This window comes from Haliotis asinina, chromosome 14, assembly GCF_037392515.1.
Source record: "Haliotis asinina isolate JCU_RB_2024 chromosome 14, JCU_Hal_asi_v2, whole genome shotgun sequence".
NCBI classification, from domain to species: Eukaryota; Metazoa; Mollusca; class Gastropoda; order Lepetellida; family Haliotidae; genus Haliotis; species Haliotis asinina.
Window position 1 is genome coordinate 12,877,367 of NC_090293.1, and position 72,089 is coordinate 12,949,455.

The 72,089-nt window shown below is 41.0% G+C and overlaps 3 protein-coding genes and 1 long non-coding RNA gene across 4 annotated transcripts; 2 read left to right on the forward strand and 2 right to left on the reverse strand.

Moving 5' to 3' along the window:
• Window positions 1-2,499: 2,499 nt before the first annotated feature.
• LOC137260622 (SAM pointed domain-containing Ets transcription factor-like) lies at window positions 2,500-7,406 on the forward strand. Its single transcript, XM_067798221.1, has 6 exons — window positions 2,500-2,618; window positions 3,087-3,166; window positions 3,275-3,671; window positions 4,140-4,337; window positions 5,630-5,827; window positions 6,389-7,406. The coding sequence occupies exons 1-6, from the start codon at window positions 2,609-2,611 to the stop codon at window positions 6,724-6,726; spliced, it is 1,221 nt and encodes a 406-aa protein (XP_067654322.1). The 5' UTR covers window positions 2,500-2,608; the 3' UTR covers window positions 6,727-7,406.
• A 3,610-nt stretch (window positions 7,407-11,016) lies between these two features.
• On the forward strand, window positions 11,017-31,085 carry LOC137262116 (uncharacterized). The gene is made up of 2 exons (XR_010954887.1): window positions 11,017-11,193; window positions 30,786-31,085. It is a non-coding gene; the product is annotated as an uncharacterized lncRNA (long non-coding RNA).
• On the reverse strand, window positions 12,687-19,446 carry LOC137261987 (uncharacterized). The gene is made up of 3 exons (XM_067799791.1): window positions 19,402-19,446; window positions 17,024-17,127; window positions 12,687-16,265 (listed from the first exon to the last, which is right to left on the reverse strand). Exons 2-3 carry the CDS (start codon window positions 17,120-17,122, stop codon window positions 15,342-15,344), a joined length of 1,023 nt encoding a protein of 340 aa, XP_067655892.1. The 5' UTR covers window positions 17,123-17,127; window positions 19,402-19,446; the 3' UTR covers window positions 12,687-15,341.
• Window positions 31,086-32,354: 1,269 nt separating the features above from the next.
• On the reverse strand, window positions 32,355-33,569 carry LOC137261932 (beta-1,3-galactosyltransferase 5-like). Its single transcript, XM_067799745.1, has one exon. The coding sequence runs from the start codon at window positions 33,567-33,569 to the stop codon at window positions 32,355-32,357; it is 1,215 nt and encodes a 404-aa protein (XP_067655846.1).
• Window positions 33,570-72,089: the final 38,520 nt, after the last annotated feature.

Sequence of the window (72,089 nt, forward strand, 5' to 3'; positions counted from 1 at the left end):
AGTGGTGGTAGTAGTAGTAATAGTAATAGTAGTAGTGGTGGTAGTAGTAGTAATAGTAATAGTAGTAGTGGTGGTAGTAGTAGTAATAGTAATAGTAGTAGTGGTGGTAGTAGTAGTAATAGTAATAGTAGTAGTGGTGGTAGTAGTAGTAATAGTAATAGTAGTAGTGGTGGTAGTAGTAGTATCAGCAGTAGTACTTGTAGTAGCAGAAGTAGCAGCTGCAGTATTAGTAGTAGCAGCAGCAATAGTAGTAGCAGCAACAGTAGCAGTAGTAGTAACAGCAGCAGCAGCAGTAGTAGTAGTAGTAGCAGCAGCAGCAGCAGTAGTAGTAGCAACAACAGTAGTAGTACTTGAAAGTAGTAGAAGTAGCATCAGTATTGAGCACTATTGAGAAAAGAGGGTGACAATGGTCATACAAGAAGATTCCAGGACAAAAGGGTGAGAGCTCACCCCTGCACACACATCCCTGTACACGCCTCTGGATCCGCCTGCGAATATAATCAGGTGGTTACGGATAGTATTGAGTGGGTTAGAGATACGGCTACACAACCAATGGAAAATCAGAAATTGGAACACGAAACATGTCAAATAAGCATACCGTCTCTGACTGATTAACATTAGTGGAAACTGAAAATGTTTATTAAAGACTTGGATGTGTGACTTTAAGCAAGGATTCCGTGTGTGCCTAATCAGGCGTTTTCAGATCACGTTCTGTTTATACGATGTGGTCAAAAAGATGACACAGCTTAGGACACCATGTAATGTAGCAGTCACGGAACATCGTTAGACATTCCTGTCTATGCACGAAAATAAGAGTCGAAGAATTGTGCAGTGGTTGGCATGGGAAGATAAATTCCAGGCAATCTGACTTTGGGTTGCACCACTAAAGCTGGCACATGAAATCTGGACATGTATGTTGGTGTCGATATTTTCAAATGAGAATTGAGGTAAAGCAAAACAAAAAAAAAACAAATAGGGAAATTAATGTTTTATCCTGTGGTGAAAACATAGAGGATATTCCTTTAAACATGTAATGTAATACAGCGTTATCAGTTAAGATGAAGGAAAAGTTCGGATCCAAATCCTTTTGGGGGCTTTTGTGTCTACGATAACAAAAACTAAATTTCACCTTTTTCACTCTTTTATCCTGTCTGGGTTTTTTTTTTTTTGGTTTGTTTTTATTTTTTTTGGGGGGGGTTGTTTTTTCTTTTTGGTGTGTGTGTGACGGGGTGGGTGGGTGGGGGGTGGGGGGTGGGGGTTTGGTTGTGATTGATTGTTGTTGTTTTGTTTTTGGGGGCTTTTTTTATTTTGTTTGTTTGTTTCAGTTAATTCGAAATAAGATAATCGTTCATGGATTGCACCTGAAAGTTCTTGTGAGGCATTTAGAAATTATACGGACTTGCATACATGGCGTTTTTTTGGGATAACTCCTTCATTTCTGTTTTATTTTTCTGCTTTATCGGGGGCAGTGGGATAGTCTAGTGGTTAAAGCGTTCCCTCGTCACGCAGAAAACACGGGTTCGATTCCGATGGGTAAAATGTGTAAAGTCCATCTCTGGTGTCCATCGCTGTCAACATTGCTGGAGTATGGGAACCACACTCACTCTTCTTTGTCACGGTATTTGAGAAATAATTGGGGCAATAATTAGTTCCGAAACATCGTCATAAAGAATAACAGGCAAGTTGTAGTCCAAAAAACGTATCATGTATTCACGAGGTTACTTACAAATCTGCAACCCCAAAGCTCTACCACCACCCGATCTAACGATACATCTCCTAACCTCAAATAATGGATAATGCTATAACTTTATAATGTGCAGTAAATATTAATTAACCACAGTGTTCATCTTTAGACAGGTGCCCTGCAGGTAATCGTTACATGAATATGTATTCGTGCGCCGTCGGAACAACAGCTGATAATTCCACAGAGCTCTGTGACCAATGTGGACACGATGTCCTTGACACTGACAAATCGCCTGCCAGGCTAGTGAAACACGTGTTGCTGTTTGTTCAACATCTGGTTGTTAGGCGAAAAGTAATTATATTAATTAGGACGATCTCACTGGCGAACGAATATTTGGGAATATACCACTGTCACGCTCCGGCAGCCGATTTATTGGTTCTATCAAATATACATACACCAGCTATTGGATTTGGTTTACGCACTTTTCACGATTACAAATAACGACTTTGTCGATTGAGTCTTAACGATAATAGAGGTTGTACATATCTTCGCGTATCTGAACACTGAAATCTGGGCGTGTGCTGCATTGTGAGTCTTTTACTACGCTTCTCTTATAATGCACTCTTTGACCAGCACGCCGAGGCAAGATCTGTTTTCTTATTTACCAGTGAGTCAGGTTTATGACGTGTGCAACAACCAACCAATCAAAATCCACTCGTAGGTGCTTCCCCTTCGTTTATTTATAGCCATCCATATATGTCGCTTGGGGTCAACTTCTAGCCATGTGATTGGCTGACCTCATTTCCCTTCTCGATATTAGGACAAACAATTCCGAGAAGACACCGAGCGAAACTCGTATATAGCTATAGGTCCTCGTGTATTTAATTCATTCTTACGCTACCGTTGGATATACAAACAGCACAGATGCCGACCGGTTTGTTCTCAAACTTTGTCTATCTTTATCAGTGACATGTCAACACTTCTTTAGTCGACTGCTTGTTGTTTTGCAATCTACTTTTAGTTTATTCTATCATTGTCCGAAACGTTTATCTATCCTGCAAGTGCGCACTTTTACAAACCAGTTTTCTTAATGTAACGTTGATAAGTAGTTTTACTAACTTGTGTTGTTATTTAGCATGGAATGAAATCAATATCTTCACGAATAAGTCTGTTAAACTTTTTACTTCAGTTTTATTTAACATGTTATAGATGTGAGTGTACTTGTACTTTTATTTCTGTTGCATGGATTGATATACACTGTATGGTTAATGGTTTCTTAAGTAAGTCTGTTTGTGTTTTATGTCAACTGCGGTAGTCATGTTATATTTGAATGCTTTCTTCTTCATGCTTGTCTCGTTTACAATCCTGAACAAGAATTGAAGTTTCTATAATTTATTTCCAGATTTTCACGTTATCAAGCTTTACCACGATTTGTGTCAAACGCCCATCAGCACAGAGGATATGCTTTACCCTGACCAACAGGTAAGTTTTTTTTAAAGAAACCAAAGTAACTTAAGTTTTCACTAGCATATATTTAAACAAATATTAACATAACGTTTTCAGAGTTTTAAAGTGCAAACTCATTTGTAGGTTCCCCAAACCAACACAGTGTTCTCCGATGACTTCACGCAGGTGTCAGTGAAGACAGAACCAGAGGTGTATCAATACGACTTCACCGGGAACATTTTAGAAACATTCTCCTCTTCACCATTCCCGGCGCCCATCGCTGGCTGCACTTCAGTAACCGAGGTTCCTGATCAGCAGCTGAACGAAGGTTCGAGCCCCACTCACCTCATTGACCTGGACATGTATGACAGAAGTGACACCACCATGTATGACCAAAAAGTCAGTGATGACAAGCAGGCACAGCAAGAGTATTTTTCTACACCCAACCAAGACATCGCTATGGACGATGGGCTAGATGCTCTGTTCGTCCTGGCAACGAAAGATATTAAAGAAGAGTGCATCGCTCTACAGATAAGTCAAGGTATGACATTAGATGACACAGTTTGACAGGAGAGGGGCCGTTTGGGTAGCCTAATGGTGAAGGCGTTTGCTCGTCAGACTGAAGGCCCGAGTTCTATTCTCAACATGTGCTCAATCTGTGAAGCTTGTCCCACGCTGTGATATTGCTGGAAAGCGACGTAAAACTATACTCAGTCATTTTACCAAGATGGGTGTTAAAACGAGGTGTTTGGTCTGCGGTTTACAATTACGCGTATCCCCGAGATATAAATGGTCCGGAAACAACGCGGTGGGTGGGTGCGCGTGCGTGTGTGCGTGTGTGCGTGTGTGCGTGTGTGCGTGTGTGTACATTCGTGCATGTGTTTAAGATGCCAGGATTAATGTTAATATTTCGAAAGCCTCAGCATACGTTTTATTTGTAAGACTGCGATTTGGATTCTGAGATAATGTTAATCCTATCATATTTTTAATATTTTAACTTTGTCAACAGATCCTACTCGGTGGTCGACCCAGGATGTTGGGAAATGGATCACCCACATGTCAAGGAAGATGTTCATCAACGATGTGAACCTCGAACTCTTTGACATGAACGGCAAATGCCTCTGCCTCCTCTCGGAGACCGACTTCGTCTGGCGATCTCCAGCCGGAGGGTCAAGTCTCTTCGCCTCGTTGGAAATATGGAAGAATTGTAAGCATACATGTTTAGATTTCAAAAAATCACAAATAGGTGGATTTTGTCATCTGAGAGAGAACAAATATCGCATTGCTCGTGAATAAGTTGTCTCAAATTGTTTCACATTTTAATTCGTTTTCTCAAACCATTCAAATATCGTCATTAAAGAAGTTTTACGAGATACTAATTTCCTCACATAATAGTTACATATCGTGACAGGTTCTCCGCGTCAGTGAAAGACACAGATATATATATTTTTATTCAGGTTGCATTAGCCTAAAGTTGAAAGGAATAGTGGTGTAAGCATCGCATTTCCGTGTTCTGAAGTATGTAATTACTTGGATTTTTAGTGCCATTAATTGCTCATAAACACCCCGATAGGCAAAAGCGTGCAATATGATCAAGCAGACGTGTCAGTAGGGGACATTGGGTGGATATGCTTGAGTGACATCACAGGTGACTGACGGCAATATACATGTGTAGATTTCTGTCCGCCGGCGTGTTCATTTCACAGCCGTGTCAACATGACCTATACATCTCATTGGACGAAATAACAATACTGCGTGTTAATATACACGACCTGATGCTATCTTGTTTTGAGCTGCATTTGTTGCTGAGAAATACCGTGCTTATCTGAAACGTGACGCTTAAGTCGATTGTTTACGACATGTCAGTTTAGGTGGACCAAGAGCGCGCCGCTCCCATTCCCTACAAAAGTGAGGGCTTGTTTACATACGAAAACCTTTACGCATAACAACAAGACAGATGACGTGTTGTCTAGCCTTGGCCTTTAATCCAGAAAGGTCATAACCTACAAAATATCCCCCACTTTGCTTGGCTAGTTCTCAGCCAATCATAAACTAGCTTTCGCGCAAGAATGTCCCCATGAAATAACTTTTCTCCATTAAAATAACATAAAACGTGGGTAATAAACAACTCGTTCGACAAAGCCTTACAATCATTGCTTACTTGTAGAAAGAATAACTACACGGTAGTGAATATCCTGATCCCGTTTAACAGTCAAGCATAAGATGGAGCAGACAGGTTGCAATCTATCGTGAGCGCATAATTGCGAGATAGCACAGACACCCAGCTAGGGAAATCAATAACAGAACTATCTATCATTAACTTTTAATGATGACACTAATCATAACGATAGAGAGCAATGCCACATTAACCCATAATTAACAAATTATAAAAAAAAATATATTATATCCGTGACAATAAAATCTGTGTTATCCGTGACTCAAACCCTCCCAACCGTTCTAAACCCTCCCAACCGTTCTAACTCCACTTTTCATTTGCAGACTATAAAATGGAGGAGATCAGCGAGACAGGTCGTTACAACTCAGACAACATGGCCGACTCACCTTTGACCGTGGAGGGGAACCGCTTCTGTGCCTCACCTAGTAGCTCGTCCCCTGGGTCCCCGGGATCGTCAAGCCTTGACAGCAACCCCTGCTCGCCACCCCGCAGCCAAATGTTTGATGACTTGTTCACATACAGTAAGTATACGACGTGCTCTTGTGTGTAAATGTCACAGCTTCGCTGTGCAGACTACGACTTGCCGACAGCATTGTGTAAAATCCGATACGAATTGCACCGGAGCCAAAGTGTATCCATGTATCCAGACTAACCCAGATAAAACAGGTGCACGTGAGCTAAATCCGTATGATTTTTCACTCCAGACAACAAAGGATGTGAATGTCTGCACTGTAGCATGGTGGAAAGTGACCTAAATATGTTGCGCATGGCTTTATAAAAATGGCGGTAGATTTGATTTATTAAAACAAAAAGAATCAGTCCACATCGAACCATGTTAATAAAAGGGACGAGCGGTAAGTTCTTCAATGTACGTCAAAATGTACGTCAGAGTGTGTAATGCGCACATACGAAACGTCACTGACACGTTGAGCAGGGTCCGATTCCCACGAATGTTCAATATGCCAAGTACGCGTTTTGTTTTGTTTATCATAAGTACAGGGAATATTCACCACACCGTTAGCTTTAATAATGGATTGAAATCTTGTGCCATCATTCTTATGATGTGATTTTTCTTTCTACAGGAGCTCCATCACAGGAGAAAGAACAGCCACGCGAGAAATTAACACCCGCACCAACTCAACACAAACAAACAATTCACTTGTGGCAGTTTTTGAAGGACTTGTTATTGAAACCCCAGTCGTTCAGCGGGTGTATTAAATGGGTGGACAGATCGAAAGGAATATTCAAAATTGAGGACTCGAGCAGGGTGGCCAAGGAATGGGGTCGAAGGAAAAACAGGCCTCTGATGAACTACGACAAACTGAGTCGGTCAATCCGTCAGTACTACAAGAAGGGCATCATCAGAAAAACAGAGCACTCAAAACGACTTGTTTATCAGTTCTGCGCACCCTACTTGTAACAGCAGCGTTGATTCGCTGTTTGTGATCACATGATCTCCTCCCTAGGAGAAGCGCTTTTGGGTTGGTCGCCGTGAAGTCAGGACATTTTTGTTGTCGAGAGGGTGACGCGATCAGAAAATAGAGCGCTCATTGGCTGTGATACAGGTCAGATGGCCCACTGAAACCATGCAACCAAATGACGTATGCCGTACGTAATAATACGTCACAGAGGAGCCAGATTATACCTGAGCCACATTTTGAAGGCAGCAAGTCATTTTTGTACGTACAAAATTGACCAAAAACTATAGCATTTAGATCTCGTCTTGGAATGAGAAAAAGTTTATGTAGAATTTTCCCATTCTGTCGTTGAGAAGCCAAGGCGTATAAATCCTGAGTAGGTGAAACATACTGAAATTACCTGTGTAATATCAATCATGCCATTACATTTCACATCTGTCAATCAAAATGTCTCCAAGAGGCTTAAGTTATATTCAATGTAGTCGCACACAGTGCATGTGTAAATAAGTTATGGTGAAAACCACATTTATCCAAAATGGTGCTTTGAACATTCTCGTGCGTCCAGTTCGATGCACACTACCCGTGAACGGTCATCGTGTACATAAGTCTCAATTTTCATATGTTTTTTATTTCTATTTTATACAAAATAACAAAATCCACGAAATAAAAAATGAATATGTCATTTATTTGTATTTTCTTTCATGTGACGTTTGAACAGGAGTGAGTGAAGATAGTTTTACGCCGCTTTTAGCAATATTCCAGCAATATAAGCTTCACACATTGTGCTCATGTGGGGAATCTGCTTGACTGGCTACAACTCCGCCCCGTGAACACCGATGCCATACCACAGTTACTTGAGTGCAGTAAACGTTTAATCATGGTATTCCTATTTTATATATGCTTCCAAAAAGCACTAAAATCTGTACTTTTACTAAGACTGTGTAATCTAAACTTTGACATTCCTAAAAGGCACTTTGTGCAACTATTCATTGCCACTGGGTTGGGTAAGGGAGTGCAGTTAGCCCAGTAGGTAAAACGTCCACTCGTCATGCCGAAGTTACGTCTTCGATTCCGCACATGGGCACAATTTGTGAAGCCCATTCATGCGTCACCCGGCTTGATATCGCCTTGATATTTCTAAAAGCGGCAGAAAGCTAGGTTTACTCACTCACTCATTGTCATATGAACAGTCCCACTTTACACTTGCCAGAGGAGCACACAAAATGTCTAGCTTCTACTTTCATGGCAAATTCTCTCACATTTCTGCGATTTGTTTCCCTACTGTGATTGTGCAGGTTCGAATCCGGATTGGACCTACTGCATAAGAAATTGAAACCCCCAATATTACACTTGTTACATTTGACCACTTCCTAAAATTCTGTATTCACAGTATAGATTTAGTTGGTTAAGTCGGGGATATTCGTTGGTACAGTTGGTTAAGTCGGGGATATTCGTTGGTACAGTTGGTTAAGTCGGGGATATTCGTTGGTACAGTTGGTTAAGTCGGGGATATTCGTTGGTACAGTTGGTTAAGTCGGGGATATTCGTTGGTACAGTTGGTTAAGTCGGGGATATTCGTTGGTACAGTTGGTTAAGTCGGGGATATTCGTTGGTACAGTTGGTTAAGTCGGGGATATTCGTTGGTACAGTTGGTTAAGTCGGGGATATTCGTTGGTACAGTTGGTTAAGTCGGGGATATTCGTTGGTACAGATGGGATTTGTTCGAATCCAATCTCGAATCCATCTTAAGCGCTCTAGAAATCCTGAGGTTAAGCCTCAAGGGTTAGTAACTGTTCTCGTCTGCTAAGACGCTCCAGTGATTTTCAAGTCCTCCTCGAACTCCCATGAAAGGAAACACCTGCGCCTAAGTAGTAGTGTATAAACTGCAGTTTAAAACATGTATGTACATACGTGTTATGTGGCTAAAATGAAAGAAATGGAGGCAAGCTGTCTAAGGTGCCAGACTTGTAATCCAGCGAGCTTGTAGGGGCCGGGATCGAGCCGAATTGTGACCGGGTGTACAAACAACCCGGTGCGCCTGGTAGGCAGCAAAAGTTGTATGCTCCCTAGCGAGTTGAGACTGAAAATACGATATGCCGTTGTGATGGACGTCCAATAACCGAGGGAAAACAAAGCGCCTTTGAGCAGTTGTAATGGATACTGGCGCTATGCAAATGGTATAATATTAAATGTTTAATAGATTAGGGTGTAACTGATACGGATATAGCAGATGACCTTCAGTATCTCTTATGCAGCAAAGGTAAAACAAATATTATTCAAAATTTACAAACTTATTATTTATTATTTCAATATGTTTCCGACCTCGAGAGACATTTAATCTATTTCACTTTATCGTCCATCGGTTTTTAAGCATAAATCTACACGTAGAACCCGATACATGTCAACAATGTACTGGGGACCATTTCTCATTACATGATTCATGGGGAATGACTTCGCAAAATATATATAATGTATTTCGAAATCCTACAAAATATTCCCCAGTGTGATTTGTGTATGTCACAATAACAGTAGAGATTTAGCCATCCGTAAGCCCAGCGTGAAGTATTTATCCATCTTACACTGTGAACCTCGGTAAATCTAATGACAGTCATGCCATTCGAATAGCTCGATATAAAAATGTCGGCATGATGTCATTACATTTAAATGTGAAACGCTTATAAAACATGTTTTGCTGTTTCGTTCTTTTATGATGAAAGGAAGCTGAAAGAATTTTTATTAAGTTATGCATTCAAAATGCAAACAAAACCATATTGCCCGTGGACATAAGAACACTTCTGGCCAAATTCTCTGTAGTTGTATTTATGAGAGTGAATATCAACTTTGATGTACGAGACAGAAACAACGTGCCAGGCAGAGATAGTACAAACAGGGGACTGTATGATACATGAAAAATTCAGTTTCTCAAATTTAATACAAAAACGTTTGTTATAACACTAATACTGACATTTGCAATCTAAATCGTCAGTGTCCATCATTCAGAGCACGTCATTTGGACGGTTTGTGTTATATATGCTCATCTGTGGTATAATGTGACCTCGTTATCTTAACTCTTCCTATTGACACCGTCCGGATTAACGAATAACACTGATCATTAGCATATAACACAAGTTTAGTGACAAGGAGATTTGGACAGACCCTTTTGTCTGTAATTTAGGACAGAAAAGCCTTGTGTTGTATAATTTAGATAAAGTTGGACGTAAAACGTGGGTGTATATATCATGTTAGAACTAGCTTATGGGTTCGGTTTCGTTTGCGTGAATCAAGGTGTTGGATTCAAAGAGGTATTTCTATTCAGTTTTGAAACATAGATAAGAAATTGACAGTTCAATTAATAGTGACTGAAATTTATCAATGTTCGACATTACACATATATTTTCAAATTAAACCTCTGCACTGATTTGAAAATTATCATGTAAATGTAAAATCTAAAGAAGCAAGAATTGGGATTACTTTATTGCTGTTATTTATATCAAAATATGTGGAGGATGGATTTCATTTTCTTTATAGCTGTCCAGTTTATGAAGAATTACATATTAAATACTTTGGAAATATCTATGTACATTAATGAAGATGCCATGATCTATAGCCCCAAAATGATGGTCCAGCTCATCCACCTGAGTTTGGGCAATTCATTTGTTTGACTGGTAGCAGCTCATAGATGTATTTCATTTGTTAATTTTGTATGCGACCATAATACTGAATACAATAGTGACTGAAGGTAAGAGAGGGTATGTAGTGTTACCACAAGTATATAAGAAAGTATTTTAAATCTTCATTTGAATGCAAATGAAACTTAAATGAATCTCAAATGATGAATTAGTTGCCTAGCACTATTTGATCATGAGCTTTGTCGTCGTAACACAATGTTGACATCGAGACATTAACTATTACATAAAGGGTAACGTGTTTCAACATAATTAAATAGTGAAGTATTTATTTCAATCCATGTTAAACTCAACTGATGATAAAGTATGCAATAGTCCAGTATCTAATTAGTTACTTCATACTGCTGTTTGCCATCGTTACAATGGTAACATTAAGAAATTAATTATTCACATTGATAATAAAACGTATACAAGTTAATATATATTGCAGTATCTAATTGTATGTACGACTCCACCCCTCTAGCCCACAGTTGTTACAATGGAGTGAGTGCACCTAACAGAACAGCTAGGCGAGGGGCTGGAGCTGCTAATTTGTGGCTTGTAACAACAGAGAGCTAAAGGGGGGGGGGGGGGGGGGGAGGGGGGGACTGAGGCCGTATATACGTTATACGTTGTTCACTGGTCATGAGGGGGCATGGGTAGAGGTACCCTCGATGTTCCCTCAGCCCGAATGAGTTGCTCTTGGGAACCGTGTACATTGCAATGTACCTCGCTTGTAAGCAGGGTAAATTGAAAATAACAGAAGAACGCTCTGCCAATCAGAAGACGACATTTATGTGTGAGGTAAGTAAAATTCGTAATGTAACTTTTGTGTATATTTTATATGTCATTTGCATTTCTTCTACATCCATATATGGAATGGAGGAATACAATCACCTTCATGATGATAGAATTAAACAAGCATTTCCTTTATAAACTTAGCAGTGCATATATACGTAACTTGCAATTGCACCTCATATTAAACCATTTTGGGTTTGTTTGTCTCCGGGCCATATATACAACCGTCATTGATTCCTTTAAATCAAGACTACACAAGCCCACACAGTCATTCACTGTATGTACATCCTGGCTCTGACAAGGTACACATTATACATCTTCGTAGAATAATGTTACTTTAATTAAGTGTTTCAGATGTCTGTTAATGACAAGACAGTCTAATTATTTCTTATACTTTCCCAATAGTGTGATAAAATAGAATTACTGTATGTCAATAAAGATGGGGAAGTCAGTTTGTAAGCGAATATACTAACAATAATTGTCCTGGAGGAGGGGTGTCTGGAGTGCACATAACGATCCTGTGATTTTCTGATCACAAATCTTTTCGCTTCTTTAGCTTGGGCGCGCAACTAAAAAAAGAATCATATATCTGGATTTCGTCATCACTTTTATGTATCTAAATGAACTCTTGGCGTCACGGGTTCCCAAACAATATATACAGGGCGGTATAAGGGAAGTAACTCTTGCTTCTCTCATGTCCCAAAATCAACAGCCACCTGTTGAGTAATCTTGTACTATTAGGCAAAGTCTCAGAAGTACAGTGTTCGGGAATTCGAATGGTGACACATTTTCCCCTGCTGCACTACTGGGCGCTACCATCCTATACTTTCAGTCCACAGGGCTATAATAAAGTACGCGAGACAATCTAAGCATATGTTATTCAATATTATTTTTTAATGTGCCTCTATTGTCTAGAATTTCATTAATGTAAACACCATGATATGCGCTACATCTTAAAATGCTCATGAATTCCATGTTTCATTCAAATGTCCCTTTTCAACTTTCACAGAGACGACTGTTTTTATAAAAATACAAACAATAAATAAATAAATAAATAAATAAATAAATCAAAACGTATTTCAGAGTAATTCTCCGGAATGCTAATACTGCTCAAAAAACTCAACTCCAGGAATGGCTCGTCCCACACCCTCGCTGTTTTTTATTGAGGGGTGGGACCGAAATTAAGCCTAAAGAAGCCCGTAAGGGCACCTCATCCAAAACCTCCAGTAAAAAAAACCTACTTTATCTATACATCATGTTAGGTATCTTTCGTCACGTATATTTATGTAGGAACGAAAATCAAAACAGACAGAAAGACACGATCATCTTGGAGGAATGTGTGGAAGAGACTCGAAGAAATGAGTTTAGAATATGTAGACAGGATTAGTATAAATCACTTGTGTAAACAGGGAGTAAAGGAAGTCTTGTAACGTTGTCTTACATCAAACTATGGCTGACCAAACATCCAACAGTACCTAGGGCGAAACAAGGATTTAAGCAAGGTTTTACACGGTATTTATTGAAATCGAACCCCAGTCTTTGGCGTGACAAACGAACGCTTTAACCACTAGGCAACTCGCCACAGCAAATCAACATTAAAATCATATACATATATAAGCTGCGGCAAAATATCTTCGCAATAAAATGTAAAAACACGAAAAGATGTACAATGCTGTATTGATTATAAGTAAAAGGCATTTCAAATCACTACATTATCCTCATATTATTACACAGCATGTAATGATCACATAAAAAAACGTGTTTTCAGCAAAACATTTCAATTCTCAATTAAAGCGGCACATGTTTTCACATTAAAATGTCCCACATTTTCTTCACATTAATATGTGGAATTGAAATAATCTCCCTCAACTACCTCATACACGTTGACAAAGAGAAACTGTCTTCAAAGATATGAATAAATAGGCCATCCATTCAATCATGACACTCATCTGTCTTTTAACTGACTTTTCGGCATTAAGAGATGCACCCACTGCAATAGGTGTACTGATGTAGCAATGGATTTGTGTAAACCGAAGTCAGTGATGGATCTAAGGTGGATGAGAGAGCACAGTATGTTCAGTGTGTTCAGTGGGTTCATAAATCCCGTTATTCACAAACCTAGGAACGTTTCCTTCCCTGTCTTGCCAAAATATAAACCAGCAAAGAACAAAGGGCGGAACCAACACAAACAGCTTGTCGGATATCGGATTTTAAGCTTTTTCTGTGAAAACCAGTGTCGAATAGGAAGTTGTGCATGCTTTTAGAAACAAACTCCATTATTATCTTAATTCTGATTAATGTGAAGTAAAGTGCACCAAAGTGGCAGGTATACTGATACATATATACAATACCCGATGAGCCGAGTTGTATCAATACATATCAAGTATACATTGTCTATATGCATACTGAAGGGTTGTTAGACGCTTTTACATGAAAATGTTGTAACCTATCAGCATTATAATTTTATTTCCAGACACATATTCTTTCCATCTGGCAATACTGCATGAATTCAAGCCCGCAAGTGACCAGAACACAACCTTGAATTAAAATATTAATGTGTTGAACTCGTCACAATTTCTGGTACCCGGATAAATATCAGTAAACCAAATCGTCTAAGAAAATGGTCTCGTGATAAATAAGAGAACGGTGTTAGTCTTTATACGTAGGTAATACATATCTAGTGAACAGCAAAGGAAATTCATTGCGTTTCTTTCGCTGTTCGAATATTTAGGTAAGATTTTAACCTTCCAGACAAGAAGGAACCAAGACGAAACTGTTTCACACGCATGAACATGAGAAACGGAAAAACGCGTTTCTGTCTCGATGTCTCATGCAGGGTCTCCCAGGATCACACCTCAGCTAACCATTACAAAAGTTTTTATTAAATGTCAGTTATAATTTATCTGAGCAAAGCGCCAGTAAAATCATTTCACTGTCGCCCGCCATCACTGCGGGCAGTCCTTGTGGAGTTGCCTCCCCTTATAAGTGATCAACGTTGCCTTTTCCTAGCAAACTTGATCATCACCAGCAATGGACGTGGCTATGTGGTGCGGTCAGTGACGTATCTCTAGAAGACAGCGTCGATAGCATGCACGGAGCATGGGTCGGCAGATAATTTATTTTTCTATGCTCACGCCTCAAATTTACGTGCCACACACTATTCAAATGGTCCTATAATGTATAAAGTCCACCCGGTATCTCGGCACCGTGTGAGAGTGTGAACAGCCTTTACGTCATGTCCTAGAGGGTAGGTTAGGACCGTCTGAGCTATGTAAACAATGTAAGTGCAACTTTCATAAAGTAGTCTTCAATTTGGATGTGCAACGACAGCAAGTCTAAGTTAAGCATGTAACTGTGACTTGAGGAAGACTATGCTAAAGTTTGTACGTGCGAATTTTTATGCTGAAGCACGTAAGTGTGAGTAAAGTAAGTCTATGCTGAAGCATCTAACTGCGACTTGACTGCGTCTAGGCTGGGTGTGTAAACACGACTACAGTAAATCTGTGTCAAAGCTGTGAGTTCGCCAGCAATAAGTCTGTGCTGAAGAATGTAAGTGTAACTACAGTAAGTCTGTGCTGAAGAATGTAAGTGTAACTACAGTAAGTCTATGCTGAAGAATGTAAGTGTAACTACAGTAAGCCTGTGCTGAAGAATGTAAGTGTAACTACAGTAAGTCTGTGCTGAAGAATGTAAGTGTAACTACAGTAAGTCTATGCTGAAGAATGTAAGTGTAACTACAGTAAGTCTGTGCTGAAGAATGTAAGTGTAACTACTGTAAGTCTGTGCTGAAGAATGTAAGTGTAACTACAGTAAGTCTGTGCTGAAGAATGTAAGTGTAACTACAGTAAGTCTGTGCTGAAGAATGTAAGTGTAACTACTGTAAGTCTGTGCTGAAGAATGTAAGTGTAACTACAGTAAGTCTGTGCTGAAGAATGTAAGTGTAACTACAGTAAGTCTATGCTGAAGAATGTAAGTGTAACTACAGTAAGTCTATGCTGAAGAATGTAAGTGTAACTACAGTAAGTCTATGCTGAAGAATGTAAGTATGTCATATTATGTTAAGTGTGGTGGTACACTCCGTTCCGAAGCATGTTTACAAGGTCAAATTTCGTGAGTCTGTGTATGTAATTAAGGCTGAAATAGACCGATGGACTTCAGCCGGACTTCAGACGTTTCAGCTTCCTTCTGTAATAGTTCGGGGCATGTTCTCCATATAGACTATTCACCTCCTCCAAATCAACATCAAGTGAATGCATCATGGTTTTAAGACGTTCCACCATTGCTTTCACACCAGACTTGAACTCCCGCAACTCAGGACTCAAGGGACCTGGTCCATGGTCAGCTTCTTCCAGGACACCCAGCAGCTCCTTCAATATGGTCTCCGCTTTCATCCTCGAGTCGATCATGTTTAGCCCAGGTGAAGGAGATTTGGATGACCTAAATATATACTTGTACTGCAGATCAGTGATGGCCGACTCGCGAACCTTCTCAGCAAACAGTCCTAGCTCTTGTTCCAACTCCTCAACCTTCTTAATGCAATCTTCAGTGTCTGCTATTGAGGTTAAGGTACGTTTCAACACCTGTGGTTCCTTATTGAATGGTGAACAGTATTCCGCATACAGTGTACAAGTACCCGAATAGGATCTGGCGTACGACCGAATGTCCTTACTGAAGGATGGGCCGAACACAGATACCTCACCTTCTGTTCCGGATGTAGAACTGCTTGAATCCTGCTCTGTGTCCAGTTGGACAGTGAGAGAGGCTTCTCCTCCAATACAAATAGCACTGGCATAGTATGTTTCTTTTTGGCAGATGTCTTCCTTGCAACGTTTTTCGTTGAACGCGGTGGGAGGCTGCAGTGAAAGAGTACCTTTCTGTATCCTGAAAATGCTTCTCAGAGTGAGAGAGTTGTTGCTTCTGTTCGAAGTGTCGTGTTGGTTGTAAGACACCGAGGCCTCTGCAAGCCCCCAGAGAACTGATACCTTAGCCGAGGCCTCTAGATCCCGTGAGTGACTGCTGAGGTCTTTTCCAGCCTCCCGTTGGTAGCTACAGTAGAGATATGGACTCTCAGCAAAATCCTGAAAAAAAACATCTATCAACATTCAACGCCTTCGTCACTGTGTAAAGCAAAAGATCTTTTTGCATGTTTTCATGACAACTTTACCTGTTGTCAGATTAATATTTCTTCATTCTTTTGTTCTAACGAATTTCCCCTTGTGTGTTTCGAATCATATGTTTCCTGTACGGTCTTCTATTGATCGGGTTGAGTATGTGTGACAGGGTACGATTGAGCCTCTTATTCGCGCATGCCAGTTTGGAAATGAAAGCTTGTGAATAATCCAGTCTGGACAACTTAGGCCACAGAAGTACCCCTGAGCAATGTCCCACCTCTCAAACATAAGACCTCGAACTAGGAGCCAAGATAACAGTCTGAAACATAATCCAAACAAATCCCTTTTTGACAAAACATGGGTTGATGGGTGCTGAAGTTAACCCAGGCCCCAGCATGGTTCCAAGTCAGGCAAGATCGGTTAACTATTACAGCCAAGAGATACTCGATCGGCTAACTATAGTGGCTAACTATAACTATATATATGGCCACAACTATGACCACAAAGACATACTTGAGAACCGATGACATGTGCCAAGCAAGTCAGCAAGCCTGACCACAAGCATAGTGCCTCTTGTGGGATGTTTTAAACATAAAAGACAACCACACAGCAGTGGTCAAGGTAACATGAGTGTTATTTGACAGTATTGAAAAGCAATATTTCAGAACTGCTGAAAGGAAACACCATTTTGCATGGATTAAAACGTCTCGTATTAGCACTCGTACCTCCGAAACAGGGTTCTTGACCATCGGCACGCCATGCGGACAGTCGCCTAGCTTCAAAGGTTGATAACGGCTTGGTGTGTCTCTATAAAGGACTTCCATGATTCCTAAACAGAAAACAATGGTTGATCTTTTGTATTAAATGCTGTTTGGGTACCGACGCAAACCAAGGTCTGACATCCATCGTCCCATTGTTGGAGTACTTACACAAGTCATGTGACATTATGTGAGTGGCCATTCCCACTTTCACGAGATATTAAGCATAGTGAATTTAGTGGAGCGAGTGAATTTAGTTGTACGCCGCTTTTAACAACATTCCAGCAATATCAATGCTGTGGACACGAGATTAGCTTCACAAATTGTACCCAAGTGGGGAATCGAACCCGAGACGAGCGAACGTTTTCACCATTCGGCTACCCAGTGCCTGACATAATGTAGTGAGAGAGATTATGTAATAAGGCATCCCAGAACATGGTCATTTTGCTAAAACATATACATTCAAAATCGTCCTGTTTCAATGGAAGTCTAATCACATCAGTCATTTTTTGGATTATCTACAGCTTATTTAATTGTGTTAAAATACATAAAAGTGAGTGAGTGAGTTAAAATTTAAAGTCACTTTGGCAATATTTCAGCCACATCGTGACTAAAACAATATAAAGAGTAACAATAATGAAAGATTGATTATATAATCCTGTCATCAAAGGACAGTAAAATGACTAGAATATCACAGATATACAAGTAAAACTAGAAATGAATTCTAAAATATTTAGCGATAGGGGATAACACAATATAAAAATAGGCTATAGATCGCCAACAACGGAAGGTAGATCACCGCACTAGGGACAAAGGGGACTTACAGAAATACATATAAGCAAATGAAAAACTTGTGCATGAAGCAGGGAAGAGCTGACTTAAACACTCACCATTGACCACGGTGTTAGACAAGGCAGTAAACTATGTCTCTTTTTATTTAAATTCTTCATTGATTCATTTTCACAACTACATACGATAACTGTGAAACTAAATTAAACCCCAACTTCGTCAAATTAGCATTGTTACCTATTTGCTGATGACATCGTACCGAGTACTATTTCTGCTTAGAAACGCATATAGGCCATCTTGAGTGATTCTATGGAGCATTGAAACTAATCGTATATAGAACTGTTGTTTTCACAAACAAAACAGAGCTAAACTTTACAGAAGGTGATATTCCATAAACTGCATGTGCAACTTGTCTCGGAATATCCATGCATTAGAAGTATCCACTATAGCCAAAACCACACTGTACAGGAGTTTGGAATATTTAACAGTACAAAGTTTCTAGGGGAACTAATCAGCATTATATTCAACAAATCTCTATTGAGTTAGTGTGGAACTGTAATCAGTCATATTATATGGGGTGGAATGGGTTTGTTTAAGATTTTGGATATTAAAGCGGGAAGTATCTGTACGCTTGGAACACGTGCACTAAATGCTGGAAAATAGCAGGTACATAGAACCATATTAAGTTAAGGAAATGTCCGTTCCTAATGCCGATATAACGTCACCCATGAGAGGTCAGATGGTTCGATCCATTCGAACACCTTTGAAAGTTCCTGGAACCGCCTATTGTGTAGTATATCATTCTGCTTATATGCCCGTTTCATTCTGTTCAGTATCCAGTGCATATTTGTACAGATCACAATAAAATATACAAGAGCTCAAAACTGAAGTCAAAACTGTGCGTGCGTGTGACGTTAGGCTCTTACTCGTAATTGGGATAATAATGTAAACATACTTCACACGGCGTTTCATTTCTCGGTTTATTTCCGTATTATTTTGTAGTATGCAGATTTTGAGATCTCGATATAACGTTTCAAAATTATCTTGCGGAACAACCTCAGGGACTTCTTTTAACAAGGACTGGACAACTTTTGGATCGGCGAGTCATTGTCAAGATGTACGTTTGAACAGTGATACTCAATACAATTGCTAACCGAATCCCGAGTCAAGGGAGATAAGTCAAGATTCTTCTGATCCACGTAATGCGGTCTTCATGCTACATATGAAAGTCTTCATACCCCGTAAGATCAACTATATCAACTCAGCGTTCCTGTGACATATCAGGACAGTGTGTATGACCGACAAACTGTGGAACAGATAGACAATGGACAACAGATGTGGACAGTTAATCGTCTGTGTGCCTGCGCAGAAGACATTCTAGGAGTTCAACGTTTTCGGAGCTTAGGGAGCTAAATGGACCGTCTCTGTATACATTACATGCCCATTACAGAATGTTTGAAATGTGGTCACAGTTACCATTTAGTGTGTACATAAGGTATGCACACATATGAAAAGTATTTTCAAGTCTAAGGACCTGTACAAGGATACATATTTACCTGCGTGCTTTCTTTTTCTTCCTTGTTTCGGTTTTAACAAGGGGAAGCAACTCTTTTATGCCTCCACAAATGTGTTAGTCGCGTCAGTGCTGCGTTTACTTGAATGACTGACAATTCTGAGCATGTCCCTCCTAAAGTGACGCTCGTGCTTTGACCACAATGCGTGTAAATTTGTTTTCGGAGTAATCGAAATACTACAGGGAATTCCACCGAATGGTCTTTATAAAATGTCAAATAGACTCACGACAGTGGATTAACGAGGAAAGGTTTACTGGTAAAATATATGCCAGTTTCCCTCTTGTTATGCAATTCCTTTCTGGGTCATGAATAAAGTTTCTTAAAGATCGAATAAACAGTTAATTGTATTTAGCACTTTTGTAACCACTAACTAACTTTTAACATTTGATATACTTGTGGTTAGTCTGAGTGATTGAGTTAACTTAACTTTTATACTGCACTCACCAACATTCCCGCTATATGGAGGGGTTAGTCGGAACACCAAATTCATGTCTTGGTATCGTTGAGTTTGGTCTACCACGCCCAGCTCTCAATGCAACCCCACCCGTTTGACGGTACTTGTCCCACAGGCGTGAAATTACACTTTTTGATTTACCCAACATTCGGGCAACTTGGCACAATGATGTCCGCCAGTCAGTTGTGGAGACACTTTCTGAGAGACATTAGCATCATGTGTACATGCAGTGCGTGGAACAGAACAGTAATCCAACCGACTCCTACCCCCGAGGGAAGTTGGCTGGTCTTAAATATGAAGCTCTCTCTCTCTCTCTCTCTCTCTCTCTCTCTCTCTCTCTCTCTCTCTCTCTTTGTGTGTGTGTGTGTGTGTGTGTGTGCATGCACACGAGCGTGCATGCGTCTGTGTGTAGATTCAAAAGCCACGTAAATTGACAAAAACTGGAAATCTGGGTTAGAATAATTATGAACTTCGGTAACCTATGCTTGTCGTAACCCATGCTGTCTGGACCCGACTCGATTACTTACGGACCGCCACCATATAGCTTGAATACTGCTGAGCGCGGCGTAAAAATAAACTCACACACTCACTCAGATCTGCAGTCTGACCCATCCTCAGTGTCAAGATCACATTGTAATTTGTTTTGACTGTATATATCATGTTAAAGTATAGTTGGGTTGACGTAGGATGGCGCGAAAGGCAAACAGGATAATGCAAGCTGAGCCGAGTGCAGAACAGGAAGCTCGGGAAATATGACTACACAAGGTGAATATCGGGCGTAATAAGTGCAGTCATGAGAGAGTAGCCTGGTATAATTGATGAAGGAGCTAGTTTGATCTCATGACGTGAGGAGAATTTGTGAATTCTTTGTTAATATGTATCATTGTGTATTGCTTTACTTTAAATGTACAGATAGTCATGTGGCGTGGTGAATTCTCAAAAGCAGTAGTACTCATGTGAGTGAGTGAGTGAGTTTAGTTTTACGCCGCAGTCAGCAATATTCCAGCTATATGGCGGCGGGCTGTAAATAATCGAGTCTGGACCAGACAATCCAGTGATCAACAACATGAGCATCGATCTGCGCAACTGGGAACCAATGACATGTGTCAATCAAGTCAGCGAGCCTGACCACCCGATCCCGTTAGTTTGCCTCTTACGACAAGCTGAGTCGCCTTCTATGGCAAGCATGTGTTGCTGAAGGCCTATTCTACCCCGGGACCTTCGCGGGTCGTAGTACTCATGTGCAGTGTACAAAAAAATTACTTCCATGACTAGCTAGCCCGACTAGCTAGCCCGACTGGCAAGCAAAAATTGGAAATTCTCACACTGCTTATATGTAAATCTCACAACTGAAATGTACAGTACAGTGCACTGTGTTACTTGCGTGTACCAGTACGGTCATGTATCATGTATGGAAAGTAACTGTGTAGCCTTGTGTATCAGTGCGGTTCTGTATCATGTTAGCTGAAGTTTCCTATAGCGTCGATGTGACAACATCGAATCTGGAAAAGACAATCCAGGCAATGACTTAATGATCTTCGATCTTTACAAATGGAATTTGCATTACCTAAATCAGGGAACCTATGCTCCCGTTTGCAGGCAGAGGACACAACATTCTTCATGTTCTTGTGCCACTGGTGCTCAGAGATACAGTAGTATGGTGAGCCCACATTTCTAATAATTCGCGAATGAACACTGACTATATGTGGATGATATAAAAAAAAACATTTTAAAACAAGCATAAAATGCAACATATGTATCATTATATACAACATAAAAAACAAAATAATACAACATTCTATAAAACATAAAACACAATATAGCATGAAATATCTACATTTCAAAACGTCAAGCGGCCTCTCCTACCACCACGAGTCCGGGGACGTCGGGTTGGTGTCCCGCCATCTCTATGCACCTCGGCGGTCACGGATATGGTGTTGGTGGCAGGAGAGTTATTAAGGACATACTGTCGTCCCCCCCCCCCCCCCCCTCATTCCACGGCAGCCGCTGTCCATGCTTTTCTTCTTCATCATCATCATCATCATCATCATCATCATCATCATCATCATCATGTACAGCGGCGAGTTTGCCGTTCGTCCATTAAACGGGAGTCGCAGTCCTCATCAGAACCATCCAGCAGTCTAGGTTCGTAGGGACTAAGATCTCCCTCGTCCCCCTCGTCCCCCTCCTCCTCTTCTCCTGCAGGTATGGTTCTGTTTATGGGGATAGCCACCCCAAGTTCCCACACCCACCGTGGGACAGTCCAGTCATATCCCTGTAACGCAGGCTACACACTGTTAGCCCCGTGGTCTGGCTGCTCGCGTCCACACATTTTGATGCACATCCTGTCTGGGTGGTAGCGTCGGTCATCTGTTTCGCTGCATGTTGTGTCTGCGTGCTCGCGTTGGCGGTCTTCTCCTTACTACCGACGCAGGTTGCACAACCTCTACGGGTATTACCATATCTTCCTCACCCTACCAGACATCTACTGAAGTAGTCGCCGTTTTCATCCTTTTCTTCGTGGATGGAGTGGTCAGTGTACAGGTGCGGGCATAATGACCGCTCCCTCCACAGTTGTAACAACTGATCGATGGACAGTTTGGGTACCAGTGACTGGAGTCCCCGCACCTATAACAGCTCCCGTAAATAGGAGCTGTCGGAGTAGTGGGAGTTGGTGGTGGTGACGACATAGGAGATGCCAGGGAAGGACATATCCTCCTATAACGTCCTCTCTTGTTACACACGGTGCAGGGCATGGGACAGTATTTGCCCCAGTGTCCCGTCTCCCCACACCTGTTCCCGCACACAGCCTGCGGGCAGTTATCAAATACGTGGTCAGTCTTCTGGGGACATTTCAAGCAGTACAAAACTGTAGCAGAATCACTCACATTGCTTGAAGCCATGATGGTTCTCTGGTAAATGGTCGTGGTGGCAAGAAACTAGCACGCCTTACTGCACAAAGAGCTGTAGACAGAGTGGTCTGGTTGTGGTCAAGTGCGTGCTCTTATTTACCCATCGGCCTCGAAGGTTAATAGGGCATGACCTCATTGTAGTCACAGTCGAGTACGCTCCATACCATGTGGTGGAAGGTGAAAATCGCTTCTATTAGTCGTCGACGATTCTAGTTCGTCGACCGAGAAGAGGCGACATACCTTCAAGGTAGACGCGTACGATCCGCTCAGCAAGGTAGAGTACGAATTCCTGGGATGCTTCTGGCATGGTTATGCGACATGTTTTCCGCATAAGCGAAATGTCAAAGCACACTACGGTTCAGGTACTACTCTGGCAGACAGACATGATCGTACCATGTACCGTTTAGGTCTTTCACGAGAACACCCACAAGTGTCAGCCATACATACCGTATGGGAGTGTCAATACAGAGTCGGCAGACCCAGGGAAGACATATTACCCGATGAAGCTGTCACGCCTCTCCAGCCTCTGGACGCATTTTAAGGGGATCGAACGAATGGTATTCATTTGCATAAAAAGTGTGGCGAGGGAGAAAAAATACGGCACGCCGACGTATGCTCGCTGTACCCGTACATGTGTAAAAGGGGTCGTTTTCCCATATTTCACCCTCGAGTGTTACACAATCCCTCTATAGGCGAGAACCCGTGAAGGTCCTGAAGTAGAACAGGCCTTCAGCAACACATGCTTGCCATAGAAGGCGACTCAGCTTGTCGTAAGATGTGATTAACGGGATCGGGTGGTCAGGCTCGCTGACTTGGTTGACACATGTCCTCGGTTCCCAATTGCGCAGATCGATGCTCATGTTGTTGATCACTGGATAGTCTGGTCCAGACTCGATTATTTACAGCCCGCCGCCACATAGCTGGAATATTGCTGAGTGCTGAAAACTAAACCCACTCACTCACATTATAGGCGAGTTGTTCGAATTAGATGGACTCATCAAATGCGACATCCTTCCCCCTCGACGACTCTATCATCCTCTCCTACCATACCGCGCTAATGGGACGCTTTAATTCCCACTCTGTCGAACGTGTGCCGAAACGCATGCCAACAACGCGTGTCAGCATACCGACGACCAGAGATCGTGGGTGGGTACGTACACCACCGTGGAAGTACAGAAAGCGGTTCGAGAACTGGCCAATGTGGTCAGACGTAATTTCTCCACATGACACTTTTCTCGGTTCGAGGTTTATGACAGAGAAGTCGGCACCTCGGGGTTGTTTGCTGAATACGTCGACAACTATCGACAGCGGCTATCCTGAGGAGTGCAAAACGGATGATACAAAGGCGCGTTTAGTCGAGAGAGTTTTCCAAAAGGAAGGAATGCGCGCCATAGCCAAGTTTATGATGAACAGTCACTGGGGCAAGTTTGGTCAGTGTCTAATGACAAGACCCAGTGCCAGAACATCAAAACGAGCGAGATTTTTACGACCTCTTTCACGACAAGACTGTAGAACTGAAAGACGTGTTGATTAGTCCCGACACTCTACTTGTCACCTACTCCCCCACCGAAGCACACCGAATACCCCATACAGCCAACAGTCCTACCATAGCCGCATGGGTGACGGCCCAAGCACGTTTGAAACTGTACGAGGCCTTGGAGGCCCAAGGCGAAAACGTGCTGTATTTTGACACGGCTTCGGTCATATACGTGGAAAAAGATGGCGAGCTTCCCCGTTTGGAGTTCGGCGATTCTTTGGGCGAGTGGACTGACGAAACAGAGGACAGTAACTGGATCGACGAATTTGTCACCTGCGGAACGAAAAATTACGCTTACAGATTACACCATCCCCCGAAAGAGGGTCCGCAGGAAGTTTGCAGAATACGAGGTTTCACCTTGAACTATCGCGCCTCGGCTCTTTTGAATTTCAAGGCCTTGGTCAGCACAGCGCTTAAGTCTGAAAGACGTGAGAAGATAAGCGTCACGTACCCATATTTTCTCAAGAGGGCGGGACTAAAGCGCGGGCTGGATATACACACCGTTGTTCAAACTAAACAATACGGGTTCTGTTACACAAAACGTCGCATTATTCCCGACCCCGTAACCTCTAGATTGATCTATACCGTACCTTACGGTTACGAAACCAACACCGCGCGATTCGTCGATACGTCTTGATGTGTCCGAACAGGCAATAGCTCGTCTCTCACTATTTTAAAACCCATCCCCTCTCGTTCGCCTCCAGTTACGAGCACTCCATTCACTTACAGCGCGGCGACGTACTGTAGCTACTACGGTCATGTCTCAACAGTCGAACCATCACGCGCGTAAGGACGACGATGACGACGACGACGACGACGTGTTCCAAATCACGTACGCGCTGACTAATGCCCTGTCACATGTCATGGTGGCTCTACGTCACAGCATATTACAGTCGAAGAGACTGTCACGAAAAGACCGCACCAACACCACTAACGACAACAACAATAATCACGACACGAACCGCACGGGACAACCCACCACCAACGACGACGACAACAACAACGGCAACAGCAGCAGCACCGACGCCACCAGCCACGAACAAACACGCGACGACGAAGAAACCGCCGACAACAACAGCAGTGTATCGCAAAAGAAATCACGGCGACATAACGACGAAACAAAAGACGAAGAAGAAGAAGAAGACTCCTATCGCAGCAATACCTCCAACTACCGTCGACACCGAGGACGAGCACGGTGAACAACCATCCACGGCTAGTAGGGAAGAAGAACGTAGTGTCGAATAGCTAGACGTCGACTTACAACAAATGACAACTTGAGCTCAATAGTACTCATGTTACGTTGAACTGTGTTTGTATAATAAAACTTGGCGAGATGACCTGTGGTCTGTAGAAGTGAACACATGCTCATATCTGTGGAAATATTGTGCAAATGTGCCATCTGTAACTTCGATGCTGTAACTTGTGTACACTGTACAACCATCTGTTTTGGGGAGATTGGGTCTGAAGTGTCAGGTGTGTGAATTGGTGAAATATGATGAATGTGAATAACGGTAGCCCAATAAAGTGAATGAGTGAGTGAGTTATAATTTAACGTCACATCGGCAATATTTCAACCAATGTCGTGACGAGAACAAACATGATTGTAGGGAATATCTATATATTATAGAATCCGTCTTCAAAGTACGGTAAAATACCTAGAGTATCACAATTCGAATTTAAAACTAGCTCCTGAAGTTAAATCTAGCAGCACAATTTGGACAATACATAATATAAAAATGGGCTAAAGATCACCGACAGCTGAAGGTAGATCACCAAAGTAGGGACCAAGGGGACTTACATTACTTTTGCTACCTGCATGGACCCTAGTTGGATTTACACCATCCCCTTAGCCGCTGGCATTTGCAGGGAAATGTAGCCAAAATTAAAATGACAAAAATTCTGCGTTTAAAAAATTGGTAAGTTTAAATTTGACTTTGAAGGTTTTGGGACTTACGTACCCTCTCAGGGGGACAATAAGTTTACGATACTTTAATCCCCTTTGAGAGTACAGCCACTAACAATCGCAGTTGCTAATTTATACTACCATGTTTAAAATACGAACTTTCTCTATTTACAAAACATATTATTCAAAATTTATCTAACAATTCTATTTCTTTTAAAAAGGCAATGATTACAATTAAATGATAATTAACATTAAAAAGATCCTTCATTGTTTTGACATTAAAATATTTATCTCTTATGATGGCAAAATCAATACAGTAAAGCAAGACATGCTTGACCGTGATTACTTCATCACAAAGGATACAAAACGGAGGATCCTCACCATTATGCGCCGCATAATGACCTCTTCAAATCTGGACTGACAACCCAAGCAGGTGTAACCAGTGTAGGGTTTTATTGCATGTAATTTATTGATACCTACATGGGTGTCCCACTTCTTCTGCATCAGATCACGGATTTAAGTTCTAATGCTGGCTTTACAGTCTGAGTATGGAATAGGAAGTGGTGTAACCGATTTGTTGAGTGCTGCCTTGGCAGCAAGATCAGCCATTTTGTTCCCAGAGATGCCTATATGGTTGGGTAACCAACAAAAGACGATGCCACATTGGCCAGTAGCAAGAACATTACATAACTCAACAATTTCAATTAAAAGTGGATGTTTACAAGAAATATTTTAATAGCCTGAAGACAAGAAAGAGAGTCGGAAAAGATAATATATTGTTTATGTTTAGGATGTCTTTGAACATATTTGAGAGCTGTTAGAATTGCGTGTGCTTCTGCTGTGAAAATAGAGCTGTTATCCAATAATCTAGAAGATCTGGATCTCGATCCAATGATAGTTTCACAAGCAACTGCGCCACCATCCTTGGACCCATCAGTAAATAATGATTTGTATGCACTGTATTTACTTTTTAATTGATTGTATTCTTGTTTATATTGTAATTCGTTAGTTTCTGATTTTTTAAACTTTGCCAGTGTTAGGTCAACTTGTGGCCTAACTAATTGCCAAGGAGGAGAAGAAAGAAGACGGGAAGGAGATATGTTCTCTAACCTGATGCCAGCAGCAGAAATATATTGTTGGATTCTTATCCCAAGAGGTGGAACAAGTGATTTTTTGTATTTTACAAATCCTCATAAAGAGGATTAAAAACACAGTTATGAGCAGGATTAGATTCATTTGAATATAACTTTGTAATATATTGTAAAGACAATTTGATACGGCGAAGTTTTAAAGATGGCTCGTCGGCCTCAACGTAGAGACTGTCAATGGGAGATGTTCTGAAAGATCCAAGACAAAGCCTCAGACCTTGGGGATGCAGAGCTTTAGGTTACTTTTGCAGGTCCCACCATATACAATGGAGTCGTAATCAGGTTTCGATCGGACCAGAGATCAATATAAATGAAGGAGGGAAGTTTGGTCCCCATCCCATTTTGAATTAGACACAACTTTTAACAAATCGAGTGCCTTCAGATACTTAATATGTGGCAGAAAGGTTAGATGCGAGTCAAAGATGAGACCAAGAAATTTAGCTTCCTTCACGACTTTGACGGGTGTGCCATGTAATGATAATTGGGGGTCTTCATGGCGTTTGTATTTCATAAAAAATGTATACAATTTGTTTTATTGTTAGAAAATATAAACCCGTTTTCCAAACACCATTTATGAATTTTGTTTAAGCAAATCTGTAACTGTCTCTCAATAGTTCGCATGTTTTTATCACGGCAAGAAATATTAAAATCGTCCACGAAAAGGGATCCATCTATTGAAACCTTTGAAAGACTATTTTAATACTAACTAAAGTGACAGACAAAATACTGCCTTGTGGAACACTCTGATCCTGATTATAATGATCCAACAGGCCTTTGACCCCACGCGGACATGAAATTGCCTGTCAGTTAAAAACTGTGATATAAAAAGAGGCAAACGACCAGGCAAACCAAAATCATGTAAATCCTTTAAAATTCCATGCTTCCAAGTAGTGTCATATGCCTTTTTCTAAATCAAAGAATATAGATACTGCATGTTGTTTGGTAATAATAGCATTTTGACGAAGGATTCTAAACGTACTAAATGATCAGTAGTACTTCTATTCTTCCGAAAAACCACACTGAATATTTGTAATGAGGTAAGTGGTTTCCAGATACCAAATTAATCTGTTATTTACCATTCGTTCCATGGTTTTACAGACGCAGCTAGTTAAAGAAATCGGTCTGTAATTTGATGGATCCGTGTGATCCCAGCCAGGTTTGGGTATTGGCACGATAATTGCATTAAGGAGGAAAGTTTCCAGACGTCCATATCTTGTCAAATATATCTAAAAGCGTCTCCAGGCATGATTCAGGCAAATGTTTCAGTATCTGATAATGAATAGTGTCATCACCCGCTTCAGTATCGTGGGCTTGGTTCAGAGCAGTGTGGAGCTCATGTATTGAACATACTTCATTTTAGTCTTCACCATTATTGGAATCAAAGTAAGCTTTTATCTTTTCCTGTTGTTTCTGATATCTCTGAAAGTCAGGGACATAATTTGCCGAGGAAGAATTTTTGGCAAGTGTTTCTCCAATTCTATTTGCAATGTCCGCTTCCTTAAGATAGTAAACAACAGATTTTGAGCCTTTACCTTTTATTCGCTGAACCATGTTCCACACCTTAGACATGGGCGTGCGTGAATTAATTTTTGATGCATAATTTCTCCAAGATTGGCGTTTGTTTTGCGTATACGTACGTCGTGCTTTGGCACTAGTAATTTTAACATCGTTAAAGTTATGAACAGTAGGATGTCTGCGAAAATATGCTTCGGCTTTCTTCCTACGTTTTCTTGCTTGTTGGCATTCGTCGATAAACCATGGTTTACGAATATGAGGAGTTGCAAAGGACTTAGGAATTGCCTGAGCAGCAATTTCATTCAGTTGTGTTGAAAAAATCTGGATGGGATCTGCTACATTATTGAAGTGGTCTGGTGTTATTTTTTCAACACATAACTGTTTATACAAAGGCCAGTTTGCCTTCATAAAATTCCAACGTGAGAAAGGAGGGTTATCATCAGGTCTTATAGCTTTCAGGATAGTAGGGAAGTGATCGCTGCCACAAAGGTCATCATGAACAGACCATTCAAATTCATTGTCAATGTTTGACACTGTGAGAGCTAGATCAAGTGAAGAATATGATCCAGTGGCTGGATGCAGTTACGTAGGAGAATCATCATTAAAAACACATAAATTATTATCAGAAATACAATCTTCAATAATTTTTCCCTTATTGTTCGTATTTGTACTACCCATAGAGGTTGTGCCCATTGAGATCTCCCATGATGATGCAGGGCTTTGGCAGTTGATCATACAAACTTTGAAGGTCAGATTGTCGAAGAGCTGATGAAGGAGATACATGTAAAGAGCACAAAGTAAGAGCAATGTGCAAGGTAAGTCGGACTGCAACAGCTTGAAGAGAAGTATTCAGCTGAATAGCACTGTGAATAATGTCCTGTCTGACCTAGATCATCCAGTTGCTTTGTCCCCTTCAGGAGAAAATGAATGTTAGCCAGTGTGTTGACGTAAGTTTAAAACATCGTTATGTTTAAGATATGTCTCCTGAAGACATATTGCTGATGGCTTAAAGTCCTCTGCAGTTCCATTGGATCAAGTTCGGAGACGGAATCACGGTGGTTCAATAGGTGATCGCTCTCGAAAACGGGAGGAAGAGAGATCCCTCCTGTTATCCTTTGTAGAGGGAGTAACCTCCATATCCAAAGGATCAAAAGTGTTACGCACAGGTACCTCAGAAGGAATAGGGGACCTGGCCTTTTGCTGTTTTTTTAATCTTTTCTTGTCTTTCTGTGACATATGAGCAGTGCCAGGTTACTTAGTTGTTAGCTCGGACTGACTGTCTGTCTCATCGACGTTCATTTTGAGTTTGAGTCGGTGTTTCCGAAGTGTTTTTTTGTAGTAGATGCAGTAAGGGTGCTGATGTTGACGGGCTGATCTGACCTAACCCATGTCATTTCAGTCTGGCACATGATTGATGCAGCTGCGACAGGGCGTGCTGCAGCAGCTGCATATGTGACGCTTGAAGAAGGTGTCGAATGGTTATCTATTAAATGTTTTGCTTCAGCAGATGAAATATTGTTTTGACATTTGATCTTGATAATCTGAGCTTGTCTTTGCCACCGAGGACACATCTTTGAGGAGGACATATGTTTGTCACCACAATTTGAACAGTGAAAATCATTTTCACAGTCTGATCCATCATGGCTGCCACCACACCGGTGACATACCACAGAGTTTGAACAAGAGTGTGAGCCGTGACCAAATTGTTGACAGTTATAACATTGTAGTGGATTTGGGATCTACATCTCCACTCCGATATTAAATAAAGCAGCTTTGATAAACTGAGGAAGTGTTGACCGGGAAAAAGTTAACAGATAAATATTTGTTTTCCGGATGATCCCATCTTTATTTGTGGAGAAACGTTTAACTGATGTTACACCTTGACTTTCACTTTCAGCTGCAATTTCCTGTTCAGACATGTCAAGGAGGCAGTGAGCTCTGCCCCGGACAATGCCACGGCAAGAGTTCAATGTCCTGTGCACAGACACAGCAACCTCAACATTGGCAAATTTAGTAACTGACAATAGATTCAAAGACTGCTGTCTCCGTGCACATTCAACCAGAAGGGAACCACCACGCAGACGAGAAACATTCTTAACTTCGCCACAAAAATTCCTTGAATTGCTTTGGATATGGCAAATGTATTCAGTTTCATTGGTTCATAGTCAGACGCCTCAATAAATAGGAATCGAGCCCATGAGTCTGTGTTTTGAGAAACATGTTCATGTGTATGATCAAAATCCAGGTGTCTCTTTTTTTCACTTCGAATTGAACCAGAAGTGTGTTCTGACATGGTTAATAAATAGTATTCAGCATCCCCACTCCCCACCCGCCACCGAGTGTCAACAAACAACTGTTATCCAGATGCAAACACTAGGGATATGGGGATGCTATACTCCAGTAAATATGACATGAATAGCCATCTTTGTCTAATAAATTAATTGCTCGGCTGGTTCTGCCCATAACAATTATTCATAGACAGACAGTATTCTGCGGTCAACATTACTAGATTGGCCCGTGAGCCACCGCCTTCTGGCATAGGACTCTAGGCATTAAATATATCGATAATTTGGAAATGAGAAGTCGAAATAGCCCAGACCCAAACAGTGAGTGAGTGTGCAAAAAAAAACCATTATCTATGCACAGGGCATGACATGACCAGCCGATTCATAGAACCGGGCCAGTTCTACCACCCGTCTAGGTGAAGTCAGGGCCAAAGTGGTGTGTTGAGTAATAGGAACACGGTTTCAAGCCTCCATTGCCCTTAACCACCAGGATCCCTTCCTCCACCGACACAGGGCCGCAACCCACGGCAAACGGGTTGGTGGACCAAATATGTCCCCGGGTCCACTACGGGGGTGTCGGCGAGCTCTTAGCATTACCCAGCATCCACCACGAGGAGGTGGCTCGCCAAGGGTGCCTAGCCAATAAAGAGTTGCCTGAATTTATGAAGATATATTCTACCAATATCTATGATAAAAGGGTCTTCACACATTTGAGCACATGTGGGGAATCGAACCAAGGACTTCGACGTGACGAGTGAACACTTTAACCACTAGTCTACCCCGCCGCACCCTAATGAAACGAACAAGGAGAAAAACTAAAACGGTTTATAGCACCGTATTTGACAATCAGACATATATAATCATTCACAAAAATATCTTTCTATAAAGAATATATTGGTAATAGTTGGCAGACCTTTCTGAACATAAACACATATGTTTGGAAGACAAATAATGGTAAAGCAGTCAAGTTTCTGAAGTAGACACATCATTCCTTGAATCGATTTACAGGTTTGTTTACTTGTTTAAAGTGGCAATGCTAACTTCATGGCGTCGATGTGACAACTGTCGAATCTGCAACAGACAATCCAGGCAATGACTTAATGAGCTTCGATCTTTACAAATGGAACCTATGCACCAGTTTACCTTAGTAATACCGCATTGCAGGCAGAGGACACAACATTCTACATGTTCTTGTGCCGCCGGTACTCAGAGATACTACTCCTCTCCGACACCATTTTCTGTTTACACAATTTAGGACTTTCCAATTTAACCCATATGTCTCTTGCATAATTTGCTGAAACATCTCTTCCAGCGAATTTCCTCCTCTTTGCAAAATCACACACTCCCGGCCTTACATGTGGATTGTATTCATTCCTGGGTATACCCTTATGATTTGCCCCAACAACCTTTGCAAGAATCCCTGTGATATGAGCATCCTCCATGTTCACATAGGGCATGTATTCTGCAGCTTCCAGGATCTGCATGGCCATGTTGGTTGGTAGAATATAGATATTGCCTTTCACATGAGGTGGATATACACGGAAAGGATAGGCATGATCACTCACCGCGTACTTCCCTGATGTGTGATGGATTTCATTGGTGAAATATGGACCGATGATCCTGTTGTTCCAGTCAGTTGACTGTAAACGTTCTACCAACCATGGGATGTGGACAAACGAATCCTCGTCATTTTTCATAATGAATTTGGTTCCAGGACAATGATCCTTTACCCACTTCAAACCAGACATAACTTTATAGGTAAGATTGAAATAACTTTCCTTAAAATTTGCCTGGACTATATCATGATTCTCTGAAGCTTCCTTCCGTAAGTCTGTATTTTCTGAAACATTTTCAGTTTCTCCGAAAAGAAACACAAGTCTGACAACAAATGATAAGGATGTACCTGCCCATGTGTTATTGTGTGTGAAGCTACCCCAGGTCTGACGTATCGAGTTCCTCCAATCTCTGTGTGAAGTCACTGACAGCACGAGGATAATTAAATCCGTCTGGCCATTAGAGCATACATCACTGGCTATTATAAACTTAAAATCCAATGGAGTAACTTTGTGTTCCCGACGTTTGAAAAATGCGGGGTTGTCTTTAGGATGATTCCAAGTTTGAACTTTTAATTTTGTTTTTGGTTTGGGTGGTATAATCTGCGTATTATTCGACTGTTTTCTGTCATGGTCGGATGTAACACTGCTTCCTGACAGTGTCACAGTTTGAGTCCAAATTGTAGGTAGATGTTTGTTGCTATGTTCAGGGTCTTCGCCTGATATGGGTCTTGTTCTGTAGTTGTGGACTCGGACTTGTATGAAGAAGTCTGAATATTTGAGGGCCACCAGAAGAGCAGCAACTGATACGCCCATGAGGGCCAGACAGCAAGCTTTCATCATCTTCGTAGCTAAGCGAGGAAACATAGCGATCTGTTTCGGTGATTTCTGAAAAGGGGACAGAACGAAATTTGATATTGTGAGTACATGGGGAGAGATACGCCACAAATTAAGCATAAGACACATTTAAAAGTCCGTTTGACTCAAAAGTGCACCGATGAATTGCATTCTAAACTAATAAATATAAAATACTCGATGAAGCGCTGATCATAATCAAAGCATGGGTTTACCCAGACCAAACCTGTGATTTTTTGTTTCAGAATTTATGGCCGAACAAACATTTGCTTAAAAACTATCATTAAAATATTTACACAGTTCACTATTTGTTACGGGGGATGAGTGCAGAATGGAACAGCCAGGTGTTCGAGAAAGGATGGAGACGGAACAGCAAAGTTACCACCCTTTCAGCCAAAATGTCTATAAACACGGATTTTATGAACTCTTTATCTACGGACTGTCTTATGCACCATCGGTAGAAACTACCAAGAGTTCAATGGTTTGAAAAGTAGCAAAATATTCTGAAAAGTCGCTTGGTTACTTCATGAACAAGTTATTGGTGAGTTTACAGTGTTTACAGGGTTTAGTTTTACGCCGCACACAGCCTGACCACTAGATCCCCTTAGTCGCCTCTTACGACAAGCATGAGTTTATGAAGATCGATATTCTACCCAAGACCTTAAAATTGTGGAAAGCCTTCCGCACGTATCATCTGATAAGGACGAGGTTTACCATGTTTCTTTAATTGCATGAACATATTAAAGACTTGCGACTTGTAGTGATGTCACTCGAAGAAAGTGTTCCTCGTAGTTAAAATTTCGTTAAAATAACTTCGAGACAATTATGTAATGTTGTTATTTTTCTTGTTCACTTTCAAAGCTATTGAAGGAAAGACGGCCTTGCGACCAGATAACAAATCTGTATTCAGTTCTCTCAGAACTTTTTCGCAAAAGGTTTCGGTAGATGATGACTTTAAGTGAGTGAGTTTAGTTTTACGCCGCACTCAGCAATATTCCAGCTATATGGCGGCGGTCTGAAATAATCGAGTCTGGGTGAGTGAGTTAATATTTAACGTCACATCGGCAATATCTCAGCCATATCGTGACGAGAACATTTAATACTAAAATGAAATATATGTGTATTATAAAACCTGTCAGCGAAGGACAGTAAAACAACTAGGATATCACAGAGTAGAATATAAAACTAGTATCTATACCTAAAACAATTTATCTATACAGGACAATACAAAGTAAAAACGGGCTATAGATTGCTAACAACTGAAGGTAGATCACCATACTAGGGACCATGGGGACTTACAGTACTTTTGCTACCTGCATGGACCCTAGCTGGATTTACATCATTCCCTCAGCCTTCAGCAATTTGTGAAATCTAGCCATACAATAAAAAGACACGTATTCTACGATTAAAAACCTGGAAATTTAGAATTGACTTTGACTGTTTGAGGACTTACGTACCCTCTCAGGAGGACAATAATTTTACAATACTTCAACCCCCTTTGAGGGTACAGCCACTTACAATTCTAGTTACAAATCTAAACAACCAATAATTAAAATACATCTATTTACAGAACACGTTTTTCAAAATTCTACCAAAAAATCAATTTCTTTTAAAAAACCAACGATTAAATGAGCATTAATGTTAGTAAAAGGATCCTTTACAGTTTTGACATTAAAATATTTATCCCTTGTTATGGAGAATTCGACACAGTCAAGCAGAATATGCTTGACCGTGACTCTCTCATCGCAAGGGATACAAAATGGAGGATCCTCATCTTTCAAAATATATGAACGAGTATATCTAGTATGGCCAATACGACATCGTCTTAAAATAACCTCTTCAAATCTGGACTGACAGCCCAAGTATGTGTAACCAATCTACGGTTTTATTTCGTGTAATTTATTTATACCTACTTGGGTGTCCCACTTCTTCTGCATCAGATCACGGATGTAAGTTCTAATGCTAGCTTTGTAATCAGTGTATGGAATAAGAAGTGGTGTCACAGTTTTGTTGAGTGCTGCCTTAGCAGCAAGATCAGCCATTGCGTTACCGGAAATGCCTACGTGGCTGAGTAACCAACAGAATACGATGTCGTATTGGCCAGTAGCAAGATTATTATACAATTCAATAATTTCTATTAAAAGTGGATGTTTACAAGAAATATTTTTAATCGCCTGAAGGCAAGAAAGAGAGTCTAAATAGATTATATACTGTTTACGTTTAGGGTGTCTTTGAATATATTTAAGAGCTGTTAATATGGCGTTTGCTTCTGCAGTAAAAATAGAACTGTTATCTGGAATTCTAGAAGATATTGTTCTGGATCCAATGACAGTGGCACAAGCTACTGCACCACCGTCCTTGGATCCATCTGTAAAGAAGGGTTTGTAATTGCTATATTTATGTTTTAATTGATGATATTCTTGTTTATATTGCAAGTCATTCGTTTCTGATTTTTTAAATGATGTTAATGTTAGGTCAACTAGTGGCCTAACCAATTGCCAAGGAGGAGAAGATAGAAGACGGGAATTCTGTGCCCAAGAGGTGGTACAAGAGAAGACTTTTTGTTATACAAATCCTCATAAGGCGGATTGAACACACAGTTATAGGCAGGGTTAGATTCATTAGAATATAATTTAGTAATGTATTGTAAAGACAATTTTATACGACGTTGAGTAAGAGATGGTTCATCGACCTCAACGTAGAGACTATCAATAGGTGAAGTTCTGAAAGACCCAAGACAAAGTCTTAAGTCTTGATGGTGGACACAGTCAAGACGTTTAAGGTTGCTTTTGCAGGCTCCACCGTATACGATGGAGCCATAATCGAGTTTCGAACGCACGAGTGATCGATATAGGTGCAAGAGGGTTGCTTGATCCCCTCCCCACTTGGAGTTGGAAACAACTTTCAACAAGTCAAGAGCCTTCAGGCATTTAGTTTTAAGGGACTTAATATGAGGCAGAAATGTTAAGTGAGAGTCAAAGATTAGGCCCAAGAACTTGGCCTCCTTTACAACTTTGATGAGAGTGCCATCTAGAGATAGTTCAGGGTTCGTATGTGGCTTATATTTTCTGCAAAAATGTATACAATTAGTTTTGGATTTAGACAATTTAAAGCCGTTTTCAAGACTCCATTTATTTATTTTGTTTAAGCACATCTGCAGTTGCCGTTCAATAGTATGCATGTTTTTCCCAGGACAAGAAATCTTAAAATCATCCACAAATAACGATCCATCAATTGAATCGTTTAAAACTTTTGATAAACTATTTATGTTTATGCTAAAAAGTGTAACGGACAAAATACTGCCTTGTGGAACACCCTGATCCTGGTTGTAATGATCAGACAGGGTAGAACCCACTCGAACTTGAAACTGTCTGTCATTTAAAAAGTTGGCTATAAATTTAGGTAAACGACCTCGCAAAGTCATGTAAATCTCTTAAAATACCATATTTCCAGGTTGTGTCATATGCTTTTTCGAGATCAAAAAAGATAGACACAGCATGTTGTTTATTAATTAGTGCATTTTTAACAAATGATTCTAAACGTACTAGGTGATCGACAGTACTTCTGTTTTTACGGAAACCACACAGTATATCAGTTATAAGGTTATTTGTTTCCGAGTACCAAACTAGTCGATTATTTATCATGCGTTCCATGGTCTTGCAAACACAGCTTGTTAACGAAATGGGACGATAATTGGATGGATCTGTATGATCACGTCCAGGTTTAGGTATTGGTACTACTATAGCGTCATGCCATGAAGAAGGAAATTTACCTGAAGTCCAAGTATCATCAAAAATACATAAGAGCGTCTCTAAACAGGACTCTGGTAAGTGCTTCAGGAGTTGATAATGTATGTTATCAGCTCCTGTAGCAGTGTCATGAGCTTGATCAAGGGCAGTATGGAGTTCATGAATAGAAAATGTTTCATTATAATCTTCCCCATTATCAGAATTGTTGTTAATAGTTTTCTTTTCTTGTTGTTTTTGATACTGCTGGAATTTGGGTACATAATTAGAGGAGGAAGAATGTTTAGCGAGAGTTTCACCCAGTGTATTTGCAATATCTGATTTATCTGTAAGTAACTGATCTCCATGTTTGATATGATGGATAGTAGATTTAGTCCCCTTACTTGTAATTTTCTGGACCATGTTCCATACCTTGGGCATGGGTGTCCGAGAATTTATTTTGGATACATAATTTTGCCAAGATTGGCGTTTGTTCTGTTTGAAAGTACGCCGTGCTTTAGCATTTAAAATTTTAAATGTATTTAAATTATGCACCATAGGATGGCGACGGAAATAATGTCCTGCTTTTTTCCTTGCCTTCCTAGCTTGTTTGCAGTCATCACTGAACCATGGTTTTCGAATATGTGGAACTGCAGAAGACTTTGGTATACACTCATCAGCTGTGGAGTTCAATTCATCAGAAAAACATTTAATAGCATCAGGAACGTCAATAAAACATTCGGGTTTAAGTTTTTCAGCACACTGTGTTTCATATAAAGCCCAGTTAGAATTTTAAAATTCCGTCTTGATGATGGAGGAACATCAGATGGAGTTACAGCTTTTAATATAGTAGGAAAATGGTCACTTCCACACAGGCTATCGTGGACTGACCATTCGAATTCATTTAGTAGTTCTGAATTTGTGAGTGACAAGTCGAGAGCAGAATAAGTCCCTGTCCCAGGGTGTAAATATGTGTTGGAACCATCATTATAAACACATAAATCATTGTCAGAACAAAAGTCCTCCAACAACTTACCTTTAGTGTTTGTAGTGTGTGGGTTGTGCCCATTTAAATCTCCCACTATAATACAGGGTTTCGGGAGCTGATCATATAGAGCTTGAAGATCGGTTTTGGCAAACACCGAAGACGGTGAAATATAAAGAGTAATTCTCGCTGCAACAGCCTGCATATTAGTATTAAGTGAAACGGGGCTTTGAATAACGTTTTGTCTGACTAGAATGGATGATCCGCCAGTGGCTCTATCACCCGGAGGTGCAAAACAATGATATGCATTAAAATGACGAAGGTCAAATGTATCTGTATGTTTTAAATATGTCTCTTGGAGACAGATCGCTGAAGGTGTAAAATCTTGGACTAATAGCTGTAATTCGTGTAAATTAGTCTTCAATCCTCTGCAGTTCTACTGTACAATATTATTGGAATAAACTATCTTTTGGGGGTATTTATTGGGGATCTACCCCGCACTCTTTTGGAGGGCGACAAGCTATGTGCCCTAGAATGGACGTTTTCAGAAACGTCCATGTCTTCAAGAGACCCGTACTTACTGAACAACTGAATTTTGTTCTGTGACCCTTTAGGAGCTCTGCCACTTTGTTGTTTTGAAGCATCAGACTTTGGGTTCGGTTTACTTTTCACTGTTTGTTGACTATCAGCTGTAGATTGAGACTTTGAGTGTGACTGAGATGCTGATTTGTGATCAGAAGAAGACTTTGAGGTATTAGGAAGTGATTCCTCAGTCTGTGATGATAAAGCAGTGTACAAATGCTGTGGAGAGTCGCAATTTACCCAAGTCAAGGTAGTTTGACAGCCTGTGGTTGATGTTGTTTTAGAAGTAGACCCCGATGATGTTTTTGCTACTGTAGCATAACTTTCTGAAAGTTCAGATCTCTTTACCAGTTTTTTGGCCTCAGAAAAGGAGATATTTTGTGTAAATTTTATTTTATTGATCTCCATTTGCTCTTTCCAAATTGGACACTGGTCGCCTGAGCAATTGGTGCGCTTTTTATAATCACTGTCACAATCTTCTGTTGTGTGTGTTTTCTCACCACAGTGAGCACACACAATAGACAATGTGCAAGTATTTACACCGTGTCCATATTTCTGACACTTAAAACACCTTAGCGGGTTGGGGATGTAGGTATCAACTGGAATGTTACAGTAGCCTGTCTTCACTGATTTGGGAGCATTAGGACATGAAAAAGTAAACAGATACGTGTTCGTTTTGATGGTTTCATAGTTTCTCCGAGTTGGAAAGCGCTTGACGTAGAGTACACCTTGATCCTTCATTTCAGATCCTATATCAAGTTCCGACATATCTTCAAACAATCGGTCTCGATCTCTAACGATACCTTTACTTGAGTTCAAAGTTTTGTGTGCAGAGACCGTGACCGGAATGCCCACGAAAGATTTTATGTTCAGCAAATTAGTTGTTTGTTGCTTTTTCCAGCACTCGACTAGCAGAGCACCTGAACGTAAGCGTCTAATGTTCTTCACATCCCTTGCAATACCCTCAATACCCTTGGATACAACAAAGGGGTTCAACTTCAAGGGTGTCTTGTCAATTACAATGAAACGTGGCCAATACTCAATCGATGCAGACGGTCTATGGTTAGTATCAAAAGGGTCAGTATCAAGTGGACGTTTTGGGTTTTTTTGTTGGGTTTTCATAAGCCATGGTTAGTTTAATTTGGTTCATCATCCGAGCTCCCCACCCACCACGGAGTATCACAAGGACAATGCTAAAGTAAGCGGGCCTCCAGCTTACAGCACCAAGGATACTCGGATGACATACTCCAGCAGAAGAATTAAAACATTAATAATTCTACCAGATTGGCCCATGAGCCACCGCCTTCTGGGCATACGACTCTAGGTAAAACATGAATTAGTAAAATTTGAAATTCACAGAAGATCCAAAAATCGGCCAAGACCTAATAATATACATGTTACTATTCTCAAAAGTTTGTGCCACATTACATACAGTAATGCTCAGGGCTTGGCGTGACCAGCCGATTGGTTAAACCGGGCCCATTCAACCTCCCGTCTAGGTGAAGTCAGGGCCGAAGTGGTGTGTTGAGCAATAGGAACACTGGTCTTTTCACCGACACAGGGCCGCAACCCACGGCAAACGGGTTGGTGGACCAAATATCCCCCCGGGTCTATTACGGGGGTGTCGGCGAGCTCTTAGCATTACCCAGCACCCACCACGAGGAGGTGGCTCGCCACGGGTGCCTAATCGAGTCTGGACCAGACAATCCAGTGATCAACAGCATAAGCATCAATTTGCGCAATTGGGAACCGATGACATGCGTCTACCTAGTGTAAGCGATGCCAGCGAGTCTGACCACCCGATCCCGTTAGTCGCTCTAATGGCAAGCATGGGTTGCTGAAGGCCTATTCTACCCCGGGACCTTCACGGGCGGATGACTTTAAAGGACAATTATACTCGAAAATATACCCTTGCTTCTTGCACTTTTAGCATATAAAGTATTTATGTAGTTGTTTGATAGTTTAAACGTACAAATATCTGAAGTAGCTAAATCATATTTTGCTATATATTGACACATATTTTGAACTTTTATCGACATTTCTATTTGTAACATATACACACCATGGCTCATGTCCCTAGTAACGTCGCCACTGGTGTTAATGAATAAATGAATGACGTCATATGTTTGTACAAGGCCCCTTTCTCGAAGTACGGGTACGGGTTTCTGGGTTCTTCATGCCCAGCGCGGTGTTGGAACCATCATGGTGTCTGGCAGTCAGCTGGCTTGATCTAATGTACCGTTCTCCACTGTCATGACTTGACGATTTCAAGAACATAATTATGCATTGTACAAAATATGTTGCATCTGTGAAATTATCTTCATGAAAATCACAAACAGACGCTCTTTATCTGCCTAGCCATCGTTGAATATTAAAATGTGTGCCCCTCTTATTCAATCCTTTGATGTCGAAAGAATATCCAAATTGCATCACGAACATAAACGCACTCTCCAGATTTATTTTATGTGTCAAGTTCCATCTTCCGTTAGGACATCCACATATTGCGAGAAAGGCATTTTTTTAAAACTACATGCACAGGAAATATTGTAATTTTTTTACAAGAAGTGATCACGGGTACTAATTTTATAACAAATCACCGATGATTATTGCAAAACATAGTTAGTGGCCCAAGATTCACTGTTACGACGTCAATTATGAAAAAAGTAAATTGTAATAACCCGAGACATAAATTGTAATAGAAACGTAAAATGTAATACTTGCAGCAAACTGTAATATCACTTGACGTAAATTGTAACAGAAACGTAAATTGTAATTAAAATGAACGTTAATAGTTATACTCAAATTATTTTCTAAAACACTTATGTAAATTGTAATAATTTTAATTGCGGTAACATGAAATAAATATTTTCTTAAATTGTAATAAAAGTTTTAATCATTCGTAAATACGCGTGTGTTCGTTTTTCGTTGTATTTCGCACATCATATTAACTAGTTAAGGCGATAACACACTAAAAAAATGATGGACGTTGTTCAAATTTAGTACCAAGCGAGATTCACCGACACCTGTCGAATTTAGTGACCTTGATATAATTTGCAAGGTCACAGCAAAACTATTTGCAAGAATTAGCAATTTAGTACCCAGGTGCATTGAGAGGATATGTGGACACCAACTGAATTCGGCGACCTTCAGATTGATAAATAAACTTATGGAAAATATAGTAACCGTAGTATCAAGCTATATGACGAAAAGTGATACTGCTCCTGATATATAACAGATATAAAGTCTCCAACTGTCCTCTGTATCATGTCTTTTTTTCGGCAAATATATGATATATATTTGATATGTTAACATATACAGAGGGAGAATTCTAACGGGTAAATCTAACACACCTACTGCTTGACAAGTATTAGATGAGCCACGATCTCACAAATGACCCCAGTTTGCATATATGGCAACGCCCTCCAGAACATTCTATTTGAAACAAGAGGGGAGCAGGTTGTCGTCTAAATATTGAAAAGTTTAATTTCCTCATGCAAATCGTGTTTGATTGTTATACCATAGGACTAGACACGTGTTAAGCAGAAGCGACATTGAGTTCACGCCACGGTCAGCATGTGCTGCCAGGGGTTTAGCATACGACGGTGGCTTGTTGAGACACAAACACACCTGTCAACACAAAATGCCGGCGGCGGCTCATTCTTATACTACTGAGGTAGTCCAAGGCCTGTTGATATAAGATAGGGATTATGTCGGCATGTTTACGATACATGTCACGTTAACCTAGCCGTCCCCTGATGTCATAAATGACGACAAAAGCAACTCAGACATTACCCAGATCTCAGGAGTGAGCGAGTGAGTCAACATTTACCGTCACATCGTCAGTTCTTCAAGCCACATCATATATCGTGACCAAGAAAGATGTACATTTATAAATGAATGAAAATGAAAAAATACTGAATGTACTTACTTGTCTGCAACGAAATATAAAGCACCTAGATTATCACTTACATACACGACTCAAACTGACTATAGTAACCAAATTTACTAATACACGTGTGATCCGGCAGCCGTATGAACACTGTTTGAAATGTACGTATCATCTGGATGCCAGATTTACACACCTTTAAAGAGATGTTAAAATAAATGAACATTCGACATTGCTTTTACATATATTTCACAGGTGTGTAAACCTGTCCATTGTTTTCACGTGTTTTCCAGCTAACATATACAAATACTGTAGATGTAGGACATGCATTTCATTACCTCTGAAATCTCTTACAACCAGGGTTAGGTAGTCAAGCCTGACTGTGATTCTTTCATCACACGGGATGCAAAACCGAGGAATGAATGATTGAATTCTGAGCCCTAGAGGTGGAACAAGAGACTTTGGTCATGCAGATTGTCATAAAAAGGGGTAAACACACACAGTTATAAGCAGGTTTGGACTCATTAGAATATAGTTTTGTGGCATATTGTAATGATAATTGGTACGGCTCTGTTTTAAAGATGGTTCATCAGCCTCGACATAAAGACTGTCAATAGGAGAAGTACGGAAAAATCCAAGAAAAAGTCTGAGACCCTGACGGTGAAAACTAGCCGTAATCTAGTTTGGAACGGATTAGTGTTCTATATAATTGGAGGAGGGTTATCTGACCCCAACTCCCCCACCCCACCCCACCCCACCACACACTTAGAACTGGCAAGAACTTTGAGTAAGCCTTCAGGCATATATTTTTCAAGCTGATGATAAAAAATTATACTTTAGCTTTTAGGAATTTAACTTCCTTAACAGCTTTTATAGGAGTCCCATCTGAAACTAAATGTAGGATCTTCTGAGGTCTATATTTTTTAAACTGTTTTTAAACATAATTGTAACTGCCTTTCAATAGCATTCACATTTTTCCTCGACATGAAATGTTAAAATCATTCCAAAAAAAGAGATCCACCAATGGAATCATTTAAAACCTTAGACTGTTGATTTTTAAACCGAACAATGTGACATAGGATAATGACAACAATATCGCCTTTTTCCTTGCTTGTTTCCAGTCATTGTCAAACAATGATTTACGAATGTTAGGGTTTGCAGGGGACTTTGGAATACACGCATCAGCAATGCCATGCAGTACATCAGAGAAACATTATATCGGATCTGAAACATTAATTAGAAGAGTAGGCGTTAATTTACATGGTCACAGCCACAGAGATCATCGTGGACTGACAAATCGAATTCAGAAAGTATAGTGAAATCAGAAATAGATGCAGCAAGAGACGAATAGGTTCCTGTTCCTGGGTGTAAATAGGTTTTAGAATTATCATTGCAAATACATAAATCGTTCTGTGAAATGCATTCTTCCAATGTCTCCCCTTTATTTTTGCATTAATACTTCCCCAAAACGGGTTATGTCCATTAAGGTCGCCTATGATGATACAACGCTTAGGAAGCTGATCATACAGCGCCTGAAGATCAGTTTGATGGAGATTAGAGGATAGGGGAATGTAAAGAGAACACAGAATAAAGTGAGTGAGTGAGTTAATGTTTAACGTCACATTGGCAATATCTCAGCCATATCGTGACGAGAACTTTAAATACTGAAGTGAAATATATGGATACTATAAAAACCTGTCAACGAAGGACAGTAAAACAACTAGAATATCACAATAAGAAATAAAACTAGCGTGAAAAGTTAAAACTAATATTCCTATTCAGACAAAACAATATAAAAACAGGCTATATAGATCACCAACAACTGAAGGTAGATCACCATACTAGGGGCCATGGGGACTTACAGTACTTCTGCTACCTGCATGGTCCCTAGCTGGATTTACATCATCCCCTCAGCTGCTGGTGATTGTATGCAAGATTAGCCACAAATTAAAATGACACATATTCTACGGCTAAGACAAAATGGAAGATCAAATTTGACTTCAAATGTTTTGGGACTTACGTACGCTCTCAGGAGGACAATAATTTTACAGTGCTTTAACCCCCCTCGAGGATACAGCCACTGACACTCTAAGTTACTAATTCAAACTTCCAAGCATAAAATATTTTTCTATTTACAATTCATTTAGCAAATCTAATTCTTTTAAAAATGCAATAATTAAATGAGAGCTAACAGAATTAAAAAGATCCTTCAAAGTTCGTGAATTAAAATATTTATCCCTTGTGATGGAATATTCAACACAGTCAAGCAGGACATGCTTGACTGTTATTCTTTCATCACAAGGGATACAAAACGGAGGATCTTCACCTTTTAGTAGATACTCGTGAGTATACCTCGTATGGCCAATGCGACATCGTCGCATAATGACCTCCTCAAATCTGGACTGACAACCCAAGTAAGTATAACCGATATAAGGTTTTATTTCATGTAATTTATTTATACCTACTTGAGTGTCCCACCTCTTCTGCATCAGATCGCGGATATACGTTCTAATGCAAGCTTTGTAATCTGAATATGGAAGAAGAAGTGGTGTCACAGATTTGGTGAGTGCTGCCTTGGCAGCAAGATCGGCCATCACATTCCCAGAAATACCTACGTGACTGGGTAACCAACAAAAGACGATGTCGTATTGGCCAGTAGCAAGAGTATTATACAGTTTCATAATTTCTATTAAAAGTGGATGTTTACAGGAAATATTTTTAATAGCTTGAAGACAAGAAAGAGAGTCGGAATATATTATATACTGTTTACGTTTAGGGTGTCTTTGAATATATTTAAGAGCTGTTAATATGGCGTTAGCTTCTGCTGTAAAAATAGAACTATTGTCTGGTAATCTAGAAGATATTGTTCTGGATCCAGTGACAGTGGCACAAGCAACTGCGCCACCGTCCTTGGACCCATCTGTAAATAAGGATTTGTAATTGTTATATGTATGTTTCAATTGATTATATTCTTGTTTATACTGTAATTCATTCGTTTCTGATTTTTTAAATATCGTTAATGTTAGGTCAACTTGTGGCCTAACCAACTGCCAAGAGGGAGAGGAAAGAAGACGGGAGGCAGCTATATTGTCCAGCGTAATACCAGCAGCAGCAATAAACGGCTTTATTCTGAGCCCAAGAGGTGGAACAAGAGAAGACTTTTTGCTATATAAATCCTCATAAAGAGGATTGAAGACACAGTTATATGCAGGGTTAGATTCGTTAGAGTATAGTTTTGTGACATATTGTAAAGATAATTTGATACGGCGTTGTGCAAGAGATGGTTCATCGGCCTCAACGTAAAGACTGTCAATTGGTGAAGTTCTGAAGGAACCAAGACAGAGTCTTAGACCTTGGTGATGGACAGAATCAAGAAGTTTAAGATTGCTTCTGCAGGCTCCACCATATACGATGGAGCCATAATCAAGTTTAGACCGTACAAGTGATCGATATAGATGGAGAAGGGTAGCTTGATCCCCTCCCCATTTCGAATTTGACACCACTTTCAATAGGTCAAGCGCCTTCAGGCATTTAGTTTTAAGTGATTTAATATGCGGTAAAAACGTTAAGTGTGAATCAAAGATTAGACCCAAGAATTTGGCTTCCTTCACAACTTTAATGGGCGTCCCATCTAGAGACAGTTCAGGGTCTTTATGAGGTTTGTATTTTCGACAAAAATGTATGCAGTTAGTTTTCGATTTAGAAAACTTAAAGCCGTTTTCAAGACACCATTTATTAATCCTGTTTAAACACAACTGCAATTGCCGTTCAATGGTATGCATATTTTTACCACGACAAGAAATATTAAAATCATCCACAAATAACGATCCATCAATTGAATCGTTTAAAACTTTAGATAAACTGTTGATCTTGATGCTAAAAAGAGTGACTGACAAAATACTGCCTTGTGGAACACCCTGATCCTGATTGTAATGATCAGACAGGGTAGAGCCCACGCGGACCTGGAATTGTCTGTTATTTAAAAACTTGGCAATAAATTCAGGCAAACGACCTCGCAACCCGAAGTCATGTAAATCTCGTAAAATGCCATATTTCCAAGTAGTGTCATATGCTTTTTCAAGATCAAAAAAGATAGACACTGCGTGTTGTTTGTTAATCAGTGCGTTTTTTACAAATGATTCTAAACGCACTAAGTGATCGACAGTACTTCTGTTTTTGCGGAAACCACATTGTATATCTGTGATAAGGTTATTAGTTTCCAAGTACCAAACAAGTCGATTATTTATCATGCGTTCCATGGTCTTGCAAACACAGCTTGTTAATGAAATCGGACGATAATTGGATGGATCCGTATGATCACGTCCAGGTTTCGGTATTGGTACTACTATGGCGTCACGCCATGACGGAGGAAAGTTACCCAATGTCCAAATATCATCAAAAATATTTAGGAGAGTTTCTAGGCAGGATTCTGGTAAGTGCTTCAGGAGTTGATAATGTATGTTATCAGCTCCAGTAGCAGTGTCATGAGCCTGATCAAGAGCAGTATGGAGTTCATGAATAGAAAACGTTTCATTATAATCTTCCCCATTATCCGAATTGAAATGAATAGTTTTCTTTTCTTCTTGTTTTTGATATTGCTGGAATTTTGGTACATAATTGGAAGAGGAAGAGTGTTGAGCAAGGGTTTCACCTAGTTTATTAGCAATATCTGATTTATCAGTAAGCAATTGATCTCCATGTTTAAGATGATGGACAGTAGATTTAGTACCTTTACCTTTGATTTTCTGGACCATGTTCCATACCTTGGACATGGGTGTCCGAGAATTTATTTTGGACACATAATTTTGCCAAGTTTGGCGTTTGTTCTGTTTAAAAGTACTCCGTGCTTTAGCATTTAAAATTTTAAATTTATTTAAATTATGTACCATAGGATGGCGACGGAAATAATGTTCTGCCTTTTTCCTTGCCTTCCTAGCTTGTTTGCACTCATCGTTGAACCATGGTTTTCTTATGTGTGGAACTACAGAGGAATTTGGTATACACTCATCAGCTATGGAATTCAGTTGATCAGAAAAAGATTTAATAGCATCAGGAACGTCAATAAAACGTTCAGGTGTAAGTTTTTCAGCACACAGTGTTTCATATAAAGGCCAGTTAGCCTTTTTAAAATTCCGTCTTGATGATGGAGGAACATCAGATGGAGTTACAGCTTTTAATATAGTAGGAAAATGGTCACTTCCACACAGGTCATCGTGGACGGACCATTCGAATTCATTTAATAGTTCTGAATTTGTCAATGACAAGTCGAGAGCAGAATAAGTCCCTGTACCAGGGTGTAAATATGTGTTGGAACCATCATTATAAATACATAAATCATTGTCAGAACAAAAGTCCTCCAACAATTTACCTTTAGCGTTAGTAGTTACACTACCCCAGAGAGGGTTGTGCCCATTCAGATCTCCCATTATAACACAGGGCTTCGGGAGTTGGTCATACAGAGCTTGAAGATCAGTTTTGGCAAACGTCAAAGACGGAGAGATATAGAGTGAGCATAATGTAAAAGCAACGTGCAAAGTTAGTCGTACTGCAACGGCCTGAAGATTAGTATTAAGTGAAACGGGGCTATGGATAATGTTGTCTTTGATTAGAATGGAAGATCCTCCCGTGGCCTTATCACCTGGAGGTGAAAAGCAATGATATACTTTGTAATGACGAAGATCGAAAGTATCTGTCTGTTTTAAATAAGTCTCCTGCAGACAGATCGCTGAAGGTGTAAAATCTTGGACTAATAGCTGTAATTCATGTAAGTTAGTCCTCAGTCCTCTGCAGTTCCACTGTATAATATTGTTGGAATAAACTATCTTTTGGGGGGATTTATTGGGGATCTACCCCGCACTCTTTTGGAGGGCGACAAGTTATGTGCCCTAGAATGGACGTTTTCAGAAACGTCCATGTCTTCAAGAGACCCATATTTGTTGAACAATTGAATTTTGTTTTGTGACCCTTTAGTAGCTCTGCCACTTTGGTGTTTTGAAGCATCAGGCTTAGGCCTAGGTTTGCTTTTAACAGTGTGTTGACTATCAGCTGTCGGATGAGGCTTTGAGTGTGACTGAGATGATGATGATTTGTGATCAGAAGATGACTTGGATGTACTAGGAAGTGATTCCTCAGTCTGTGATGATATAGCAGGGTATAACATCTGTGGAGAGTCGCAATTGACCCAAGTCAAGGTAGTTTGGCAGCCTGTTGATGTTTTTGTTCTTTTAGAGCTAGACTCAGATGGTGTTTTTGCTACTGTAGCATAACTTTCTTGAAGATCAGCTCTCTGTACCAGTTTTTTTGCCTCAGAAAAGGAGATATTTTGAGTAAATTTTATTCTGTTTATCTCCATTTGCTCTTTCCAAATAGGACACTGTTTAGAAAATGACGAATGATCGCCTGAGCAGTTGGTGCATTTTTTAAAATCACTGTCACAATCTTCTGTTGTGTGTGTTTTCTCACCACAGTGAGCACACACAACAGACAATGTGCAAGTGTTCACACCATGTCCATATTTTTGGCATTTAAAACACCGCAAAGGATTGGGGATGTACAAATCAACGTTAACATTGCAGTAACCTGCCCTGATTGATTTTGGTGCATTTGGTGCAGAGAATGAAAACAGGTACGTGTTAGTTGGAACAACCTCATTATTCTTCCGGCTTGAAAATCGTTTTACATCTAGCACTCCTTGATTCTTCATTTCTGATACAATGTCAAACTCAGTCATATCTGCAAATAGACGGTCTCGATCTCTTACAATACCTTTACTGGTGTTCAGAGTTCTATGTGCAGACACCTTAACCGGAACTCCAACAAACATTTCAGTGGACAGCAGATTGGTTGCTTGTTGTTTTCTATTACATTCAAGCAACAGAGATCCTGAACGCAAGCGTTTCACATCTTTAATTTCTCCTGCTATTCCGTGGATACCTTTTGATATAGCAAACGGATTCAGCTTTAATGGAGTTTGATCAAGAGTTTCAAGAAGTAGGAAACGAGGCCAATAATCAACGGATTTCGAAGGTCGCTGTTCATCATAATCAATGTCAAGTGGACGTTTCGTTTTTTTGTTTGGGGTTTGGTATTCCATGCTAAGTGGTAATGATTCGTCATCCGAGCTCCCCACCCACCACGGAGTATCACAAGGACAATGCTAAAAACAAGCGGATCTCCAGCTTGCAGCACCAAGGATACCCGGATGATATACTCCAGCAGAAAAATTAATAGATTAATAGTTCCACCAGATTGGCCCATGAGCCACCGCCTTCTGGGCATACGACTCTAGGCAAAAACATACATAACATGATGGGTTTGAACGAACAATTTCAAAATAGCCAAGCATGAAAAATCAAAGCAACAGTTTTATAAATTTTGAGCATTACATAGTTGTAGCTCAGGGCTTGGCGTGACCAGCCGATTGCTAGAACTGGGCCAGTTCTACCACCCGTCTAGGTGAAGTAAGGGCCGAAGTGGTGTGTTGAGCAATAGGAGCAAAATGGTTCAGTCTCTTACTGCTCTCAACCACCAGACTACCGTCCTCCACCGACACGGGACGCAACCCACGGCAAACAGGTTGCCCAATTTAGTCGCCTCTTACGACAAGCAATGGGGTGCTGTGGACACATTCTGTCCCGGGTCCACACGGGAGAAGAGCACTTAGCGTTACCCAGCACCCACCACGAGGAGGTGGCTCTTCATGGGTGCCTCACAGAATAAAGACAATGTGCAATGTTATACGCACAGCAACAGCTTGAAGTAGGGTATTTAGTGGAACTTGGCTCTGGATGACACTTTGTTTCATGAAGACTGGTGAGTCTCCAGTAGTTTTAAACATCTGGAGGTGAAAAGAAATTATATTAATTATACTGCCGGACATCCAAGTGATCGGTATTCTTCAGATACATTTCTTGAAGACATAATGTCTTGAATTAACAACGGTAAGTCATTTAGATTATTCTTAAGTCCTCTACGGTTCCACTGAATAATGTTTGAGGAGCTATTCATGGGGCTCGATGATCTATACAGGGGTGCAGGTCCACTCTCATACACTTGATGTGAAAGGAGAACCTCCATATCAGAATGGAGATATTATCTCACACGGACGTTTTCTCAAATTTCAGTTACCCTACTAGGCCGTGAGCCAGACAATCTTTCGGTACCACTCAGAGGGACCAAACACTTTTATGTGTTCTCTACAGATCAAAAAAGTATGGTGGCCATGTCAGTTTGGTAGCTCAAACTCAGAACGAGGCTAAATCCAAAACGAAAGCCCCCAAAAGTACAATTTTCAAACAAATATCTTGAAACTGAATATCCAACTTCACAGGCAACAGATTTTGAGTTGCCAAACTGGCATGGTCATCATACTTTTTTTATATACAGAGACATAACGGAATATAAAAACCACTAAAACTTTTAGTCCCTCTTCGTGACGGTCAGTTTTCAGTCATGGCCAATACGGAATATACTGTGCACTATTTTGTCTCCATCGGCTGGGTAGCTTAAGAAAATGCAGATGCAGGAATCATCTTCAATCACATTCCACAAACATCAGACAAAGGCTTAAATGCCAAGTATATTTATTGGTATCTTGCCAAACTCTGTCCTCTCTCAACCCAGTGTAACCAGAATGCTCTGGTCACCACGCCAGGTAGCCAAATTCAGCCATCCCATGTCTTTACGCATATTTTCTAATAGACATAATTATATAGAAATTGATTTTTACGGGTGAGGAAAGAGTGTGTGAAAACATGTAAAAAGTATCTGCGCCGGCTGAGATTATCATTAAAAAATCATGTGTACGTTTAACAACCACTTATCATTAAGTGAAACCGAAGCATTACACAAAGGCCATATTCCCACACAGTGTGGCATCACCATTTCCTAGAGTTCCAAATGTGTAAACACCGAAAGTCTGTTCAAACTTAAAGGAAATATCCTTTGTGTTTTACCATGAAGCCTCAGTCAAAGTCACAAGGAAGTATGGTTTGTCTTTAGTTTACTCTTCAATGTACATCAGCTCGCATGTACCTATATATGCATTGTATACCTCATCTGGGAACATTTGGTTTCCTTTTACTTTCTCAGTTCCTTTCCATTATTACTTTTCTTATTATTATTTTCTTTTTCTCTCTTTCTTTCTTACTTTCTTTTTTATAAAAAAAAAAGAAACACTACAACAATATCATTTTGTCTATTGGTATGCATGATGTGTGTATGCGGTGCATTTGTGATGTATCGTGAGATATATAAACAGGTACAAGTTATCTGTGTTTTATAATTGTACCTGGTACATGTGTCGATTTGTGTTATATATGTTCCATGTACATGTTACGTATGTATAGGTGCAGTGTATAGTGGAATAAATGCACATGGTATATATGTTTGAATTATATAATGTACGGGGTATATATATGTATGGCGTTATGCGTGCATAGAGGATACCAGAATGTGTTGCATTGTTTATACGGGGTATATATGACGCATTGTGTAATTCAGGTGCAAGGCATATGGTTTTATGCATGTACAAAATATATATGATATATGATGTTATGCATGAACGGGTATATATGTCATATTGTGCATTGCACAGTCTATATATGCTGTTTTATATTATGTATATAACGAAACTTAAGTTATTTGTTTCGCAAAAAAATAATAAAAACACTACGGGTTGTTAGGTGTATTCCAATATGACAAGTCACTGAAATACTAACACATTTACACATACAATAGCCATACATTGCTAGACTTGCTTGTATTATACACTTCATACAAGGCGTCATAGATATTTAACAAACATGGTACAGGACCCTTAGCCTCATGAACGTATTGCCTCACCACTAGCGAATTATGCGTTGGCAGATGTACATGTTACTGTAGATGTTGGTCACGCCTTGGGCATTTCATGAGTTTACTCTGTAGCCCGAAACCTTCACTGAATTGTCTTGCAGATTATAACAGAAACTCTGGGAATATCTGGGCAGGCTTCATTTAAGGCGTAAGTAATATAGCAGAGACTATGTAACAGATTGTATTGTAATTATGCTATATTGTTTCTGATTACAGTGAAGGCTGGGCGGAAGGGAGGGTAATATTGTTCTGTGACTGTGATACAGACTACAGCAAGAAGATTAAAAAGAAAAAAATGAACACTAGACCATTGTTTGAGTCTATTGATTGTAAATATGACTCAAATAGCTTGACATTTGGATGAAACTGGAAAAATTATCCCGCACTCTTTTAACATAGCTAGTGACCCTAACCGCGTGCTTCTCTTAACGGGAAGTAATTTGCGTAAGAAGTTAACATGAATTGATTCTGTAGGTTCAGTTTTCAACACCGCAGATTTCGCAGCCGTATAGCAGAACTGACTTCACAACGGCATCAAAGAGATACACAGGGCATTTTATTGATAGGTCCAAAATGCAACTTTTCAGCTGGACGAAATACTCTGCATTAGCAGCAGATTTATAGAGGTTTTAAAAGAATTATTATTTATAAAATGGATTCCAAGATACTTATAGTTTTTGACAAATTAGATGAGCGCGCCATTTATTAGTATCAGTTCACTCATGTCTCTTTTACTCATATCACTTTTTGTACCGCTGAAAACTAAAATTTTTGTTTTGCACGAGTTGATGGCTAATCTCCAGGTTTTACAGTAAAGGCCAAATGCGTCAAAGATCTTTTTTCAACTTTTGGGGTTACAGGCTCATAATACTGTGTCGTCGGCATAAAGAGGCGAGAATAACACGACTGACATGTTTAACAGTTCGTCTAGTAACAGACTCAACACAAAGATGAGGTCATTTGGGGAGAGTGAAAACGTCGTTCATAAACAGTGAGAACAGCATTGGGGAGAGATATTCCCCTTTGCGGACACCAGTAAGACGAGGAAACACTTCTGAGTAAGTAACATTTGAACACACGCGTGAATGAATACCATCGTACGTACTAACAGCAGTTCCAGTTAACTTGCCATCGGTACCTTATACTAGAAACCTTTCATAAACTAATACGCCCATCACTGTCAAATGCTTTCTGAAAATCAAATTAGCCATAGGCCTGCTCCAAACAAGGAAACGCATACCTTGTGAGGATGACCTCTCCGACAGGGAAATTTAAAGCAATGCGACATCACATGTACTTGTGGGATACTCGCAATGTGAATTTGTGGATCGCCAATTTAAACCGGACAATCAGGACGAATTTCCCAAAAGAACGGAAATCCAACATGCCTGTCTTATACACAAAGACCGCCTGTGCTATCCGATCATATAGCTACACGATAAGAACTGTTTTACATTCATGTCTCAGACATTACATAATGTGATATAGCACGGTCTGATTAAGTTTCTGCCATTCCTTTGGAACGAATAGGAGTCTGCCTGCCTGGAATACATCTTGTTTAACACTGGTTAGTCCTACCTCTCGGGTATCAGTAACTAGTATTTCCTCTCCTGGTCCATCCTTTTCTTCTTAAAATTTGGGTTTTCCTTGTATAAAAAAGTGCTTTTGCCTATGCCTTGATACTACTTCTGTGTAGGGTGGGGAAAAGGAGGAGGGTCCCGTGACAATGGCGGTCTGTTGGGGCGTGGGCTGGAGTACACATTACCAGTCCGAGACGTAACGTGTATGTGAGACAGCATGCCGTCTCCTGTACGTTTTGTTGTACCCGTAAAATCGCGGTGGTTACTTGATAGTCGTGAATAAACAGGGTTATCGGTCTCGCATTTCAGGATTTCGTCATTTGCTCTGAACAGACTGCCATTGCTGAACCTTGTATTCTGCAGGTTCTAATGTTGATTATGTCTGGTTAACATTAGTTTGATCACTTGATGGAGCTTTCGTCCGACTGAACATTCAAAATCATTCTAGGCTGATGCATACTGGGACTCTCTATTTTTGCGGTACGTGAAAACATCAGGAAAGCTGAAGAGTGCGCCCAGTGTTGGCTGTTTACATATGCAAATTACGCAAAACAATTCATCGCACATGAACGTGATATAAATCATTTGAATGTACTACTGGTAGAAATATTAGTGAGTGAGTTTAGTTTTACGCCGCACTCAGCAATATTACAGCTATAAGGCGGCGGTCTGTAATTAATCGAGTCTGGACCAGACAATCGATCTGCGCAATTGGGAACCGATGACATGTGTCAACCAAGTCAGCGAGCCTGACCACCCGATCCCGTTAGTCGCCTCTTACGACAAGCTGAGTCGCCTTTTATGGCAAGCATGGGTTGCTGAAGGCCTATTCTACCCCGGGACCTTCACGGGTCTGGTAGAAATATTAACGTATTCACCTTTGCAGTAAGTTCTGGAAGATTTTGAAACTAGTATGACCCCTACCGCCCTGCATCTTGCATTTATCAAAGCTGCGACAGCTATAAGGTCACTTGCATATTTTCCCGAAGTGACATAGGGATGTTTTATACGGAAGCGTGTTATGGCCACGGTGAAACATTTTTTTGGTGTCACTATCTCCTTCGTAGAACTTACTATCTCCTAGGTATGACTTACTACTTAGTATCTCTTACGTAGGACCTACTTCCACCTACGCAGGACTTACTATCTCCTACGTAAGACTTAGTATCACCTACGTAGGACTAATTATCTCTTACGTAGGATTTAATATCTCCTACTTACAGGACTATACTATATCCTACGCAGGAGTTACTATCTCCTACATAGGAGTTATGAATACTGTCTTCTACGTAGGACTTAGAATCTCCTACTACCTATCTCCTACGTAGGACGTACTATCTCCTACGTTAGTATCACCTACGTAGGACTTACTATCTCCTACGTAGGACTTACTATATCCTACGTAGAAGATAGTGACACCTAAACAATTTTCACCGTGGCCCTAATACGCTTCCGTAGTTTTATAACTTCACCTAGCACACGGCCAAAAAATGTGAAACGAAGTCACCGTTTGCCTTAGCTGACATCTCATGCTAATCAAAATGAGTGTTAAATGAAAATGCGGCGCCGTTTCGTCGATATTTTTCAGCAGATCATGAAGTTGACATGTCAGCTTGTGTCCGTATTAGCCGTATATGCTGTTTCGCAGAATACCTTGTAAACGTGAGCGACACTGTTTCAGCCAGTTCAATGAAGCTCTAACCCCTCAAATATATGGTGTTATCGGAAGCGCGCACTTTCAGCATTATATACATACTGATCTTGTTAATACATCTCAAAAAGGCTTTTTAATATATGAATTTTAGGTTATGATACATATGTTTGTGAATATCTTCACGGGTATCAAAGAGCAATATTTAATTTTCAGGACAATTATAGCAAACAAACTTGTAATCCTGGCTAATGTTCACCATTGGAAATGATATCGATCATACTGAAGGGGTGAAGGGCTAACCCTAACCCATACATATGGCAGGTGTATTTTATTACTTATATTATGTTTGTGATATATCGCAAACAGATAAACGTGGCATGTGCATTTATGGAATATTATGCAAAATGTTTCAACCAAACGCAAACGTCGCTGAAACGTTTCTGAGCCCCTTAAAAGAACAACCGCTGTTTGTTTTCATGTGATTTGAGATTCTTCTGTTACTGTTGCAACAGTTAGTAAAATGACAGAGAAGTTAGGAAGACAAGAAACTAATTGGATGCAAAATATTTTATTTGTTCTGGAGAGCCACTCAAACGGCTCACTGATCACAGGTTTCCTTATTGCAAACTGAGGATGTTTCCCGCTGCGGCTCTGGGCCATAACCCATCCTCGGGAATTATGATTATTTGACAATGAAAATGCATGTGCCTATACTGATCCTTGATTGATATAAAACATAACTAAGCCTATTAGAAACTGTTTGAGAGACATTCTAGAAGTTGCTGAGATAAAGATGACAAGAATTTTTATGGATGATCAACTTCTTTATTGCAGGGTAGCGACGTTTCGGTATAGATTCTTATACCGTTTTCAAGCGTGTGGGGAATGGCGAGAATTGACTTCCTCCGCCACCAGATTGCTGACATCCTCCAGAAGTCGAAGCCCCAGCAGCCCAACATCACCAAGCCTGAACAACAAGCCATCACAAACCTGAGAAAAGACAAGTCCATCACCATCGTCCAAGCAGACAAGGGCAAAGCGGCTGTAGTCCTGAACACCAATGACTTCAACAAAATGGTCAGCAAGATCCTCGACGATGATACCACCTACCGCAAGATCAAGAAAGACCCCACACAGAAACTCCAGAGACAACACAAAGCCCACCTGAAACAACTACGTGACAACTATGAACTCTCGCACGAACTGCACCACAAACTTGCCGTGTCCCACCCTCAAGCTCCCTACGCACGAGCTACTGTGAAAATCCACAAGAACCCTCCTAAAGCCAGACTCCTTGTGTGTTCCAGAGACACAGTGTTTTATAACACTGCCCAGCACCTCACGAAAGTTTTGGCCCCTCTCGGCAAAACCGCGGACTCCTACATATCAGACTCTACTGACTTCTGTGAGAAACTCAAGACTGTTGAAAACCCTGGAAAAATCGTTAGTTTTGATGTAGTGGACTTGTTCACCAGTGTTCCCATTAACGAAACCCTGCACATCCTCCGTAACCGCCTTGATAACCTCGACCCCCCCTCTGGACACCAAACTCTCTACTGACTCCATCCTTCAGCTCATTACTAACTCCATCACCTCCACATACTTCACCTGGGGTGATGAACTCTATAAGCAAATCCATGGTCTGCCCATGGGATCCCCTCTCTCTCCCATCCTCTCTGAAATCTACATGACCTCCTTTGAGCACCAAGCCCTCAGTTCCTCACTAATTAAACCAACCTGCTGGTTCAGGAAGGTTGACGACACCTTTGTCATTCTGCCCCAAGCTAACGACCCCTCCGCTCTCCTTCAGCACCTTAACCAGCAACACTCCCGCATTCAGTTCACGTTTGAGACTGAAAGCAACTCACAACTCCCCTTCCTTGACGTTCTCGTCACCCGCACTACTGACCTCCACTTTGACTCAAACCACTCACTCCGAACTAAAACGGGCATCATCTCTACCCTCACCCGCCGTGCCCTAAACCTATCCTCTGTCTCTCCTCAACCCGAACTAAACCATCTCAAGCATGTCTTCACTCAACTAAACAACTACCCTCCCCAACTTGTTAACCGTGTCATTAACTCCACTGTCAACCCACCTCCCAAACCCACTACTACCAAGCCTGATCCCGCTCCCATACGCATCTCACTACCATACACCGGCAAAACATCACACCACATCAGTCGCCTACTCAAGCAACAAGCAGGCATTGACACCTACTTTACAACAGGAACACCCCTCAAAACAATCATTAAGGCCAACGGTAGGAAACACAGTACACAACAACAACACCCTAAAGGCGTCATCTACAACATCAGCTGCAGCTGCGGCAGCAACTACATTGGGGAAACATCCAGACCACTCAACATACGCATCAAAGAACACAAAACCTCCACAAACAAAGGTGACACAAAATCAGCCATTTCGGAACACCAAATTTCCTGACCACAACATCAACTGGGACACTGTCACAACACTTGCTAGCAACAAACATGACTTCAAACAACGCAAACTTGCTGAAGCAGTACAAATCCGCAGACACAACCCAACAATCAACAGGGATCAAGGCGTCTTTGTCTCTCCGGCATTCAACTGCATCATTAACACTAATTAATCAACCCACTCTGGCCCCCAGTCTCAATTTATCCACTCAACTCACCCTGGCTTCCACCAATTTATCCACTCATCTCACTCTGGCTTCTGTCAACTCACCCGCTGGCTTCAGTCCTTAATCAGCTTACCTCAACACTTCTCTAATGTATTGTTACCTCAAATAGTTATTGTTAATCCTGTTATTGTTGTATTGTCATCACATGCTCATCTCTGCTGTATATATATTGTACTCCCCCTGCCATTCCCCACACGCTTGAAAACGGTATAAGAATCTATACCGAAACGTCGCTACCCTGCAATAAAGAAGTTGATCATCCATAAAAATTCTTGTCATCTTTAAGCCTATTAGAGTTTACACCTGCCCAATTCTAATTTCTGTAACGATATTCGTTGAACAATACAGGCGTGTTAACGTCGTTGTAAGTCCGTGCTCTCAAAAACACGACGGACCACGATGGCAGCGGGTACAAGACAGTTTATTACATGATCGGATAACAACAGGAAACTTACACAAGGGAGGTAACTCGGGCTGGCTATAATTTGATTACCGCTAAAGCCCATAACAACTATAATTATACAATCATAACAGTCGTTATGACAGGTGGCACAATGAGAGCAATAAAAGGCTGTTTACGTTGTGTTTATAATGGATTGAGAGCGTAAGTTCTAATAGCTGGTAGAATACCATTGGTGTAATCTGTTCGAGAAATGTTAACATGGAACTTCGACCGCGAACGGTGACAAACTACAGACAGCGCCACGAAGGACAATACTTACCATGAGCAAATCTGTTAGCATCCGTGTCTCAGTTGGAATCTATCCAGTACAGAAAGTCATTTGGAAGCGCAAGTCTCATCATGCATGTTCGTAGTATGGTATATCTTCATAATAATACAGGAGACCATATAAACATGTTTAAGGTGCTTTCAAAGATTCATTTCATCTCTTTTACAGTCAACAAGTTCCTTGATATTTCTGTTTGATAAAACGCTATATTTTTACATACTGCAGTATTTGTTACTGTATTGTATTTTTGTAATTATCTGCACAAATTATCATACACACACACAGAGAGAGAGACAGACAGACAGACAGACATACATACAATTTGCTGTTGGTTGTCATTCCCTATGCCGTGTAGAGGTTTACCGGCTCGCTTGGAATATGTTTGAAATTCTCATTATTCATTTATACATAACAGCAAGGACAGGTATTAAATGTAGCTGAAGCAACCACAAAGTCCGCAGGTAAGATACATACCTTACAGATACAGACGAGCGTCATTTCATAAAATAATTCATATTTTAATCAGGGGTTCATACTTTTTAAAGCCACTTGCCAAAGAACAAGCTTCTTAAAAAATGTAACTTGTCCTGTCTAATTTTCCATTTTCATGACACAATCATGATGTAATTATGAAAGAATAAACCAACATGTTACTTGATGTTAAAGTCTAGTGAACCATGTATTGAGAATGATAAATAGCAAAGACAAATAACTCTACTTCATTAATATTGTGAAATTAATAAGCTACGTTTTGAACAGATATAAAGAAATTATCTAGTCACCCACGGACAAGTAAGATACCATTGAAAAATCGAAAAATGACTTGCCCCGGCGTCGGGCGATGGGATTTTTTAACCCCTGTTATAATAGGGGGTTATGGGAATGTATTAATACTTGTCATATCTTTTGATTGCGTAATATTAATCCAAATTACATTTTTCAATTAGAGGGCCAGCTTTACCTAGTGAAGTGGGCGGACTACCCTCTAGAAGAGGCTATCTGGGAACCCAAAGGCTACATTCCTGCCAATCTGCTGGAAGACTACAGTTGCCCTTCCGTGTGTAGACAGCACCTTGGACATGCTTCACGTACAGTTGAGAGGTCACTGAAGACAACACTAAAGTCTTCGGGCGGTCTACACTGAGCGCCTATGCAGCTGGACTTACACAGATACGCATTTGGTCACCTACCGGGTTACGACAAGGACATTTTCTTACATAAGAACGATTTCAGTAGACTGTGTCTGTCTCAACACTGGCGGTATACCCTGAATAATCAAGGCGAAGGTCAGGAGATTAACTTTCCCGTGAGGGTTTCACCACGGTTAACCATGAAGAAGATATGGATAACAACGGAGGGAGTTCTGACGTTGAGCACTGTGCCGGTGGAGAAGATCCTCATGTTTGTCACCAGTAAAGTGTGCACCTTGAGAACCCTGAATCCTCAGTTATAAACTGTTAGTGTGGTTTATATTCGGACAGTATTCGTCTCCCTGGGTTTGTGGTTAACAGTGAATACAGACATGGTGGAAAAAGCCCTGTGAAGTCTCTGGTGGTTCTAAAGGTGGTAGGATTGGCATATCATTTGCCAGTGCACCACAAAGTTCACAATGAGCTGAAAAATCTCTAGGTTTAGAAACATCTCATGCATGTTTGAGAGAAATAGACCGTTATTCAACTGCGCATAGGGGTTTTACAATTGTAAATGTAAAACTGCAGCAATCGCCTAGAATAGATGAACGTGTACGCATTACCACCTGAAAAGTTAATTCAAAGTACAAAAAGCTGACTGGGGTGAAAAAGCAGGCCTATTTGAAACAGACGTACAGATTTGGAATATTGGAAAATGAACTAGTAAATACAAGGCAAGTGATCAGGACTGTTCGGGAGCCTGATGAAACCCCTCCTCAAACATTACTCACTCCAAGCAGGCCAACTGATAAGATTAGCAAACGCCAAATATACATAACCCAGGCCTGAAAAACTGCTGGAAGATTCTCCCGTGCGTAGAGAGTGCCTTAGACTTGCTTCAGTTAAAGTTGAGAGGTCACTGAAGACAACAGTTTCCTCCTTCTTTACCTAGTGGAGTGGGCGAACTACCCTTTTAGAATTGGCTACCTGGGGACCCAAAGCCCACATTCCTGCCAATCTGCTGGAAGACTACATCTCTTGATGAAAATCACGGACGTTCTGGAAAGGATGATTATTCAAGACGGGGAAGCAAGGGAAAAAGAGTTAACAAGACAAGACAAGGGAAATCTAGATATTTAGATGGGATAGTGGAAATAGTGAGGTGTCGTCCACTGTGTGGGAATGGACTAAAATGGACAAGTCTTTCAGAGAACAGCAAGAAGAAAATCCTTAATCAACCGCCTGATAAACTTCACGGTCGACTGACACCAGACACGGGGACGGATTTCCTCAAAGTCTGGAAAGGTTTAGGGACACCTACAAGTTGGTAGTTAGCAGGGAGAGCAACGACGCACGACAGTTATACGGCACGGCTAAAGAGTGGTTACAGCTGATACTTAGAGTAGGACAGAAATGGAAGATGTGTTTTTCTAAGAACATCACGCTCTACGTGCACTGTTTAGTGTACCATCTCCCTGTGTTCATGTCGAGGCACGGGAACATTGGCAGGTTTAGTGGACAGGCCATGGAAGAAATGAATGATGATATGAAAAGGATTCAACAGCAGAAAACCCAGAAGTGGTCCCATTGAGGTTATGTCTGTCCGAAATCGCTTGGAGAGTCAATCACACTTGGCGCGACCAAAACGACACTACACTAATTGTAAGCTCGAGTACTGGGAATATGAGATACATGAGGCCAGAAGTGCGAAAAGGGCTGGTATACAGTATGCCATCAGAAATGTCGTCCTCAGAACTCAGCCACCTTTAGATGACCTGAGCGTGACTGATTTGAGAGAGAAACTTGCTTCACTTGGAGTACACACTAAAGTGTCCTTTCTAAAAACTGATTGACATGATCAGTTCAGCTGATATGGATTGAACGCTTACCCAAAATGTAAATTGAGTTCAAAGTTCATTGATTAGTTCCTCCTTTTCCTGAACTGTGTTGTGTATGATGCAGGGTCATGTGATTCTGATTCGTGTGTGCCGATGTTGTAAATACACCTTTTGGAAAACAATGTTTGTTTTGTAATGAAATAACATACGTTAACGTTGTTGTTATAGAGAACCTGATGCACTCACTTTCCGGCTCAACTGCCTTCCCTGATGGGCGACCTAGCCAGGATCACCACATCTGTATGTGCATCTGTGCCATGAGTAAAGGGATATAACTCCACACAATACACAAGTGTTTTACGTACGGTTCATGAACATTAAAAGGTAGCTATGGAGGTGTTTTTTTAATCACTACTAAAATCTGCATATGCATTGAAAATATGTGGATTTCCTGTCTACATTAGTTAACGAATCATTGATCTCTAAAGTTCGTTATTATCACTGAACATGGTGAATTGGGTATGTATCTAGAACAAATCGTGGGACTCATTTTCAAAGTGGTTGTGTGACTATATTTCTAATGCTATTAACCGTTCCAAATTACATAACCAACATAATGTCCAATAATATGAGTCCAGAGGGACATATTCTGAATACTTGAACCTAACTGACGTAGACAAGTTTAAAACTACATATCCTCTTTATCTATCACCATTGCACGGTTGGGTGATTTCAGTCTTTATGTGATCCCCTTGGCACAGATTCTTGGGTATGCATTACGCATTATGTTGGTAAGCTCATATCGTTCTAAACATATTGTGTTTCAAGGGATTAGCAAACAATCACCCTACACAATGCAGACACTGTTTTCAGTACAATCACCCCACAGAAACATACACAAACCTATCTCTATGCCCCAAATGTAGATCGGACATGCACGACTTAACAGAATGCACTCACCCTACATACTGCATACACTGTCATCCACATGGACACTCCGCAAACCAAAACATCTGTCCCATAAAGCAAAAACAGATACTCCACACTAACAAACCGATCTACCCAAACCAGCATCCATACCAATCACACACCACTCCCTCCTATCCCTTTCTACATCCAGTAACATCTCTCATTCTACAAACACATCCGCATACTCATACCACCCAACCCTACGCCCCCCTCCTCCCTCACCATCCCCCACCCCTCCCCGCCCACAAAACTCACCGCCTAACCACCCCACCCTCCCCCATCTCGGCCAAAGGCAAACAAAGCCAAACACCCAACCCAGCCCCAATCCCCCAATCCGTAAACAACCCCTCCTACCTAACCCCATCCCAACCCAACCCCCTACCAAAATCTCACGCCCCAAACCCACCTACCCCCCCCCCCTAAAACCCTACCATCTCCCACACCGCCCACCAAAACCACCACACTCTCAAACAAACACAACACCACCCTCACCCCTTAGAAATTAAACCAAAACCTCAACGAACTCGTAGAATTCATCACAGCAGCCATCCTTATGCAAAATCCAACAGCAAAAAAGTTACATAACATTGCCCGCAAACTTAATATCTACCATAAAAACCTGGCCAGTCTCCTCATCACCATAAAATCTCTCTACTAAACTTCATACCACTAAGGTACCCTAGCTCCTCATTCACTTATCAAAATTACTGCCCCACCCATGACTTTTTATAAAGTTCTCTTCCAAATTTCAGCAGTGATGGCTCTGTTGCAATGGAACTGCAATGGTCTCCGAGCAAACGGGCATGAGCTTTAGGCACTCATTGCCCAAAACAAAATTAATCCCGACTTAATATTCTTACAAGAAACAAAACTATCCCCCCAAAATGCCTTCAAAATTCCAGGCTACTATTACATTCTGAAAGACAGACCTCGGCCAAGTAACATCCCGGGTCCCCCTGGCGGGGGCCTGGGTATTTACATCACTGATAAACTAAGCTATTCGGAAATCATCATACCTACAACATCCCTAGAAGTCTTGGCAATTAAAACAACAATCAAAAACTTAGAACTAACTTTTATAAACGTCTACAGAAGACCAACTCTCAAACTAACACATCATGATTTAGACCAAATTTCAAAATTTATAACGCCAACACTTTCAACCACGGGGACCTAAACGCACACCATCCAACATGGGGCACCAAATCCTTCACCGACAGAAACGTCACCTTTCTATCTGACAGGCTGGACGATCAAAACCTCATTACACTAAACGACAATAGTCCAACCAGATATCCCCTCTCTCACTTTCAAACACCCAGTGCTATTGATCTCTCCATAACTATACCAATGCATGCAAAACACAGCACATGGGAGGTACATACAGACACCTGGGGCAGTGACCACTGCCCCATTAAAATAACCATAAATAACCTACTCACCCAGCATTCAACACCCGCAAACACCACTCCCCCGAGAAACACAGAAATAAAATTCAATTTTCAAAAAGCAGATTGGACCAAATTCACACAACTATGTAAACAAGTAGATATATCCAACATTCAAAACCCAGACAGACACCTATAATACAAACCTCACAAACACCATCATAGACATCTCAAACAAATGCATTTCCACTTTTCGGCCCACCTCTGCACCAACAACAGTCCCCTGGTGGAGCCTCGAAATTATTAATGCCAGAGAGGCAAGAAAAGGGACTCTCAATCAATCAAAGAGGGACCCATGAAAATTACATTTGGCTAAACAACTACGAAATTCAACAAAACAAACCATCAGGGCAGCTAAAAAACAACATTGGCAAGATTTCTGCTCTACCCTCAGGCTCAATAAATCAAATACTCGGAAACTGTGGAACAAATTTAAAGCCATACAGGGCAATTCCCCAAAAATCATTCACCTAAACCTTCCGGACTTAACCACAAAAAAAAATAAAGCAAATGCAGTAGCTGTCCATTTTCCGGAAACTAGCAGTATGGAAGTGTACGACCAAGGATTGCCACATCAACGTGACCACCATCACCTCACCAGACTCTCCCAGAACCACAAACACTCACCAGCGGAGACTGAAACCAAGGCGAGAGAGACCATGGAGACACTAAAAGAAAAAGTCAAGGCCACGATCAGACCTCTGCCACAGTTGTTCCAGGAAGAATGAGTATGAGAGGTGATGACTTCACATCGGAAAACGCAACCCGTGTTCCCAACTTACCCACGTTTCACATGAGGTAGGAAACCCTGTATAGAGCAAGGAAGAAGTCATTTCCTCCTCTACCATCTCACCGTCGTGACCTAGTAATCCCTGAGCAGGTTGATCTCCAGGCAGACTACAGTGAAGGCATTGAGGTCAACAGATTTGTTCGGTGGTGTGCTGTGCTGCCCCTTGTCCCCATAAATGATGTATTACATTTTCACAAAAGTCCTTTAGGAATTACTTATCAGAGATACACTTCAATTAATATCAGTTTTCATTTATGGTTTTTATCTTATTGTGCGTAATTTCGTTCTCGTTGGACACAATTGCTAGGATGTCCGATGACAGACGGTGCATGCAGTTGTCAGACTTCACCACCACAACATGGAATGAGGACGACTTCTGCCAAGACGGGTGGACCAGAGGCGTGTTCAGAGCCACAAGCGCCTCCGCGATTGCCTCCCGCGAGCGCTCGCATGGGTCCTAATAGGATGTGAGCGCTTGCTTACATCAAACCATTTGTGACCAACTTGTGTTATTCCGAGAAAAGTCGAATAGCTTTTCGTCTTCTTGTTGGGAGTTACGGAAAGGGGCGAGTGGTGACGAATGGCATTAAACATGTAGAAGACAAAATGTGATGGATGTCAACTTCTTCTTTATGCTATAAAACGTTTCCTGGCTATTCCTTGCACATTCGTCTTGTTTGTGTGTGTTTAGCGTTTTCCAAGCTGGTGACTTTATGAGAATAAACCATTATTCACATATATTCTATGTATTTGCTGGAAACAGAATAAGGTTTTCGTTTCAGGACGACATCATGAACGATTATAGAGGGAAAAGTCCTCAGTAGAGTTTTTCACATGTGAAGTCAAATGTCATTTGTTGATGTGTGAAGGACATCTTGCTATTGAGTGAGTACACCTTACACTTCAAACAAATTTAAAAGACAGCGGGGAAAAGTTTTGCGTGTGAGGTTTTTTTCAGATTTTGATCCTCAAAAGCCACTTGCATTCATTGAGGTCGTCTCTTTCCATCAAACAGATGAGATGCGTTGGACCACGACCACTTGCAGCAAATTTCGCACGTGTAGTTGAGGAAACGTTTTTGGATGGACATCAAGTCCATATCACAGTATTCTGCTGTGCATGTTTCCGAGAAGCACGTACTTGCATCCCATGGATGTATACACACGTATGTATGTTCTAGTCTAATTGTTTGACGACAGACACGGTAGTGACCAAACCACAAAGACCAGCTCCCGGTCTAGGAAAGGACGTAATACTGATATTGGTTGGGTGTGTCGCCAAGAGGTTCGACCAGTTTGCCGGTGAGCACGTAATGTTCGCCGTTCTTAGACGTTTCAATGAATCGGGCGATGATGAAACTGATCCTGCAAATGTATTTTTCGGTGTACTCGGCTTGCGCTTCCGGTGAAGTTTCCGTTCGGTTTCCACTTCAGCTGCGTTTTACGTTCGCAATTGGGAGAGAGGGCGAATGCTACGCCATGCATGCGTTTCCTTCGTAATTACTTCAACGTTTTCCGGAATGATGCCTTGCTTGACGAGCATGTCGACGTCCACATCTTGCAGGTTGAAATTGAGCTTGGGTGCCAGTTATTTGGTGTTTATGTTACTTAAGCGTGTGTTGAGCGACCTGTAACAAAGGTCAGGCGGCCAAGTGTGTCAGTCGGTGGTCAAGTCCAGGAAGCAATTAACAACTTGCTATCGATGATGATTATCCCCAGACATCGACAGTGATGGACAGGATGAAACTAGTTGATATACAACTGCAGTTAACAACTTGTTATTGCATGTTGCTTACCATCAGTCGTCAACGGTGATAGACAGGATGACACTAGCCCTTCAAATGACCACTGGTTGATACGTGATCCGGATGTTGGGGAATTGGTATAAAAGCATGATGAGTCATGTACACGTCTGTATGTGGCGCAACACCTCCGACAGGGCACGTGAGATTGAACAAATGTTTCGAATCCATAAAGGGTAAGTATTATTGGCAAACTTGTACACAGAACTGTACCAGTACATCATAAGTTGTTCACTGGTCGCGAGGGGGCCATGGGCTCATGTACCCGCGAGGTTTGTTTCTGTTTCTATTTATCTTACCGAACACTTGAATTTTAATTTTTCAACTGTTTGAAGCAGTTCTGTTGAATTCGAGGCGAATCGCCATTTAGAGTTATCTCCTGTCCATCGATATCCAATCGCAAAACATCGGTAATTTCCGTTCTTGTTGCGTGATTGAATGGTGTTCGAGGCAAAGAAGTACTGCTATGAAGCACCAAAAGCACCATTATTCCTGATGGCCTGAGGCCTTTACAGTTCCTGACAGCCGCAGCAACAGTGGTCCATTTGATAATAGAAGAGATATTTCTACGCCATGGCTGTCCACTTGCAATCGTGATTGACAACGACACTGAAAACATCAATCACACAGTCAAAGAAACCTTGCAGACTTTAGGAATACATCATGAACGAAGAAGGGCAAATTTCAAAACAAATGGAGGCCGTACTATCGAGTCACTGACCAGACCTCACCCGTCACTTATATCATACGTAATGAGCTAGATGGTACGACAAACGGAGCCCACTCAGAACATCTGCGAGTTGCTAAATTGGACCAAAGGGAAGTACCTTAGAGTAAGCAAGATAAGCCAAAACGTAGAGCTTACTAAGCGGTTCCCCCCTCGTCCACCCGAGGAGCTCCGATGAATCAAAATATAACAACCAAGGTCAAGTTCGAAGGATTGTAAGGAGGTACCACTACATTCCACTTGCAGAATTAGTAAAACTCATGAGACAGAGAAGTCCATGGACACGGGTCTTGTTTCCGATTCAGAATCCAGTGATCCTGAGGAACCGGCCGATAATGGCCAAACCCAAATGGACATTGATGCTGTTGCCCAAACAGTGAATCCGACTCAACCCAAAGAATCAGTCAAAGTATCCCAGCTACTGTAAGGCTTCATGGTGGCAGGGTTACTGATCATTGTGTATAGTTGTCATAGGGTTGTTTCATATGTTATTATATAGTTACCCATCGTAAGCACGTTCTAGTAACGGTCCATGCAGTATGTAGCTGTAATTAGTGAATGAAACAGTACAACACCCGCTGAAACGAGTTGTTTGACTGGTAACCCTATATAGCTAACCTCAATCATAATTTCATGCATTTTTCAGATACACTGGATGTGTATCTGTATATTCTTGTCTTAGCTTCTGGCGCCAGTCATGGGTCTATAATTTCTGAGAATGTGGTATTTGAAAAGGTCAATGATATCCCCATCACTAGGTCGAAGTGGATTTTGACTTTTGTTTTTGACCTTAAACCATACCGCAACATATGTCATATTTGGGATTTCACTTTCTTAGTAAAGTACAAATTCTAGTACTTTTTTCGGGTTGAGTCCCATCCGGGATTCGAACCCGCACCCTCAGAGTCAGGCACCTAATCGCCAGCACACAAAGTCAGCCGCCTAGCCCGCTCAGCCACCGCGACTTCCATGGAGCGGGCTAGGCGGCTTTTTACCGCACCCGGTCTGACCGCACATGATCACATAGTGAGGGCCGATGCAGATCGACAGATCTTTTATTGTCTATTTTGGTTCGTACGCCGCCATAATCTCGGAGGTTTAATTCATCGCGAAAGAATTGAACGCTGCGTTATTTCGACAGACTGAGCAGCTTTGCTAACCGAATACATTGACAAACTGTACGCGAGACACGAAGTCAGACTCGGCGTCGAGATGACGAAAACCATAGGTTCAGTTCTGATGAAGATCTACGCCGGTCTAACATAGTACTTCCTTCCCATCCCACAGGAACGTCGACTTTACCGGTGGGAAGATCAACGCGATTCGAAAAACTAGACAATTTGGCCATCAGCATCTTCGCATACGAAAGCAATAAAGCCCATCATTCACCCAATTAGCTCCATGTCCGTGAGCAGGATTAATTTATTTCTGATAAAACGATAAGAGGGTAAGTATCACGATACAGTACAAACACAAACATTTGCATGACCAATCGAAATTCGATGAAAAAAAAAATTTGTGAACAGAGCCTGCACAGCTTCTCGTGGGACGACCTGCTGGAATCGCAATGGGAAAATTACTGAGGCGTGGGACAGACGGCCCTCCGAATGCCAACTGAAAATGACGTCTTGAAATGGCAAAGGCGTCTGGACAAGGGCGTCTGATGCGACGAATGACAAACGAACGCTCTTGTGATCTACCGAGGTCCCGACACAGTCAAAATATTTCTAAAGTTCTTGAAAGCCGAAGAGAAAATCATCAGGGAAAATCTATCATATCTAGCTTTCATGCGCAAACTCGTTCACGAAAATGCCAAGATTTGCCACGTGTGCAACGAACCCCAGAACGGTGATATCATTAGAGATCACTGCCAGAGGCTGAGAATCGACCCAAAGACCATCAAGATCCCCTCATCATTCACAACCTTCGCGGGTTCCCACCTGATCATGCAGGCCATCGCGAAAGTCGACGGCAGAATAAAAGGTTGTAACTTTGAGATGATATTTTCCAGCACCGCTATTCTAGCCTCACTCTGCAAGAAGTCATCATGGGTTTTGTTTCCTTATGCTCGGCATCATCGTCTGTCGAAACTTTATCCAGTCACTGTCAATGATTCGAGCGAGTGATCAGAGCCTCATCTATATGACCAACACACCCAGCACTCTCTACTAACAAGAATGGTCTCAGTACTTCAAAATCATTAAAATATTCAAGCATTTCATAAGGAACAAAGCAATAGTCAACTACTGATGTGCCCAAACCTGAAACAAACGTAAAATCATTTATTTTAACATTGCGTCCATTTAGCATACATACAGTGCGTTTGGCTCAAAAGGGGACCGATGAATTGCAATCTAACTCGAAAATTAATAAACATTAAATACTCAATGAAACGGTGATCGTAATAAAAACATCATGTCGACTCTGTTAGGTTTTGAAGAATTTTTGTCCAATATATAAAAAAATTGTTAACAGACTATCATAAAAGTATTAACTCAGTTCACTATGTGTTACGAGGTAGGAGTGCATAGAAACAGACAGCCAGGTGTGCGAGAAGGGATGGAGACAGCACAGGTTAATGAATCAAAAACTTTGCCAGCACTTGTGCCACACTGACTAAACACCTGACTGTCCCTTTCTATGCAGATGTCATTGCTAATCATCACAGAATCAACCACTTTTCTTTTATGGATAGTGCCAACCCCTTCAAGAAAGTCACTTTTATCTCCGCATCTACCGTCAAAGTCCCTACATATAATAGACACATGCTGGTACTCGGACACCTGTGGCAGCAGTGTATCATAAAAGGTTTCAGCACAGACGTGGAGTTTTCTGGAGGTAGCTATGCAACACACGCAGTGCTAACAGATTTACAGATTTGTTTTGTTACACAGTGAGCCATAAAATACCTTCACTGCTATCCTTTATGGAACGTCAAAAAGATCGCATATGCTGTCTTTGATTAAAAAACAACTCACCAGAACCCTCGTACCTCACGCACGTGCATTTATTGTCGATTGTGACGGTACCATTTATAGCCGTCTACATCACGCACATCATTGTCTCGCAGGTGCGTCTCCGTGACCCCAATAATATCACAGTCAGCATATTGCAAACACATTTTACGTGAGTCAAACGTTTGAGAGTTAATGTCCTTACACCTTCCTTCAACATTCCATCACCCCGCTTTCCTAATGTGTTCACTTCCCGTTCCGATTGGTCCATCAAGTCCGTGTTCCACGCTGATTGGGTGACCACTGACCTCGCCACACAGGTGAGCAGCACCGGTTCGTTGCTCTGCATTCGTAACTACTCGTCTCTTTCCGTGACCTGCAAGAAGACTCGTACCCCTCTTGTAAGCCATTATTGCCAAGAATCGTGGCAAACCAATCAAATCGTGCGTAGTTCAACGCATTTCAAAACATGAAAATGCTGGAACCGTTGAACTTTGAAACTTCGCTAAACTATACCAAGCACAATTTAAACATAAACTTTGAGCTAAAGGATGAAGAACTTTCAACAGTGAAACATATTTGCAAAGGGAATGGCCACGCTGCTGTTTTGCCCACGGGGTGTAGGAGTTTCTTAGAGCCATGTTTGGAAATTCAGAGTTATTCCTTGATAATGGTTCTAGACTGTTTTCATCTCCATGCCCGTTTGCTCTTAGACAGGACCCAGTCATAAACATGGCCACGAGAGGGGTACGAGACGCTTTGACGGAATGACACGAGTAGTTACGAATGGTTGCTCTGAACCTGGTCACGTGACCTGTATTTTTTAGCACGACCACGCGCTTGTGTGGATCGTCGATTGGCACAGTTGATGTCGTGCCTGTAGTCGTCTGCCCTCCGTAGCCATCCTCCTTGCAAACTTAGTTGCCCATCACCCACTGTTTGGGGCTGCAGTCGAAGGTTGGACTCCATTATTCTTTGCTGCAAAGGTTTGTCTCTCAGTCACAATAATAATTCATTTATTTCAGTAATAAGGCCTGAGGCCCACGTACATATTGTATGCAAATATTAACAATCGGCATTTAATAAATTTTAAAGATTTGACGATCGTAGACTGACAATGTCTTTAACAAAATTTGCCAAGTTTTATTTACAGTGAGATACCAGAGGACTGTAACATTCTTACA

Excerpts from the sequence above, each read along its gene's own strand:
- LOC137260622 (XM_067798221.1), top strand. Across the intron at positions 4,338-5,629 it reads GTTGGAAATATGGAAGAATT|ACTATAAAATGGAGGAGATC; the intron begins GTAAGCATACAT and ends TTTCATTTGCAG. Across the intron at positions 5,828-6,388 it reads TGATGACTTGTTCACATACA|GAGCTCCATCACAGGAGAAA; the intron begins GTAAGTATACGA and ends TTCTTTCTACAG.
- LOC137261987 (XM_067799791.1), bottom strand. The coding sequence starts at position 17,122 with ATGGAAGTCCTTTATAGAGACACACCAAGCCGTTATCAACCTTTGAAG. Across the intron at positions 16,266-17,023 it reads TCAAGAACCCTGTTTCGGAG|GATTTTGCTGAGAGTCCATA; the intron begins GTACGAGTGCTA and ends GTTTTTTTTCAG.
- LOC137261932 (XM_067799745.1), bottom strand. The coding sequence starts at position 33,569 with ATGATGAAAGCTTGCTGTCTGGCCCTCATGGGCGTATCAGTTGCTGCT.